Source organism: Mizuhopecten yessoensis, unplaced genomic scaffold (assembly GCF_002113885.1).
Source record: "Mizuhopecten yessoensis strain PY_sf001 unplaced genomic scaffold, ASM211388v2 scaffold10209, whole genome shotgun sequence".
Lineage (NCBI taxonomy): Eukaryota > Metazoa > Mollusca > Bivalvia > Pectinida > Pectinidae > Mizuhopecten > Mizuhopecten yessoensis.
Window position 1 is genome coordinate 757,959 of NW_018408433.1, and position 72,089 is coordinate 830,047.

The 72,089-nt window shown below is 36.0% G+C and overlaps 3 protein-coding genes across 4 annotated transcripts; all 3 read right to left on the bottom strand.

The window, feature by feature from the left end:
* Positions 1-7,264: 7,264 nt before the first annotated feature.
* LOC110459765 lies at positions 7,265-22,426 on the bottom strand. The gene is made up of 14 exons (XM_021512185.1): positions 22,098-22,426; positions 20,529-20,814; positions 20,006-20,287; positions 18,007-19,048; positions 17,515-17,610; positions 17,106-17,314; positions 15,253-15,412; positions 14,673-14,842; positions 13,813-13,965; positions 12,138-12,239; positions 10,332-10,407; positions 9,165-9,317; positions 7,932-8,119; positions 7,265-7,452 (listed from the first exon to the last, which is right to left on the bottom strand). Exons 1-14 carry the CDS (start codon positions 22,115-22,117, stop codon positions 7,315-7,317), a joined length of 3,075 nt encoding a protein of 1,024 aa, XP_021367860.1. The 5' UTR covers positions 22,118-22,426; the 3' UTR covers positions 7,265-7,314.
* Positions 22,427-26,389: 3,963 nt separating this feature from the next.
* On the bottom strand, positions 26,390-50,429 carry LOC110459759 (cytosolic 5'-nucleotidase 3-like). 2 transcript variants are annotated; one of them, XM_021512178.1, is made up of 9 exons: positions 50,297-50,429; positions 44,165-44,266; positions 42,773-42,842; positions 40,164-40,210; positions 39,320-39,405; positions 38,554-38,643; positions 34,990-35,152; positions 33,633-33,833; positions 26,390-31,539 (listed from the first exon to the last, which is right to left on the bottom strand). In XM_021512178.1, the coding sequence occupies exons 1-9, from the start codon at positions 50,300-50,302 to the stop codon at positions 31,432-31,434; spliced, it is 873 nt and encodes a 290-aa protein (XP_021367853.1). In that variant the 5' UTR covers positions 50,303-50,429; the 3' UTR covers positions 26,390-31,431. The 2 variants fall into 2 exon arrangements, with proteins under 2 accessions (XP_021367853.1, XP_021367852.1); XM_021512177.1 differs by lacking the exon at positions 50,297-50,429 and adding an exon at positions 45,762-45,937.
* An 11,659-nt stretch (positions 50,430-62,088) lies between these two features.
* On the bottom strand, positions 62,089-68,091 carry LOC110459767. The gene is made up of 3 exons (XM_021512187.1): positions 67,956-68,091; positions 62,788-62,932; positions 62,089-62,403 (listed from the first exon to the last, which is right to left on the bottom strand). Exons 1-3 carry the CDS (start codon positions 68,001-68,003, stop codon positions 62,159-62,161), a joined length of 438 nt encoding a protein of 145 aa, XP_021367862.1. The 5' UTR covers positions 68,004-68,091; the 3' UTR covers positions 62,089-62,158.
* Positions 68,092-72,089: the final 3,998 nt, after the last annotated feature.

Consider the following 72,089-nt stretch of genomic DNA (forward strand, 5'->3'; position numbering starts at 1 on the left):
CTGTTGGTTTTTGGGCATCATTATATTTTTCTGGGAGATGCATAATGATATTCCCTTTTGCGAATGAGAACCAGGGAGAACTATCACGGCAGTATATGATTCTAGAGTGCAAGTCAGATGTCAGTTTCTTTCCGAGAGATAAGAGGTCCTCGTTGCATATGGGGAGGGGAATTGAGCAACATTTGTTGTTCTCAACTATTTTACCTGTCATCTAAGATCAATTTATCTTTTCATTTCTAAGCGATTGATCATATATTCTATAATCCAAGGTTGTTAAACACTAATGTTTAAAAAGCAAACGGTTAAGTGTAACACGTTGAGTGAAATGTGAATAGACTTTCAATGAGTCAGAGTCGGTAAGGTGAACTGATCAGTCATATCAGATTTACAGTATTTATATGATAAACTAGACGTAATTAGTTTTATCATTTACTTGTCCGTGATATGGGTTGTTTTGCATGTGTGACACTACTAAGTGTACATTGGCAACATTGGCAATATGTCAGACAAACTGTATCCGCCATGCACGGGCCATGTCCGTTTAACTACTGGTTTAAGGCTTTTCAAAAAAGTCACACCTCAAACGGTAATGTGTACACTGCATATCCATCTGTAAGTGCTATTGTTTTCTTTGTGCTTTATGTTAAGTACATGTAGAATGTGAGTATAGTCAAGCTCATGAAACCAGAATTTTCTGTGTGTTTTATGTTTGATTGCTAATAACTTTTATGTTAAAGAGCAGTAAATTTATACGATAAACCTATACATATATAACCGGACAAACATATTTAAGTAGAAGTTGATTATAGTCAAGCTCAAGAAACTTAAACTTTATGTGTGTTTTATTTGTGATTGCTAACAATTTTGATGTTATAGAGCAGTTCATGTATACGATAAAACGTTACCTTTTGATAATCTATTTTATAGCATGACAGATATATTATCTGTGTAACTGGATACAAATTACAACTGATCGATCATTGTAGCAAAGCTGTTAAAAGCCTTGCCCAAGTTATACATAGGTAAGATAACTTTAAACAGTGGTTTGCGAAAAAACCCATTTATTATAATTAATAGCTCAAGTCTAACAAAGTAAAATAAATGCATAAACCCGTTCTGTCTAAACAGATGTGTAGCCGTGAAAATATAACAGATGCTCTAGATTTTCTTGCATTCCTATTCGAAAAATTCCCTTACCAGTACTTAACTCTTACTAAACTTTGCGCAACCAGCGCAAGACATCAGAGCATGCTTTCAGTATAGTTGCCATGTTATCACTTGCTTCTTTTGTCAATGAAACGCTTGACGCAACTTCAATTTCTATTGTAATATTGCCATTTACATAACTATTTAAAAGACCAAAAAATACTCCATTGTTTAAGTAAACAACAATAAGTAGCTAGAAACGAACGGAGTGGTTTATATTTACTTAGAACTTATTATACTTAGAAGTATAGTTTAAAAAAATGCTATGAATATTGACATTTAAAGAAGAACAATAACGTATTACTACAGGCATGACAGATGGGTCCGAACAAAACAATATTCATGCCAGTATTTTGCTTTTGCTAGTGGTTTCTTCACACAATATAGAACAAATAAATGCTTTTGAGTGGCCAACAAATTTAATGATTTAGAAGAGAGAAATAATAATTCATGTTTTCGATCAGAAATGTACTACCTTTCTTTATTGTTATTTTTGTCTAAAGTCGAAGATAAAAATGAGTCCAATATTAATGCAAACAACCTCCATAGCAACATTCAGCCAACTTATTAAGACACTCTACCAAGATGTCCCTCCTTACTCAACAAGAGGCCCATGGGCCTTAACGGTCACCGGAGTCCTACAGTATTTAATTTTGTTGTTGAAATATGTCCCAATTTCAGTAAAAAATTGTTAAGTATAACGTTAACTTAAGTTTGTCAGGACCATGAGCTGATCATTCCTAGACCGATTTTCAGTTAGATCGGCCTATTAGAACTTGACTTTAAGTTTGAAATAGTTTTTCAAAATGGCGGCCATACTTGATTTCTGATCGACCCAAAAAATAACATCACTTTGTCAGGACCATGAGTCGATCATTCCTATCAAGTTTCAGTTTAATCGGCCAAGTATAACTTGACTTTAAGTTTGAAATTGTTTTCAAAATGGCGGCCATATTGTATTTCTGATCGACCCGAAAAATAACAACACAACGGAGATTCAGTAACCTTACCATGAAATATTAATGAAATCCCTTTGCCAGTATTTCAGCTTAAGTTGAAAATGTAAAATGTTAACGGACGACGCACAACGGACGAAGGAGTCGTTCTGGTGTGCAGTCAAATTACTGGATTTTTTTGTAGAAAAAATATCTGACGTTAATACCATACATCTGTTCAATCAATATAACAAGGATGTCTGCATCTCCCCTATGACCACTTACAATTGGCACAACACAAAGCAAAACCTTCATTTGCACGCTTCATCTACGACATCTGTAAATCGTCCATTTTGACAAGCAGTATACTCCTCATTGCCTACGGGCAACAGCATTCCAGTATTCAAATGACACCGAGTTTAAAGCGAGGCTCATCACTACATTTCGGACCATCGTTGTAAGTTGTCACTGTGCTCCTATAATCGTTACGTGTCCTCAAACCAAAAGAAAAGAGGTATCACCCAACCACCGCGTCCCGTAGAATTGAAAAAGGCGGTTGGTAACCCTAAGTAGTCTACCGAATCCTCTCGGGCGTCCGACGTAATACCAGTTTCCCTTGCTTCAAAGAGTCAGGTCAATGTTCAGTCAACCATCAGCATTATGTCTACACCCGGATTCTTTGCAAATTTATCTTTCAAAGACTGTGTATTAAACTTCAACAGCTGTTCCTAGACGAAGCGTGGTAGGACCGTATTACTGCTATAATTCGTAGGAATCCGCAGACGATATCAAGCGTGACAATAGATTGAATTTTAAATCTTTCCAAATCACTATTAATTCTGGCTGTTGGCTGTTCCAGGCATTACGCTTTCGATACTAGTAAGCGCGGGCATTTTGAATTTGTAAAAATGCATAGGCAATATGAAAGCCAACTGGACAAACTCAAATTCAACACGCAGCGCCTATGACTGCAAACTAAAAGTAGTTCAATGCTTAAATAAACAGCTCCCCGCTGGAAGAAGGGAATTCCGAATCGCTTAAAAACCTGGGGTACAGTGTATGATACTGTTTTCTCTCTCAGTTATATGAAAATGTAATATATTAATTATCTAACTTATAAGTGACACTGCAGTGTGCTTTTTCTGTAAGTATGAACAGGTATATAACTCATTATTATTATTACATTATGTTATTGTTGTTTCATATATTTTTTGTCGCAGTAATAGCTGTCAAGAGCTTTCAAATTTTATCTTCAAATTGTTGAAGTTGGTCAGTACCATTTAGAAGTAGAAGTAGAAGTAGAAGAGTCAGTGTTCCATGTTCATACGTAAATGACTTTAAATAAAGCTTCGAGTATCTTGTATATAACAACGAATCCTTTTAAACAAAAGCTACCGAAACATACAAGATATACGCTGCTCCGTGTGCATACACACACCATACCAAGTAAACCATACAGCATAACCATCATCTAGTGTGCAACACAGATGTATTCGGTAAACACTTCCTCAATAGAATGTACAACACTATACGTCCAATAAGAAGATAGCATCTCTGCTATATACATGAGCCTTGTTTTATGCACCATATACAGTCTTCTTACATAACCATGCACCAGATACTGTAAAGCCCCAAATACTACACACATACTACATACATACATTTTACACATTCACACCTACGCTGCATCATTTACAAATGGTTTAGTTTGGTTTGGTTTAGTATTGTTAAACGCCCTATCAACAGCTATGGTAATTATTTAAAAGTCAGGGATGAACATGTAGATAGGTTTGGGGAATTTCTAGAGTCAGACATGTATGACTGAAAAACAAGCCAACTTTTGTTTTGAGAAAGTTACTTTTAATCACTGCACGTGCCTCATGTACAATAGGTGGTACCTACTTATAAATAGTTTCTGTACATGTTTTGTCAAGATGGAAAAGTACATAATAAGGATTAAGGAGTCTACAGTTGAGAGTAAAAATGAAAGTTCGATGTCGAGGTTCGGGTATGTGAGCTTCTGGAGATAGATGCAGGGAAAACAGGGAAAGCATCGGCCGAGGAGGGGTCAGGTATGCGCGGATAGCTACCTTGGTTTGTTTGAAACAACGTGTTTGATGTTACAACTCTATGTAATGTGTGTCTGAAGATTCTTTGTCGTGTTCCAAACTAGGCAAAGAAGAATATTGGCTTAAATTTAAGAGAGATCTTGCGGAGAGAGCATATTCCAGGATAGGGATAGGGATTCTGATTGTCGCGAAGTTAATAAAACATAAATGCATGATTGTGTTCCAGCGCGCAATGAATTGATCATACCAGGGCGTGTCGTAGTGCCTGAAGGTATCCAGGAGCCAACCACAGACCTTATGAGAGAAGCATCGGGAAAACAATCCTGCAACCATAGCAAGGTATCTGGTTAAGTATGGAAAAACTGTTTCAGTACGTATAATGACCACCGCCAATAAACCACCGACGATTTAACCTGGTACGTGTGTGGCTACGGTACCGAAGATTGAGGTTGTACAGCAAGACCAGGAATCAGAACAATGCCTTGCGAAAAGACGTCAAACAGTTAGTAGAAAATCCAAGATCCATGTATCTGCTGAGGAATTGAGGAAAGCGTGGAAAACTGCTGTTTAAATACAATACTATAGTCCATGCAACAAACCCTGAATTTTGGCGCACGGATAAAGTAAAACACAAAATAGACATGGTCACTGCACAGCCAATCAAGCAATAGATGCGACACATCCCCATTCATCAGCCAGAGGGAGTGGACAAGCATTTTGAAGATATGCTAAGGTAGCAGTATACAGTAGAGGGTTTTGCCATGGTTGATATTTTTGTTAAATGGCTAACCCCTGTATAATGATATGTAAAAAAAATATAAAAATAAAACTGTACTAGAATTGGTATGAGCATGATGAAGTGGGCTATGTGAGCTTAACATTTGTAAAAAAGAAAGAAGATTTTTTTGGTTCGAGAATAAAAAATTTGCCATAATCCGAAAGGGTGCGTACACATGAAAAGCTAGCTTTACAGGAGGTAAAATTTTGACAACAGCACACGACGCAAAATTGCAAAAAATCGAGTTTTACAACTTTACTGGAACCCAGATAATTCTGCAACCAGGTAGGTAATCTTTAATTCTAGACAGAGCTTAGGAAAAAAATACTAGTTGCGGGAGTCAAATTTTGAGTTAAAAATAGCAATTTTTGGCATTTTTTGGTAATTTTTGATGTGGTAACCATGGTTTTCACACAAGTGACATACATAGAAAAAAGAGGTTTATACACTTCTCAGTACTTTATATGTATTGTAAATGTAATGCAGTTTACAAATATATATACATGTATACATGTGTTGTGTAGGGTAAATCCGCTGTGTTTACATTCCTCGACATTTGCCTTGTTTATCAGAGTCGGGCCATTTATACTGTATACTGCTACCTAAAAAAGGGTATATTTGAGCCTTTGATATATATAAACCATTAAATGACCTAATCTCATTAAACAAGAGGTCTAGGGTGGTGATATTTCACAAGTTGCATGATGAGATGAAGGGCTATAAACATAATGACTTTCAAGGTCACAGGGGTCAAATGTTTTAAAATTTATTAACATGTTCTTTTGAATGATTTATAGTCATAAATAGTGATATTTTGCAAACCAAAACTTGGGAATTATGTGCGTACTGACTGACGCCAAATTATAATGACGTCACGCTTGACACCAAGGTAGGGGGGCATTTAAATTGGTTTATTCAACGTAATTCTGCCATTTGATGCTATGATGTGGTAAGATTTCAAAACAAAACATACTGTATGATGCAAAGGTGTCCAAATATTATCACTTGGTGTGCCGTCACATAATATGAACATAAAACTGAAAATCAACGCAGTGATTAAAAAGTACCATTCTGATTGGACTATGCTCAAAGTGATGCATGTAACATTTCGTGTATCTTCACTACAATGAAGATATAAGTTTTTATTAAATAGATAATTCCTGAAACTTAACAGGTGGAAATGTAATAAACTCAACAACACCATTGGTTTTTACGATTGCATAAAATAATGAAAACAAAACAAGGTATATCATGAACCACGTTGATGTTGCTTTAATGAATAATACAGACATGAAGAGTATCATGATAACATATTGAACGGAAATGTTACAAAAAATATAATGTAAAAGCTTTATACAACAAAACATTATACTTTCAGCATATATACAGACAAACGTTTCACTTTAATTGTAATTGCGCATAACATCAAAACATTACACATACACATATATTTTATTATATATGTATATATCGAAACACAAATTACACCAATATTAGCATCAACTTTATACAAACATATACACTCGCTCATCATACCAGTATAAGCATTATTCTACTTAATCCGAAATTCACATCTACAAACACACATACCAACTAAACGTAATTATACACTCATGGTGTTAATTATATACACACATACATTGTACTGATTTAGTTTTTCAGATTTGTAGGATCGTTCCTTGATTATTTACTCTTTCCCTAACAAAGGGATTCTTTAGTTTTTTCCGTGCACTGATTTCCTGGAAATCCTTTTTCCAGAGGAATATAACTTGCTTGACGTCATATGGTGTCAATATACATCGTGCTTGCGACAATAACTTTTTGATATTAATAAGTCAGTGTTCATACTTTTTGATGTTGATAAAATCACAGAACAACGACTTAACTTTGCATAGCATTCACTGCTTTGCAGCCAATTGGAAACCGAAAATCATTGGTTTGAAGAAGTAACATGTTAAAAACAAAATAAAGTCTTATGTCGACATGTCAATACCTGTTTCTGTCATTACCAAACCCATTACAATATTAGTCTTATGTCATCCTCAAAGACTGCTAATAGCAACATAAACAGAAATCCAAGAAGAAGTCCAAAATTTAGTGACAGAAACATTTTGATGTTTGTATAGCAATTGAAATAACCGACCAGCTCCGGCATCTGAAAAATAAAGGTACCGTCATGTATTTATGGAAAATATTGGCATGTTTTAAAATCATCCTACAATTTCATGAATTATTTAATGGGACGCTGATTAAATGTTACATGTTAAAAACAAAATAAAGTCTTATGTCGACATGTCAATACCTGTTTCTGTCATTACCAAACCCATTACAATATTAGTCTTATGTCATCCTCAAAGACTGCTAATAGCAACATAAAAAGAAATCCAAGAAGAAGTCCAAAATTTAGTGACAGAAACATTTTGATGTTTGTATAGCAATTGAAATAACCGACCAGCTCCGGCATCTGAAAAATAAAGGTACCGTCATGTATTTATGGAAAATATTGGCATGTTTTAAAATCATCCTACAATTTCATGAATTATTTAATGGGACGCTGATTAATATATAAGTGATTCGACAACATTAATTTATCAAATGATTTGGTATCCTATCAACGCTGAAGTATCTAAATACGATTTGAATAGCATTTTCTTCTCGGCAAGTTTGTAAGAAGGTGCTTCGTTACGATATAGATGTCTATTGAATAAGTCCCATTCCAAACATTAACCCTTGAAAACCCCCAAAAATACTTTCTTTTTGCTTATAATAAACCTAACGTATTTTTCGAATGATACTTTTGAAAATATGTATTTTTTTGCAAAAATGCAAACAACGAACAAATTAATAACAGAAATCTGCATAAGAAACATAGGAGAAAAACAACTAATGATCGGTGCTACACTGTTCATTTTATGTGGATTACTTGTTTATGCAATTACGTACCAATGTTGCGAGTGCAATATAGACAAACATGCCAGCCCCAAAAGAGAGTATCCATAGGCGAGCCTCGTCATTCGAGCCTATGGCGACGCCTATGTACAGGCCAATGAACGCTGTCAGACTTGAGGCAAAGTTAAGTAAAAGGGCTTTCTTGACTGACATCCCAGTAGATAATAGAACTGCGAAGTCTCCTGGATGAACAGTATCACAGTTATGAACATTTTTACTTTTACAATATTAGTTATACAGGTCTTTGGCAAGGTACATGGTCTCATGTTCGCTGTCAGGCCCTTATGTACCCTGAGCTGAAGGCAAAGGGTACATAAGGTCCTGACAGCGAACATGAGACCATGTACCCTGCCAAAGACCTGTATAACGAATTTGTCATACTGCAAAGCTATTGAAAACAGATACTGTGTAGGGAGGTAGTACGGGAAAACAGATTTTTTTTTTGTATTATTCCAACAATTTAATAAATTTTTAAATTGTAATAAGTCAACAATATGGTTTTGAAACAACATTAAACAACAACTCAGTTCCTTAACAACTCGTTACGATTGATTTTTGAAAAACGTTTCTCCATATTGTTGATTGTTGACATTAACAGACGAACGTTTGATTCGAATCTTCGAGTTATCTCCCTTACAACAGGCGCGCATGCTCTTATGTACCCTGGCAAGGATACTAACATAGCTTCAGGTACCTTGGCAATTCGACCAATCACCGTGCGACATCTTTCTTTGCAGTATGACAATAAATTGTATTGTTTGAGCAAATAATAATCTCAAGGAGGACATACATTATATGCGCATATTAAGCAAACAAATGAAATAATTATGATTTTAGTTGATGAAGACAATCGTCGCATCTGAAAGTTAACTCTATGAAGATGAAATATTTGTGGACTTGCATAAATTAAAAAGGTACAAAATAAAAACAAAACATGTAAGCATGTTGGCGCGCTAATACCCGGACCAACAAGAGTGATATATATACGTTATAATACCTTGTTTCATAATTGTTGTATATGAAAATCAAAAACAAACAAAAAGGAAAATTGCTTTTGAGCTGGCCAAAGAAAAGGCTCCACAGTAATTAATCAGTTCTAATTATGATGTCAAAACTGAAAGACAACCATGCTGCTTCGTTCCCGTTTAGATTGCAATATGATCGTAATAGTCTCTAATTAGCAGAATCATTATACACCGGGTAAGTATTTAATACAAACACTCTTACCTAGTTCATGAGGAAGCTCATGACAAAAAACGGCGAGAGATGTCGACAGACCTTCTGTCAAACTCTCTGCGAACGATGCGCCTATAGCCATGCCGTCTGCAAAATTGTGCACCATTTCGCCAATCAGAACCATCCATTTCAAGGAACCAGAACCTATAAGCATGCACTCATTTAAGGAATTAACGTAACGCACACACAGGACATTACACCTTTAAAATTTAGTCACAGATACAGAATGTCAAAATAACAGCTATTTCGTCTTCCTGGGACTCATCGGTGATGCTAGTTAAGCCAATTGGATGATAAAATTGGAAATCCAAAAAGGTTTAACCACCCTTGATACCGAGGAGGAAGTGCATAAAAAAACTTTATTTTATGAATTTCAAATATTTAGATTAGTTCCGGTAACTTTAAAGTTAATTAGCAAAGTGTGTATATTATGAAACGTGCAACTGCTTTAAAGACATTACTGTTGCTTTCAAAGTTACGGCAAATCTTGTTGACAAAGAAATCCAACAGCAGATTCTACCAACTTGTATCTTTTATGAAAAATGAACGTAACACACACCGTTATTGTACCTAAAAATAGGAAATTTAGTAACTAAGGCAACGTTATGTACAGCAGGTGACTGATAAGCAATGGAGGAAAAGAAATGTTACGAATCAGAGCAGTCACATCTAAGATACAGTTCTGAAGTGATGTGACCACCTGATAAACGTAAAGGTATATAATGCTGAGGAGAGTGTGGCGTCTCCTCTTCTAGTTCCCGGTGATAATTGAGATGCAAGTATTTCTCGAAATACAATAATTTTAGGATACAACATATAAATATGGTTATTATGACGTTGAATTTAAGAAACAGGAAAATATACAAAAAGCATGGTTTGCAATGAAAACTTTTTTTGAAACAAAATTAACTGTTGTAGCGAAAAACCATAAATTTGTAACGTGTTACAGGGTTTTATAGGCTTATAGGGCATTCCTACATACGTTTCGGAACACTTTTGACATGGATTCTACATTTGTTTGACGTTAGTAACACTGATTAGTTCCAAAGGAATCGTAAAGTATTGCCATCGGCACTGCGTTTTTAACAGCTTCCTTTGATACTTAACTGTGTACACCATTTATTTGTAATCGAATATAAGCAGCAAAAATGATAGTACTTTGCTGTTTTGTTTCCTCTTCCGGTTGAGCATCTGCACTGTTCGTTGACACCTTCTGCCAGACACGGGTTTTGTTCTGAAACAGATTTCATTTAATTTAATTATAAAATCATAAAATTCAATTTGCTTCGATGTCATTGATAATTCATTATAACTGGTTTTGAAGTTGTTGTCATGCAAACCCAGACATATGCCTGACTATATATTTTTTCCTATTTCCACAGAAATTGTAATTAGTGTTTTTTGGCTGTTAAATTTATACTTAGCGACTGTGCCTTATACTAAATACTGTTTTAGCTATTTCCCCCAGAAATTATAATCATGCCAGCTTTATATTGTCAATGTCAGAGGTACATTATAGATATTTCATGACCTATACATGCTAAATGAATAAATGGCTATGCACGACACTAAACATGCATCTAAACATAGAGTCAGTGAACAAAAATTCTTGGACTTTTTTACCCCATTTTAAATATTGAAAAGATATTATCCCAACCAGATCGGTATGCTGACGCGGACGTCCTGATGAGGCTATATTGTTCGCTAATTCGACCAAAACTTTATTATTGTTCCATTGTATTTGGATCAACTTGCAAATCGTTCTTGCAGATGCTCGATCTAGTTAACCATTAGGGGCTGCGACTGGTTTTATGTGCTTTTGGTACATCACCAGCCGCAAGCCTCTGTGTTGAAGCTGATGAACCATATCACTATATTAACAAAGCACAAACTTTCTCTACAGTTTGCATACGAGTTGAAATGAAATCCGGTAACCCCAGCTTTTCAGGCAGTATTCTATCCAAAATATACACAACTTTTCGAACGAAATGAGGAATTGATCCTGTCTTTTGGATACGACTTCAAAACACTACTTGGACACTCCGATTTAGACCTCTCATCTATCAATACTGCTATAATTCCAGATATTCCATCATGGACATTTCGACTGCCATAGGTAAGTTTAGAATTACACAATGATGAAAAATTTCGCACTCTCCCGGTTCAATACAAAGCCCTTTTTCTGAGTTCATCTCTGGATTTACATCACATAAACTTTTATATACGGGCGGCTCTAAATTCGAAGAAAAAGTTACAGCAGCAGGTGTTGTTGGCAACGTATCTTTTTCCTGCCGATTACCAAATAGTGCATCTATTTTTACAGCTTAAGCTACTGCCGTCGGTCTGGCTTGAGATGAAACAGAAAATAATGAAATATGTTCAGACTCTTTGTCACTATTACACAAAATGACTATTGTCACAAAACTTACACAGTTTTGCAGATAATATATAAAAATGTAAAGGCAGCGTGTTAGAATGGGTACACGTATTGAGTATTGTATAAGTCGTGCCACTGTGACGTCAAAGCTCATGTGACCTCGTACCGAGTTCAAAATATGAATATTCACTAGGCTGATATAAATGAGGCGTCATCTGGCCTGTCTATCATCTGAGTACCGAGAGAGACGGGGTTTCAGTCACTACACGTATTATTGCATCAAATGACCGTAAAATATGAAATTATGGAAAATCGTGGCGAAAATCCTTTAACTACCCGGCCACCGCGGCCCCTATTGAAGAAGAAAAAGAAAGTGAAAAGAGGACGTATATGTTACAATGGCGGCAGTGTTTAGTATTTCAAACTTGACTTAGTTAAGGACATTAAAGACACTTTTGTTACGTGAGTTCCATAGTTGTCGTCCCTTAAGAAGAGTCAGAGGGTTAGATTAGTGAAGTTAATTGTCCCGGATTCATAAATCTGCAGGGGAAGTATTATACGAGAACAAATAAGAAAAAAACAGTCACCTCTGTCTTCGGCGTCCTTAGGTTGTTCTTTCTCATGTCTATCAGCTGAATGTCACTGACTGCAGACGTTGTTGAAGTACAAGACTGTGTATCTCTAGATATCTATCATTAAATGTGACAAAGATAAAATAATTTGTATTGTATGGAGTAGCAGGCACAAAGTTGAGGGGAAACGATGTTAGGAATATAGAAAAGCCTCTTTAACATCTCCAGCTTCGTCCTATCTTAAGTAACTAATTAAACAAAAAAGGACAAATTATTGGGTCACTCATGTTTGACAAAAAAGACTGTACCATTAGGAAGCATTATTATTTGTGGCTAGATTACGTACGCGCGCCTCTAATAATATTTATTACATACTTACTAATAAATACGGGTTTTTTGTATATGCGATACGACACATTTGCTCTAACCCATATCAGCCCTCGCCGTATCACACCCCAAAACCCGTATCAGCCCCCGCCGTATCACACCCCAAAACCCGTATCAGCCCGCAAAACCCATATCACACCCCTTTTGGAATTATTTTTCGTTTTTCAATAATGCCCTGCAGGTAGGGCGTAAGAATTGTACCTGCTGCCCCCAATTGCATGATCGTAAGAGGCGACTAAATTTGGGACCTTATCTCTTCTCTCCTTTCTAAATAACTTTCTTCTTCCTAATGTCTCCCTTGACAATGCCTCACTTTTGGCCATTTGTTGAGCGTTCGCCCCTGTGAGGAAGGCTTTGGGTTCTGTCCCCTGGCCGAGACATACCAAAGTCTTTAAAAATGGTAGTTTCTACTCCTGCTTAACGCTCAGCAAATTAGGAGTGGGACGACTGGTTCGCCCGTTGTCAGTATAATGTGACCGGGTGGGGCGTCCTGCTGGGTGTCTTCGGCAGTATGTTTCAGTGAGGTAGCACTATAAAGTCGGCATCAGTTCCGCGCTATTACAAGAAGACAAACACGAACATATCGCAGCCTCCCAAAATACACACACATACACTACACGCATGCATCTTGCACACAGGGGAGGCCGTTCTTAAATGACCTTAGCTGTTAATAGGACGTTAAACAAAATCAAACAAACAAACAAACAAAAAAGTTTTTCAATATTTCAAAAAGAAAAACAGATCATAAGATAGTAGTTTTTATTAGTAAGTATGTAATAAACAGAATAAAACACGCCTTTTTCCATATCACACCAAGTATCAACCCTCGACCAATATCAGCCCTCAGGCCTTCGGCCCTTGGGCTGATGTTGCAGTCTCGGGTTGATACTGGGTTTGATATGGAAAAAGGCATGTATTATTCTCTATATAATGTTGCTAATAGTCAAATGTATTATAGATGTTTAACCTCTTTATCATATATCTATAACACCAATATTATTAGCAATAACAAACAAAACATACATAGGAAATATATTTCATTAGCTTAAGTATAATCACATTCTACCGTAAAACACAATTAACAAAATCGCAAATACAGGTGATTATTTCCTGTGTACACATGAAGTTTGAGATGTGTTTTTTCTGAAAAGTGATGAACTGGAAGTCGAACGGATATAGCGCGTGCTGGGTAGATATGGCGTGTGGCGGACGGATATGGGATGGTCCAGGATATCATACATGCAAAACAAACCATATTTATGAAAAAAGATAGAATTGATACGCAGCAACTTAAATATCATACCTCAATGTCCATGTCAGCATCGTTTTTATGGTTGTGAGAATGTCGAAAGAAGAGTTCCATAAGGAAGAAACTGTACACGCTTATCAATGCTCCGCACATCTTGTACACAGTGTTTGAGTCGTCGTGGTCTCCATGGTGACCTTGAGCAAGAACCTATCACATAGAAGCGAAAAAGTAATAAAATGTTTTTAAAATATTAATTTCTTTATTATTACATGACGTGGCAAGAATGCACAAAACGCAACATAACATCAGTAAACGGGGAGGCACTAAAAGTTAAAAGGTAAAAGTGTCATCAATAAAAATACCTACACAATGTTTCGTAACAGATAAAATACCTAAAGAAGGATACCGAAGAGTCAAACATTTTAATTCGCCAGAAAAATCTTTACCTCATCACAAAAATTGAGATATGGAAGAAATAGTTATATTGGGACAATTGTGAAATTAACATGTAATAGTTCTTTGTATAAATTAAGAGAAAACGACACGTTTAGCTTAATAATAATTTCATTGTTTCCATTTGTAGAAATGTCATACGTAAAAAAATTATTTACATCTAACAAATCATCTCAAATTCATTTTTCAATTTAACAAAAAACAAAGGATTTCTTTAGTATTTTGTCAATCACAATAACTCCACTACGTAGGGTCATATGTTTAAAGTCATCAGATACTGTATTTTCCGTGCAGTTTAATTTTCCGAAAAGAGGGCGAATTTATCATAACAGCGAATATTAGCAAACAACATAATATAAAAGGAAGTATATGTGGATGGCGAAATTAAAACTATGCGAATATGGATGTTAACGGCGAAGGGCGAAAGTTTGACTGTGCGTATACAGTTATGTGTCACTCACATGTGGTAAGAGATGGATAATTGCATCACCAAGAAGACAGCCAACAGAGAGAGCTAAGAGACCAGCCATGACGTAGACCCGGTTAACACTGTGAGCACACTTGACGAACACGGCTCCGGCGAAGGAGCACAGGCTAATGATGAACACACAGAGTGTACTCAATCCGTATTCTAAAGAGACAAGTAAACAATGTTACACTACAATGTCACAATGATATTAATTAGTGTATGTTTATCTAGTACTAACTGAAGTGTCATAGAGTGATATTGAGTATTTTTTTCATAATTATGTTTGCCGCTGAAAACGATGCATATAATAATTTCTCTGTAAAACAAGGAAAATTAACAGAATAATACAAAAAATGGTCAAGTTATCGAGATTATAATGCCTTTGGTATATTTCCGATGGCGATTGTCCAAGGTAATTATAATCTATTTAATTTTGTAAATCACGTCGATGCAATTGTTCATGTATCTGATATTCCTTGAATAGTTGTTTATATTAATGTTCAACAATTGTAAGCGTGGTGCTGTTGTGGTTTAAGGTCACTAGCGTCGGTTTGTTTATTTCATTGACCTACTTTCAAGGGGTGTTGTTTGTTGTACAATTGTAGACTTATTCGCGCATGCGTCACTGACCAGCTGTTGAAGTATGACTGGACACATATCAAGAAATGTCGTCATGGTTATGCCACCTTTCACGTGGAACATGGTTTTCAGATCGTCCTTGCTCAAGCATGGCTGTAGAATAAAGGGTTTTATTTCATTTAAACATTATGATTTATTTAAGCATCAAAACGCAAGATTCTTAATATTTCTAACAGCATGCATGGCAGTTTCTTGAAAAGACATATTCTGTAATACAGGGAAATACCTAAAACAGGTTAGACTAAATGATTGGTTTTATAAACTTAAACGTCATATCAACAGCTGAGATAATTCAAGAATATGCCTTGATGTCTGAAATGTATACGTACATGTGTGTATGCTTGAAGCAGGGTAAATTGGTGTAATTGCCTCCTTGTGATGACCATTTTATAGTACTATCTCACTGAAACACCATTCCGAAGCACCTAGTATAACATTCCACGATGTCATATCATAGCATACTGACAACGGGTGAGCCAGTTACTGCCATATCCCTAATTGCCGAACGCTAAGCAGGGACTACCAACTACCATTTTAGCATAGGAACAGAGCCCAGATGATAGGTACATGGTTGTCTTCATTACTGATCGGTATAATAAAAATTAAAAAAGCGATCCCAGACAAATTGGTATCCATTACAATCTTTCCGGTAGGTACGATCATGCCTACGTACGCACTGAGTCGCCTACAGCTGTAACAAAGTACCGTATGATGTCATTGTTGCGATGCTGCATAACACGAAATATCTGTTGAGGTTTTATGCCGTTTCGTGGTATAAACTTGCACGGCTACAAAATAAAAAACAAACGGTAGTCATCTATTTAAACTAAATGTGTTGTATTTAATTTCGAAGTTCTGCAGCATCCATGGAAACCACGTATGATTAGTTTATACACAGCGAACGTTTCATGTTATACAGTAGCTCTTTTTAGGACGGATTTGTTTTCTTTTACACCCCTGCAGGTCGGGGATTGAGAAAATATTACACCTGCTGTTACCCACCGCATGGACGTAAGAAGCGATGTGGAAAACCCCTGCATAATTGGGGTTTTGCGTTCGTACCCTGTTCTTGGGTACACAAAAAAACGACAAAAATGAATCTGCTGCACCCATTGAAATATATCTTTATATTTATCTATGTTTCTGATTGTTTTGTGCTTCCTAGCGACTTGCGTTACAATACCTCACTTTCGGCTTTAATGTTAAACGATCGCCCAGGTGAGGAAGGCAGTGGGTTCTGACCCCATGCCAGGACATAGGAAAGTCTTTAAAAATTGTAGTTATTCCATTATTAGCGTTCAGCATTTAGGGTAATGGCAACAACTGGTTCACCCGTTGTCACTATGATGTGACAGGGCGGAATGCTATGCTGGATGTCTTCAGCATGGTATTTTAGTGAGATAGCACTATAAAGTCAGCACAAGGAGGCAATTAAACCAACATACCCTGCATCCAGCACACATACAATCATACACGCATATATACATTGCACGCAGGACACGTCCTTAAATGACCTCAGCTGTTGATAAGACATTTAACACTATAAAACCAAACTATTTGTTTTGCTAAATACCAATCAGTCCATATGATGATAGTTTTAACTGTCACGATTGATGATTGTACTATGATGGATATATAAATTCAAAAGTAAATACGTGCTAACTATGCATCAGATGTTTTGTTTATTTTTGTTGGTTGACCTATATTATATATTGTGTGCTGAGCATTCAGACCGGTGAAGTTCAAAAGCAGTTGATTTTGATTATCATAAAATGTGAAATATTACCATGACTTTTGGAGCTATTGCTTCCACGTTCACAAATTGTTTGTAGCCTTCTGTAATTCGTCTCCTCTTAACCTCGCATGTTGTGTTGATTTGAGAATCGTGCTTATGCGCGTGCACTACGTTCTCATGGTGATCGTGTTTTTGACTGTTATGCGCATGCTCCAAATGACCTGACAATGGCTTTTTAACAGCCATAATTCTTTTTAATCCTGTAGATAAATGTGTAATACAGTTATGCCCTTTTCATTAAATGTGAATAATAGTTTGCCGTGTTATTTTGTGTCGCACAAGTAATGGACGAATGCGTCCTAATAATTGTTATTGTTTTTGTCTACAAAGTTTTAAAATTCCGAATGTCATAATTGCAAAACATAATTAATTACAGTATTTAATTTTGTAGTGCCCTTACCAGCTGAGTTCAGCAGACCTTTCTCTCCATATTTATCGAACATATCATGAAGAAAGGCTCCAGGACAAGGTAAATCGTTATCTTGGAGTTTATAACCTGAAACAAAAAATTACCACTGAATGTACAAAGAAATTAAACAAAAGGGCTATTTGACAAATTAAACGCGCCGAACTTGTTGACAGTTGCGAGGTTAAATTTGTCCAAGAGAGAAATAATAGAAAGCAAAACAATTACGAAACGATAAAAATAGAAATCAATGTCAAGATCGTTATACAATAAAGCGAATGAAACGAATTAAAATATTTCAAAAATCACCAATATTATCGGAACAGAAACACCCAAACAAAATGTAAGTTACCAAAACTACAATATTGAATATAACACACTATATATTAAGAACAATGGTCGTTTTGAAATATTGTTTAGAGAAAAATACCAGTAAATAAAGAAGGGTCTTCCAGAATAGGTTTGAAAATGAAAATAAAATGTTACCTTTGATCATTGCAAGTGCTATATTTGCGTAAAAACTGTCAATATGTTCTCTCTGTAGTGGATGAAGATGTCTTGGTTTTGACCACCTGTTCTCTGTACTCAAACAGTTTATGTGGTTTTCCGATGGTGGTCGTTCCTCTGGTCGCATTGGGTGATCCGGTGGTGGTTGTTGGTTTAGTGTTGCTTGTGGAGCTGGAGTTGATTTTTGAGTTGGCGTTGATCTTTCATATGATGTTGATCGTGGCGTTAGGGTTTTGTGTGTTGACAACATTTGCTGTTGATTAGGCGGTCGTCCGGCTTGATTAGATTGCTGATTGTGATTATGAGCCTGATTATGTCCAACAGTCACATGCGCAGCTGTTGCCTGAATAGTTTGTGCATCTGAGGGTTGTGTATGTGTGTGTTGTCTGCTGTGCGTTGGATGACGTTCGTGATGGACGTGTTTGTGTTTTACGGTGTCTTTATTACTATTACTGTTGTTGTGCATGCTACCTCTAGTTCCTTGATAATGACTATATTTCCTGTCGTCATGTGTATCGTTATTATGAAAATCCGTGGTATCGTATTCCTTTACAGTGTTGATGTTTGTGTTGCTGGCGTTATGAACGTGATGCGCTGCTCTTAATTGCTTATTTTTGCCTGCGTTATACTGGTGACTTCCATCGTTTTCACTATTTTTCACGTTCGTATAATGTGTGATTACTGGTTTAAACACTACGCTTTCTATATTTGAATTCATATCAGGATCCTGAATACTCTTTGTAAAACTTGTGTCTGTTTTATTCCTGGAAGCAGCATATTCTTCATTATGTATCACATTGTAGCTTCTTTTGAACTTGTTTAAATGGTTTCCTTTATCATCTGGATGTATGAGTACTGGCGCCACGTCCCGTACATGGTCGTTCTCTTTGCCATGGAGGTCAATGTGATGAGGTTGAACGTTGCCTTGGTTATGACCAGCACTATGGTGAATATGTTGATCGTGACCATGGGATTTCAGTTCTCTTTGTATATCCCCTAATGCCGTTTTGACGTTCAGGCACTGTGAATACGATAAACAGTTCACATCTTAGCTTAATTTCATGTTGATGGGACATTTTATGCATCAAGAGCTCCACCTATCATTTTATAATAAAGCATACAACTTGTACCGTTAGAGATATGCTTCAGAATGTATTCAATGAACTATTTTATTAGTAGAATTATTATGTCCTTGCAGGTAGGGCGTAAGAATTGTACCTGCTGCCCCCAATTGCATGATCGTAAGAGGCGACTAAATTTGGGACCTTATCTCTTCTCTCCTTTCTAAATAACTTTCTTCTTCCTAATGTCTCCCTTGACAATGCCTCACTTTTGGCCATTTGTTGAGCGTTCGCCCCTGTGAGGAAGGCTTTGGGTTCTGTCCCCTGGCCGAGACATACCAAAGTCTTTAAAAATGGTAGTTTCTACTCCTGCTTAACGCTCAGCAAATTAGGAGTGGGACGACTGGTTCGCCCGTTGTCAGTATAATGTGACCGGGTGGGGCGTCCTGCTGGGTGTCTTCGGCAGTATGTTTCAGTGAGGTAGCACTATAAAGTCGGCATCAGTTCCGCGCTATCACAAGGAGACAAACACGAACATATCGCAGCCTCCCAAAATACACACACATACACTACACGCATACATCTTGCACACAGGGGAGGCCGTCCTTAAATGACCTTAGCTGTTAATAGGACGTTAAACAAAATCAAACAAACAAACAAACAAATAGTAGAATTATTTATAGAAATACATAAGCAAACACTATTTCAGAAATAGAACACAAGGTAGAACCTATTGATAACTTTTGTAAGTGAAACTTAACCAAACAAAAAACAAATGTCTATTATCATATAGCCATTCCATCCATTAAGAACTCGACAATGATACAATAGGTCAAACGAATTAAAATCCTAGTCTCAAATATTCAAATGCATATACAAATACCAGCTATTTCATTTTATTAATAATTATAGCATACCTGTAATCGATTAACGTAACTCATTCTGTCCATTTTGTCACTATTCATATGACGAACGTAGTGCTGATTTATCATCTTCAGGGTGTGCTCATAATTATTTTCTAAGAGGAAATCGTTGGTGAAATCTTCAGATGGTTCGAAGAGTGTACGGCTTACAAAGCATTCAAAATTGATAGCCACCTTCAAAATCGTGGCAGCCATTGCATTAAGCGTTGTTGCGGTAACTGCATCTGATCTTGTTATTTTCGTGACGAATTTCTTGACATGTGATTTGTTTAAGTACTGTAAGAACAAAAAGCTGAAGTAAAAGTATGCCAAGAACATTGACATAACATGAATAATGATGATGACAGTTAAGTAAATTGCAGTGCATTTTCCCAAAGTTTTACACATTAGGGAGGTTTAAACAACCACAGCATATCATGAAGTTTTTCATATAAAAGAGAAAAGTGTACAATAATATTTACTTTCTTTGTTTAAATCTAGATTCAGAATAAAAAAATTATGAACATCAAATTCTTACCTCGTCATATGCTGCTGGGAGGGTGTTTATCCAGTGTTCACCATGATGTTCATGCATTTTCCTGAAAAGCATGGCCTTGTATCGCTTCTCACAGTTCATTCGTAACAGCATCACCCTGATCATTTTATCGAGCAGTGTCGACGGATCAGAATGGTTGTGTTCAGTAAGATGATAACCAATTGCAATGAAGGTTTTTAGTCCTTCAAATGTGCAAGAAACCTTTCTATTTGCTTCCGTTTGACCAATCACAATTGCTGACAGACCAGCGTAGATCAGGACCAACATACTGTGAATTCAATTGAATGTGAGTATGTGTAATACATCAAATAATAATAAGGATCCCTTTCCCAGTAAAGAAGTAGAGATCTTAAGGTTTTTTTGTTAATTCAATAATCTACCCTTCATTTCGTTTAGGATACAGTGTATGACTGAAGCGAGATAGGGTACACTTGTTGACCCCGTAGTTCATTTGTTTAGATCGAAAATATGAATATCAGAGGTCTAGGGTCCAAAGCCAGGATGGCCCCGATGCATCTTTACATAAAGAACAACAAAACGTTTTTCTATTGTATCCTCATTTAAAACAAACATTATGAAAGCTATAGAAATGCTGGAAACAAATGTGTCAATGAATACATGTATTAACAGTTTTTAGTAGTGTAACGGTGATCCTTATTCTATTTTGTACGAAAGAAATCACGAATACATATGATCAATTTCCGTTTGATATTTTATGAGTTATAAGAAAAATATCTATTTAGAAGAAACAGTGATTTAAGATGTTGAATAATCACGTCCAGTTTTCCAGCTCAGGGCATGATTATCTTAACATCTTAACAAGTCGTTAACATAAGTTTTAAACGTTATTTTATAGAAGTATATAAAATTATGCAAATAGAAAAGATGAGATGATCATATTGATTCTTTGTTTCTTTACCGTGTACCAAATTCAGCAAAGAAAGAGTAATCGAAAGAAGTCCCGTAAATTATACAAAAATGAGGGAAAATAATAGCATTTAAAAAGATTGTCAAAGATGACAGCTTTATTTCCATAACTGGAATTTGAAGGAGTATAAAATACACCTTTGGCAACTATCCCTATCTCCCGTCCCCATCGATCCATATCCAAAACACAGCACATGTATGGCAGTATGGTAACAGGTTTTATTTTTTGATCTGTATACATTGAGACAACATGTAATGAAAAAGAATGTGCCCCAATCATTTTTTATTTTTGACAAATCAATTCACATTTGAATAAGGCGCTGGTGTTAACTATAAAGACCCTTTGTCATATTTGAAAATACTTTGAAAAAGCGATTGCGACTTCATAATAAACGTGATTCGCACTGCTGACACCATTCACAGCACACAGATCATATGGTGAAACCATTATTCATAGATATAGTGTATTTTTCCAATGAACATTGTGAGCATTCATCAATTGTATTAATCTAATGTCTAATTTTATACAGCCTGCAATTAATATATCATTATTGTAAGACATATGTCATTATTTTGAATAAACCACGTGAATAATTGCCAGGCAGAATATGTTGTATCATTTACCTGTAGTATGGGAGTTCCATTTTGTTCCTTATCAGTCGGCAGTGTCACTACTCATGGTTCCCATTTTTATGTTATCTCTCTGCGCGTGATCTTGACCGAGATGTTTGACAGTTATGTGAATAACCTTTGTATACTTGAATCTTCTAATATAGCAATCGCAAAAGATTATTTTCAAGTGTGTTTCAAACAATTTCTTTGCAAGGAATGTTGCAAGTTAAATCTCGCTGTTCCTATCAAAATCGTTATATAGATATTGATAACATGATCAATTCCTATTAAAGATAATTAAATAAATTATGAATATTACATGCTAAATAACATTTCTGATTCGATTGTTATTATGTGTTTATTTCTATTCATTTATTAAGGACATTATTTTAAAATAGTACTGCATGCTTCCATGCTGTGTATATCTTGTTGTATGAATTTATTTGTAGGGGGCCATGTGAAAGATTTATATAATTGTTCAGTCCCTCGGGAGGAGGGAGAGAGATTCTGAAGTTGCAATGAACGAAGCTTTCCCGAGTGTTTGACAACCTCAGAATGTTTCCCCGAGAGTTGAGTTTCCCAATCTCACCTTAAAGTTGTTAAATATTCTTTTGATCTTACTGTTCATCAAATCACATACACAATGTGATGTTGGCGTTACAGGCTAAACACATTGTTGACGTGATATCATACATTTGTTATAAATAGGGGAATCCCCCGTGCCAACCCTTCGGTGAGACAAGGATAACACCTGTCCAGCGTACGAAAATGATACATTCCATATTGGTTACCTTTACCGATATTGCAGCAGCATTATTCTTATCAACAGCCATACAAAATATCCAAAGTACACTTCTGTGATGTTTCCATCATTGTAATTTTCATATTTATAGTAGAAAGATTAAGGCGATAACGTATGCAGTACAGTTTCTACTGAAGTGGTCTACTCAGGAACGTACATCATGTGGAAGACATTTAGGCCCCGACACCAGACTTAGACATTTTGACAGATAGATGTCTGGTGTTGGCCATCTTTCTGTCAAAATGTCTGACTATAGGAAAATATTACGAGTTCAACGTATTTTTATTACCGATACAAACATCCTTTGCTGTGAGATTTATTATCATTTGATTTTTAACGGTCCATCAACACAAACGACGTCATTAGGGCATATAAAAAGTGGATATAGTATGTTCAAGGAATTGACGTCAAACGAACGAAAAGGTAACCTTTGTTGTGATAAAACCTTTGTTGTGATAAGTTATGTGAGGTAGTGAATCTAACCCCAACTAATTGAGATTTAAAAAAACCCAACTGAAACTATCATATATAATTCCTGCTCTATTTGTTTAGATAAAGCTATGTGATTTATAATGGTTTTGTAATTCCTGAGCAGGTGTTGCTAGTAAGATAATGGAATCGGAACGTAAATCGCTGTATGATATGGGAAGGTTGTACTGTAAACATATGTCCTTGTGGTTTGTAGCATGCGTTTAATCATGAACTGCACTTGGAGCCATGTCGTGAACAGAAGACGGACAAAACCTGATAAATAGGCTACATAGGAATCTGTTCGTAGTTATTTTTTTAACATTTCTTATTCAAATCTTTATCAATTAATATACCCCTCGTACCCAGGTATTATATTTTCATTCTCACCCTTTTTGAGGGAGTTATTGCCCTTATTTGAAAAACGCTTGCCTGGACACTTCTCAAAAAGTACTGTACCAATTTAAATTAAAGTTTTCAGATATGATAACTAACCATATGATATTGTGCATCCAGGTATTATTTGTTCAATCTGACCATTTTTACGGAGTAATGGCCCTTTACAATGATGTTTCCACTGATCACTCATATGATGTTTGTGCTGACCACCGATATGATGTTTGTGCTGACCACTCATATGTTGTCTGAGGTGGTCAATCACGTAGTTTAGCTTGACCACCGACATGATGTTTGTGGTACATGCGTAGCTCACCACATGTACCGTAGGGCGAATAATGTGGAACCCCCTGCAGCATTGGAGATTTGTTTTTGTGCCCTCTTTTTGGGGACACAAACGACCAAAAATAATTCTACAGCAACCATAGCAATATTTGGAATCTTTTTATGGCAAAACCTCACTTTTGGCTTTAATTTTGAACGTTCACCCAGGTGAGGAAGGCGGCAATGGGTTCTGTCCACAGGCCGGGACATACCAAAGCTCTTAAAAATGGTAGTTCTTTATCTCTGCTTAGCGTTCATCATTTAGGGGAATGGCAACTACAATTTCACCCGTTGTCAGTATAATGTCACCGGGCGGAATGCTGTGCTGGATGCCTTCGGCATGGTATTTCAGTGAGAAAGCACTATGAAGTCGGCATATCAGATATGCTGTTTCTGGCACACATGCATACTTACACCACACACATGGAGACAGGTCCTTAAATTACCTTAGCTGTTAAACAAAACAAGAGGCCCAATGGGCCTGCATCGCTCACCTGGTATTAATTTCACACTTTTAATCTTATAAGTGGATTACAGCAACAGGCAGAAAATCAGTGTTTGAATCATAAGAACCTATTAAAAGATTTAAACATATGGCGCCTGTGACCTTGAATGTTGAACAAGTGGGTCAAGAACATTTATTTGAGCAAACTTGGTAGCCCTTCATCCCAGCATGCTACAGGTCCAATTTCAGTATCCTGTGCCGTTTAGTTATTGAGAAGAAGTGGTTTGAAGATTTTAAGACATTTGACTCCTGTGACCTTGAAAGTTGGTCAAGGTCATTCATTTGAACAAACTTGGCAATCCTTCATCCCAGCATGCTACAGGCCCAATATCGGTACCCTGGGCCTTTTGGTTATTGAGAAGTCGTTTGAAGATTCAAGGTCATTCATTTGAACAAACTTGGTAGCCCTTTATCCCAGCATGCTACAGGCCCAATATCAGTACCCTGGGCCTTTTGGTTACTGAGAAGAAATTGTTCGAAGATTTTAAGACAGTTGACCCCTGTGACCTTGGAAGTGGGTCAATGTCATTCATTTGAACAAACTTGGTAGCTCTTCATCCCAGCATGCTACATGCCAAATATCATCAGCCTGGGCCTCTTGGTTATTGAGAAGAGGTTGTTTAAAGTAAAAAGTTGACGCCGGACGGACGCCTGACGGACGACGCACCATGCCATAAGCTCACTTGGCCCTTTGGGCCAGGTGAGCTAATAAAACCAATCCAAACTTATTGATGTTTCTGGTAAACTCACTAAAATTTTGCGAATCACCTAGCACAGTATTTCTTTTGGACAAAAATGGATAATGGATTTCCCAGCCAATGACGCTATCTGTGGTTTAGTTTGTGTTTCACATCCTATTAACAGCTGAGGTCAATTAAGGACCTGCCAGGTTTTGGTGGTGGAGGAAAACCCAAGTTCCCCGAGAGAAACCATAGACCTACGGCCAGTACCTGGCGACTATCCATTTAAAGCTGAGCGTCTAAGCAGAAAGCAGGAAATGTAAGGACACTTTTGAACTTTGGTTGGTCAAGTCCATGGGACAGAACCTTTACCCATAACCTTTCTCGCTTGGGCAAACTGAGGTTCAAGGTCACTGAGGTCAAATATGTTTAAATTTTCTTAAACAACTTTTTTTGCCCAGGGGATTGATATTTTGCCAGTATCAAGCTAGGATTACTGGCTACGAAGGAAGTTGTTTCAAATGAATCAAGGTCGCATGGCTCAAATTTTATAAGAGATATTCAAACATAATCCAGCTAGGTAAGCAAATAACCTGAAGCATTTTTATGAGTAATATTATCAGGGATAGTTGAATTATTCAGCTGAAGTGCTCATCGAATAAGATGTCCTGACGCCCACCTGGTTATTTAAGCAGTTATGAAGATAAGTCTCATTGAAAGCAGTACTGCAATCAAGCATGCTATCGGCATAATATCATCACCCAAGGCCTCTTGGTGAACAGAAAAAGTAGTTTCAATACTTTTGTATTTTTCATATACTTAACGCTTGTCAACAATCTACTGACCAAACATGACTGTAGGCCTCACGGTTATTCAAAAGATGTTGAAGTGTTTTTACATATTTGATCCCTGTGATATTGAATTAAAGTCAAGGTCGTTTATTAGATGAAATATTGAAGCCCTCCATCAAAGGTACCTTCTAGTCAGATATCATGTTTTTAGTTTCAAGAATAAGTTCTTCCAAGAAAACAGTTGACTGACAAGCAAGCAGCTGACGTCTCACCATTCACCATTAGGTCACAAGCACTTCTTGCCAGGTGAGCTAAAAAATCTAAGGCAATACAATCACTTTATCTGAAGAACGTTTTTATGTAGATGTAAGTTTTTATATAAAAAAAAAGCATTAACTAGTTTTATTGACATCACATCTTTATATTATTATATTGGGAGATTTTAAATAATAACATTTGCAAATGGTACCCAAAGGAAATGGTTCTGGCTGCAAAATTATCTGGGTTAAAACACCAATTGGCTGAAAGACTAAAATCTTGGTATCTCATTTCTACAGTATACAGCATACATTTCAAACAACAATGTTAAATAATTACCAACCCTCAAATTCTGTAATTAATAGGCACAGGACAATACAAAGTATAAAAACATTCCCAATATTAATAACGATTTTCCAAAATTTACAATTAACAGTTCTTTCAAAACATCCAACCAAAGCGTATCTAACCACAGCATATTTAAAAAGGTTGCATAGTTTTAGGCAGCAGAATATGATATCACAATGTATAACAAGGTATTCAACCTAGAATAATCGAACAAATAGTGTACAACAAGGTATACAACTTGGCCTACATCTCATCGACAATGTATGAAAAGGATATTCAACCTTTCAACAATCTAACATTGTATCAACATTCCCTTTACTTAAAGATCCCTTTCCCACTAAGAACAAAATGCTAGAAAACACCAAATGGATGTATTTTTTTATGGATACAGTAATCTCTCCTTCCTTTCCTTCTGGATATAGCTGTAGCGTAAATTGGCCAGGATACTACCGCTAACCAGGTAGCTAAGTAGGGTTTTAGTGACGCGATAATTAATGAGCAAAGGACCAGCAATTGAATTCTAGTCAGACCCGTTCCATTTTTCGCACTGAAAACCCTGTTGCTGATCTTTTTTGTTAATCTTTGGGTTTTCTTTAAGTTCTGTGAGGCATGATTTTCTTTTCAGAAATGATTATTCAAAGCTATAAGCATGCAACAGAAAAGTTTCCAACACAAATTTAAAGATTTTGACAGGGGTACTGGGATCCTTAAAGAATGGTACCAAACTGGGGCCAGTATGCATTATATGCACCGTTAGGAATTTGAATAGGAATTTGATGCCATCACAAGGCTTGCAATGTTTTGTCATTATAAAGCGATTGGCAATATATTAAATTACTCACATACAGAAGTTATAAACAAAATTAGAAAAAAAGCATATATGTAAGACATGAATGTCCCCGCTTCAGCAACATTGACTCATTGTTTTGACGAAATTTCCATAAAACGTAATGGTGTATTTGGCCTTGACCTAGGATTTATGAATGAAGTCAATGAAGGTATTATAATATTTACCTTTGCGTAATGTTAAACCAATCATCAGTGATCAAGATTGCTCTGAGCCCAGCTTATTATCTATTTTTCTTGATAATTATAAGCAGTCTTGTTTGTCACTATATAATTGTATACATCATAATGACATGCTTCTTAAACCAAATCTGTTTTCATTCCTTACTTTACATGTGAGCAGTCTTCATCAAATCAAATTTGTCTCTTTTTTAATTTTTTATTAAGAATATCAAGCCAGTATCTCAAGAAAAATATCTGTTCAAAGTTGTAATTTATTTGAGACAAACCTGAATGGCCTTTAGATCTGGTTTCAATCCGTGATAATAGCTTGCCTTCTGCTGTGATGGGACAAATTACACATACAAAATGCAGTATACAACATATCATATGTGAAGTTGATCAAGAGATTCTTAAAAATTAAAAATTTGCATTTCATAAACATACACACCATCTCTTGTGTTGATCACAAGCTGTATCATTATAGAGATACAATGTATAGACAAGTTACAATATAATCACACCCCGAACACATTTCCATAAAACGTACATACAACAATCAGCATATCGACACATGTACACCGCTCTTCATAAAAACAAAATTATGGTAAAATAATTTGACTTCATTAGCAACACTTCAATATAGCAACTTAGATACTGGTAAATTTTGTTAGGAAAACATCAACAACTCTGGTTGCAAATTAAAGAGAATTATGGAATGAGTTCTTGATGTCTTGACAAAGTCATTTGTATTCAATCCAAATTGATTTTATCAATTTGTGTTTGTTTATGATGTGATGAAATGCAATAAAACCCTTGGCTAAACACCTTTTTATTTTATTAATGGTTGAACCATTAAGAATATTTACTATTCTGACCATTCCATTGAAGAAAAGGTATGACAAGAATAGTTTTCCAGTTAACTTTGAACGCTAGAAGTTCACTTCTCATTCTTTCACAGTTAACTTTGAACGCTAGAAGTTCACTTCTCATTCTTTCACAGTTAACTTTGAATGCTAGAAGTTCACTTTTCATTCTTTTGCTCCATTTCCAGAAATAAATTTCACTCAATTCAAAACTTAAAATATTAAGTCAATTTATAAATAAGGCAGGGGACACTACTCTACATTATTTATTTTTTACATTTTCTAAACAACTTTAATTTAGGTATAACCGTTCACAATGACAGCTGAGGATGTCAATAATAGGTTTACTTATTGACCACAGGGGCACGCAACTAATAATATTATTGGTTTTGTTAGACTTTCAGTCACTGAATACGTAAGGATATACATATCAGGCAACTGAAAATCTAAATTAGCAGCTGTGTGCTCATGTGTAGTGACTGATACTAAAGGAGTTTGCAAACCTTTCAATACAGAACTTGACAGAGTCATTGTAGCTTACAAAATAGTTAAAGTGGTTTAGGTAGATAGTCCGATCCCTAAATTCTATAGATAAGTGTTACAGTAGAGAATCCAAACCCTAAATTCAAAAGATAAGTGTTAAAGTAGGGAGTCCAATCCCTAAATTCAATAGATAAGTGTTAAAGTAGACAGTCCAAACCCTAAATTCAAAAGATAAGTGTTAAAGTAGAGAGTCAAAACCCTAAATTCAATAGATAAGTGTTAAAGTAGGGAGTCCAATCCCTAAATTCAAAAGATAAGTGTTAAAGTAGAGAGTCCAATCCTTTAATTCAATAGATAAGTGTTTAGGTACAGAGTCCAATCCCTAAATTCAATAGATAAGTGTTGAGGTAGATAGTCCAATCCCTAAACTCAAAATTTATTTTTCAGATAAATTAATACCGTTTCCTTTATATTCATAGAAAGACAATTGCAGGTTGCAGGCCTTGCTAGGGGATTGCAAGAGAAAATCATTCACATAAAAATAGCATTGTGCAATAAGCTTCCTGCCTTATAATCATGTGTTTCAGGACTCAAGTCTCTGTGATGGAGATAGGTTAAAGATAAAGTGATATAATAAGAAATATTTTCATTATATTTATATATTTCATTCATATAGAAGTATTTCCTTTAATAAATGATTAAGCAATTCAAGTCCTAAATGTGCCACACAAGTTGGAACTCTTCTTTGCGGGAGATGCAATAAAGGGTGCTGGGACTCTCTACCTCAAATCAATTTGGTGTATACTCAAATTTCTTGTCAAAACATAAAGAAAAAAAATCATTTCACTCAACTCAATGATTAACACAGTATATACATATATATTTATGGCAGTATTGCATGGCTAACATGGCAAGACATTATGTGTAAGATGTATGCATAAACACATCTAAATTACTGGGGTATATATAAGTTGTTGAAGCTGTATCAACCAGAGGGCTATACATAATGTGTACTATAGACAAATTGATATGAGACTGAAAAAAAACAGTACTTAACCAGCTTAACCAAAAACTAAATATCTATGAAACACAGACAGCTAAAATTGATATGACAATGTGTAATATTGATGATTTATTTTAACAAAGGTATCACATTATTAAAGAGATCACAGAGGTCAAATATCAGCCAAAACACCAAAGTATCAAATAATTACAAAGAATCCCAACAGGAACACTGAATCTTATGTCTTGATATCATATACTTTCTTCCATAGCTGTTATAGGCCTAGTGAGTAATCACTCTAGGTCTAATTATAAATTAGGTTCCAATATATAGTCGTCCCATTGTCAATTCTTCCTTATTGTACACTGGCCGTCTTCATAATTTTGTGGGTTCAATTACCATATTTTAACTGGTGATATACATATAAGTGTGCACATTTGCATAAATCTGTGAAGCATTTAATGCACAAAAGTGCAAACACATTTTTGGTAAATACTGCAATACTGTATTGCCCCCCCCCCCCCCCCCCCCTCTTCCTTTTTTTTTTTTAAATCTTGGATTTTCCTGAAAATTTTAACTTAAAATGACAGACAACACTTTAAAGTTGATAGTTGATGAATATTAACTCATTACTGATAAAAACAAAACAAAAGTTGCTCAAAACATCGCAATCTAATTTCATTTCTGTTAAAAGATCTACCACTCAACTTAAAAAAATCAAGAAAATTTGGATGACATGATATTTTCATTTAGTGACGTGTTTATGATACAGTTGGACGTCATGTTTGTTAGAGGAAATAATGTAATTCACTGAATTGCTATACATGCTGGAGATTCTTGTTTGAGAAACATTGTTAGGTTGATAATTTCAAGTAGGTGGCTACAAAGTAGTAATACAGTATAGTAAAAAAGAATGTACTCCAAAATAACGTTTCACTTTAACCAAATCTAAACATATATACTGGCAGGCTACTATTTTCATTTTCCCATCGGTTTTGTTATTTTCAATTTCTATGGGTTAAAGATTGAAAAAAAAGATGTTACTCTACTATTGAAATAATTATCAACAGCCGCTCTAGATTGCAGCTTTCGGACTTAGCCCTTCATCATCGATTGAATGGTCCTCACCCGAAATCTTGGATCAAGAGTGACAGTTAATATTAATTTGATTACGTTTCCTTTTGGAACATACATGGTTGATATGCATTTAGTTACAAGAGAAAAATAACGTCTTTCCTATTTCACATGCAGGGAAAACAAATTCTTTTATACAGTTAATCACAACTACCTCTGCATGTACATTTCACTGTTAAAAAATGATAAAAATTAATCTTTCTGAAGATCACCTTGAAGAGGTAAAAGCTACTCCCTATAAAACACATATGGTGAAGATATCGTCTCGTTTCCAGCTAATATTTCACTTGGTTGTTATACTTTTCACAATAGAGTTCACCACGTCCATGGTTTCGTCTGAACATATCACAATGTCATATTTACTCATATATAACTCCAGGCTCTCTTCAATCTGAAAATAAAATTAACAGGCAATCAAATGATGTAATTAGCATGTGTACATATATCATTAAAATTGTGTAGTTTTTGAAAATTGAATTTTACATATTACAGTCAAAGTTAAAAGAATGCTTATGTGACCACGTCAACTAACCGACCACCTGTGTAAAGAGACTACTTTTTATGTTCTCCATAGTTAATTATTTATTGTGAAATGAGACCACTTGCGTTGAGTGACCTCTCGTAACTGACCACTATTTCATCTTCCTGAGAGTTGTTTCTTAAAACAGATTTGACTGTAAAAGCATTATTCAGATTTCAAAATAAAGTTTAAAACTTCAAAATTCATGACTCAGTGGTGCATATATTTTTAAATGCTCATTTCCGATTGGTTGAATAATGATAGTATGAAAATTAATACACACTAATTTTTTAACTAGAACACAGGTCAGCAAGGGCCCTGCCAAGTGCCAGATCACTCCTCCCTCAATCTATTTTCAGCTACAGAAACCTTGACCTTGAGCTTAAAAACTATTAAACCCCTATTGCATAGCTGCATTTCACAGCGTATCACCATATCAAATTTCAGAAGGATTCCCAAGATAATCTCCAGTTACAAAAGTGTGGAAGGAGAGACAAACAGATGGACACCGTGATTACTAAATTAACGGCACCTACATCTCAGATGCAGAATCCTAATGAAAACAACCACTAACTTATAATATATAAAATAGTTATAAAGAACTTTGACCCAATTGTTAAGGGATATGTTATATGTGTACCCAAATAATTGTGAGGACTATGTATAATAATAAATCATTGGTATTCTCGAAATATCCCATCTTGTTGTTTTTTTTCCTCCATATTATATTTCATCACTTCATTATAATGACAATAAAACATTCAAACATCAGTATTTCTATTTAGAAATAAAACAGTAAGTATGACTTGTCTTAACATGCTTCTGCTTGATCCAGATCAAAGCACTGATCATTTTCCTTCTAAAATTATTGTCAACTCTGTGTAATTCAGAATCTGCTTATGATTTATTATATGCTTCCTGAATATTCTTCCATTGTCAAATTTGACATTTTTTGAAAAAAAATCTCAGTCAATTTCCCTAATCTGCTCATGTGTGAAATGAGTGTGTCGTGTACGAATGTATGACCGGTCGCGTGTATATATGCGAGTGAAAGTTGTTAAACAATTGTAAAACAGTTGTATATATTTGTTAAAAATGAGATTTATTAGGTTATGTCATGTATTTATCTTGCGTCGGGCATTGTTGTTACCGCTGGTCGAGACTGTCATACAGGTATCTGATTTGAGTAACTTCCTTTGGTTTATTAAATTTACTCTGTCGTTGCATAACACGGTTTTGGATTGGCTATCAGATTTCTATTGTAATTTTGGGGTATAAAAGTCGGGGTTAAGGATGTTTCAGCACATATAGGAGAGGGCAGTGAAGCTGCTTAAAGGACGTGTTTCACTTGTTCCCGTATGCGTGCTGTATGTAGCTGCGACAGCCTATCCGCATCTGAGGAGCTGACCAACCTTAGGGCGTGACCTGGACGGGCAAGGTCATTTTGAATCTCTGAGGGCCCGGTAAGCTGGAGACTTACCCCCTCAAGACGACTGAACACAGGCTTCGCCCGTGAAATGTAGTTTATAAACCCATCAACCAACCAACCAACCAACCATGTTTCAGCAGTCTATGATATCACTGAGCTGCTTGTAGGCTCACTTCTCTCTCTACCTCTTTCTCTTTATTATTCCTGTCTGTGGGGTTAGAGGGCTAGCGGTGGGGCCTATGTTTTGCGTTATATAGTGTTGTCATATGTATGGAATCATGTCGAATATTTAAGCAGCATCTATGGGTGCAATAAAAGTATTTACCCTGTACTGTATATCTTTTGTTGAGTAGTTTATTTCATTTATCTATACTTGACGGAGCCTCGGGCGAACTAACTCAATTCGTTCCTGGGTTGACCTTTGACACATAACATTTAGAGTACAGTCCTATTACACATGTACTTACCTTGATATTATGAAAGCATAGTATTTTGTACACCTGATATTTGTATATCAACAAATATGGATACCTACCTTTACATTAAGAAATCCTATTGTGAGCTTATTTTTGACATTAGTCGCTCCATCAGCCATGTGCAGGTCACCTATCCCGTCCCCGAGGAGCAGGATGTTAGACCGATTCTCCAGACTGGTGAAGTAGTTCGACTCGTGGACGGCATTCTCATTCTTATTGTACACATGGATCATCTCCCCTTGGAATCCAACCATACGATCCTACAACAGGAACAAAAGGTCCACGTCCAAATAGGAAAAAATAGGGTCTTAAAGTTCAGACAGAAACATACGGTCCTAAATCCAAATAGAAACGTAGAGCCTTACATCTATATAGAAAGCGAGGTTTCCCCACCAAAACAGAGACATGTGGCCGTACATCAAAACAGAAATAAATACTGTCATCATAGTCTTTGAAACACAAACAAATATAACAGGTGGTCAGTAGCGTAGTGGACAGCCTACTCGTGTTACATAAAGATGGTAAAGTTTTAACTCCCCTATCAGAACCCATATACGGTCACCTGCCTGACAAGATGGGTCTTCTCTGGGTGCTCTTGGCTGGCTTAGTTCTCACATAAAGACCCCCTGCAGGCTTGTATTTCGGCTAACAACAATGATTAATATAAGTATGAAATACTTGTTTCATAACTGTTTAAGGATGGATAAAAGTTACATAATTCAAAGATTTAAGAGTGAATGGAAAGCTTTATGCTGCTTGCATTTCTTTAATAGATATCATGGGTATCTACATATCTTGAGCACTCATCCATCCTGGCACTTTCCCTTTCCATGATGAGCACACTGATTCACCTAATGAACAAGCTTGTTTTCTAATCAACATTTTCTAAAAAAAAACATTATGTAACTGTTCTATTTTAAGGAGCCTTATTTCTTTCATTTTCTTCAGAAAAATATCTTTCAGAATTTTTTTAACAGCAAATAAATTTCAAAGAATGATATCTTTTATCACATAATGTACTGTGTTATCCAGTGAATATACCCATGACATATTTGTTTGTGTCCTAATCCATGTAATATGACCTATCAGCCCTGTGATTTGTTGTAAGTTTCAATTGTTTTAATTGTGACGTCACACCTAGGACAAATACACGACGTCATAGACTAACGCACTGGAGTCAAAAAGACGGCCATTTACATTTCGAGGTGGCGTGAAAATTGTCGTTTTACACGAATAAATGCCACAAATCTTGATTATGTGATAAAAATGATCTTACACTTGTTTCGATTCATATGAAATGGCAACTCATGTAAGATCCTACATATCCATATTAAAACTTCAAAGAAGAAAATAATGCCCACATTGGTATAAAAATATAAATAACCATCAAACTTGGACACAAAGTTTGGAACTTACACATTCATCGAAAGCCATGTAATTGGACACCACCTTCATGTTGCTATGGTGAGTGGCTTTGAAACGGATCACCTCTTCCAAGACATCTCCGATACCAGCCGAGAAAATCAGCGTGGGAATATCGTTTGCATGTAGGTGATCAAACAGCCAGACAGTTCCATCCCTGCAACAACATAACTCACATTGTAGTATCTCAGGAGAATATTGGAAATCAGGATGAAAAAAAATCACAAATTCTGAAAAATATTGTGTTTTTAAATATATCTATTAAAATGATGAGGGACATACAAAATCACTCTGTGCTTTGAGGGTATAACAAAGAAACCTAAGGATCTTGGGTTAGACAAGAAAAGCATCACCCCTCAAGTCAGAGATTTCTCTTTCTTCCACCTTTCACAGGCGTGTCTCCTGTTTTAGCCGGGAAAGATCAGTTTGTCACCCCCTAGGGGGATATAGCCTCATGCCGATCAGCATGTGTTCAATTGTGACGTCATTAAAAGTGAATGACGATATGCATTTCCCCACATGTGTTTTTGTTTACAAACATGGCAGACTACTGTCGGTGGAGCTGTGACTGAAATAATAGGATGGGAGAAAAATAATCATCCCCTACCTTGAGGGTGTAACAGAGAAATCTCCAACCCTTTGGGTGATGTTTTTTGGTCGTCTAACCCGAGGCTCCAGGGAAAATTCTAATATAAGATGACACAAATCTGTCCTACATCCTCATTGGTTGGATCAAGATCACGTGGAGGTCAGTGATTTATGATATTGACTCAGTATTACTATTTTAAGAAACAACAGTCAATATTCACTAAATGACATAAGTTTGATTGTAACATCACAATGTTCCCTGCTCAATGCAGTACTTTCCTCCGTACAGAGTAAACATTATTATTTATATCAGTGATTATGTGTGTATATGAACCTAAGAAAGAGATATTGATTTTGATGTTGATATTAATTTCTCCGGTCCCTACAACCAAACATTATATATTCACCTCAATGAAAGTTAATGACTGATAATTAGTTTGCTTCAAACTTTTATTTTACACACAAACAATGTACTTTTTAAACATGTCACTACATTTCAAGACCGACAGGTCCCTTTATCAAGCTTTGACTCACTCTATCAATCATCAGCATTCTACTGAATTGGTCCACATCAATTACAGAGGTATCAAACCGGTTAATAATTTTCTTCCACTTATATTGTAAATATCCATATTACAAATCAAAGCTATTTAAGGTTTATTTATACAGCTTACCACAAGTGTTATTTCATGGTTCAAAATTTATACTTGCAAACTTGCTGAATGCAACTTAAGTTTGACTTTTTGAGTCAAAAGATCCTCCCTCTCCTCCTGAAACTTCCAATTTCTATTCCATTTGACATTCATTTAAGTCTCTGACGCTTGCTTCATTCAACTGAGGTAAATGGACTTTTTTTGAGATCCTCAACATGTTTAAGTTAGTCACTTCATTGTGACTGATATACTTAAGTGACCCAAGTCTGGCTGATACTCACTTAAGTGTGACTGATACACATGTGAGTGTGACTGATACTCATGTAAGGGTGACTGATACCCCGGTAAGTGTGACCGATACACAGGTGAGTGTGACTGATACACAGGTGAGTGTGACTGATACACAGGTGAGGGTGACTGATACACAGGTACGTATGACTGATACTCAGGTAAGTATGACTGATACACAGGTAAGTATGACTGATACTCAGCTAAGTGTGACTGATACACAGGTAAGTATGACTGATACACATGTGAGCGTGACTGATACTCATGTAAGTGTGACTGATACCTAGGTAAGTGTGACCGATACACAGGTGAGTGTGACTGATACACAGGTGAGGGTGACTGATACACAGGTACGTATGACTGATACTCAGGTAAGTATGACTGATACTCAGGTAAGTGTGACTGATACTCAAGTAAGTGTGACTGATACACATGTGAGTGTGACTGATACACAGGTAAGTATGACTGATATACATGTGAGTGTGACTGATACTCAGGTAAGTATGACTGATACTCAGGTAAGTATGACTGATACTCAGGTAAGTATGATTGATACTCAGGTAAGTGTGACTGATACACAGGTAAGTATGACTGATACTCAGCTAAGTGTGACTGATACACAGGTAAGTATGACTGATACTCAGCTAAGTGTGACTGATACACAGGTAAGTATGACTGATACTCAGGTAAGTATGACTTATACTCAGGTAAGTGTGACTGATACACAGGTAAGTGTGGCTGATACTCAGGTAAGTGTGACTGATACTCAGGTAAGTATGACTGTCACTCAGGTAAGATATACTTAAGTGACCCAAGTCTGGCTGATACTCACTTAAGTGTGACTGATACACATGTGAGTGCGACTGATACTCATGTAAGTGTGACTGATACCCAGGTAAGTGTGACCGATACACAGGTGAGTGTGACTGATACACAGGTGAGTGTGACTGATACACAGGTGAGGGTGACTGATACACAGGTAAGTATGACTGATACACATGTGAGTGGGACTGATACTCATGTAAGTGTGACTGATACACAGGTAAGTATGACTGATACACAGGTAAGTGTGACTGATACTCAGGAGAGTGTGACTGATACACAGGTGAGGGTGACTGATACACAGGTAAGTATGACTGATACTCACGTAAGTGTGACTGATACACAGGTAAGTGTGACTGATACTCAGGAGAGTGTGACTGATACACAGGTGAGGGTGACTGATACACAGGTACGTATGACTGATACTCAGGTAAGTATGACTGATACACAGGTAAGTATGACTGATACTCAGCTAAGTGTGACTGATACACAGGTAAGTATGACTGATACTCACGTAAGTGTGACTGATACACAGGTAAGTGTGACTGATACGCAGGTGAGTGTGACTGATACACAGGTGAGGGTGACTGATACACAGGTAAGTATGACTGATACACAGGTAAGTGTGACTGATACTCAGGTAAGTGTGACTGATACACAGGTAAGTGTGACTGATACTCAGGTGAGTGTGACTGATACACAGGTGAGGGTGACTGATACACAGGTAAGTATGACTGATACTCAGGTAAGTATGACTGATACTCAGGGAAGTGTGACTGATACTCAAGTAAGTGTGACTGATACTCAGGTAAGTATGACTGTCACTCAGGCAAGTAAGACTGATACTCAGGTAAGTATGACTAATACTCAAGTAAGTTTGACTCATTCTCAGTTAAGTGTGACTGATACTCAAGTAAGTGTGACTGATACTCAGGGAAGTATGACTGATACTCAGGTAAGTATGACTGATACTCAGGTAAGTGTGACTGATACTCAGGTAAGTATGACTGTCACTCAGGTAAGTAAGACTGATACTCAGGTAAGTATGACTAATACTCAAGTAAGTTTGACTGATACTCAGGTAAGTGTGACTGATACTCAAGTAAGTGTGACTGATACACAGGTAAGTGTGACTGATACACAGGTTAGTGTAACTGGTAATGAGGTAAATGTGACTGATACTCAGATAAGTGCTGCTGATACTCACCTTAGCATGACTGAAGATGTTTCTACCATTTTCCTGATTGACTGTTTAGTTAAGCCACAATGTACTAATAATTCATGGGCTTTTGTCCACCTGAAAGTAATTAGAGAAAATGTACACAGCTTAAAAAAATATACATTATATATGTGAATTAAACTGCTTACTGGTAATATTAAAACAAAGAACATTTTACTGTTCCTTAAGCCATCAGCTCACAAGATCTATCAGGATTTAGTCAAATAGTTATGTTGGTGATCCACAATGCATATGACAAGTTTACATTCTCATCACTTGATCATTAAGCAATATAACACCAAATTATATGTTATTTTTAGGATAAATGTTTGAACAAATTTTAAATAAACCATGTTCTTGACTCATTTCATGAAATCGTTTCTTACTTCTAGATCAGATGTTACTACAGAAAGTTCATGGAACATCAATATTCCTTTGTTCCCTCTATAATGAAAATGGAGTTGAGCACCATGTCTGATCAACACAATTGAGTTAACACAACAAACACGAACATATCGCAGCCTCCCAAATACACACATACACTACACGCATGCATCTTGCACAAAGGGGAGGCCCTCCTTGAATGACCATAGCTGTTGATAGGACGTTAAACAATGTACAAAGGACGGACTGGCCAATGTAAAAGGTAAATAATATAGCGGGGACTTTCCAACTTATCAATCATGTTTTTTATTTTTATTTTTCAACCCAGGAATTGAAAATATACCATATATCAGGGTCAATATGTACTTACCATTCTATCATCAAAGGAATCTTCTCACTCACTGGTAGATCAGGGTTCATTTCTAACGGGAAGTAGGTGTCGCGCAACTCTTTAGTCTGAGAAAAAAACACATTACAAAGACGATGAAAGTCTGTCAACAACAGGCAACACAAGTCTGTCAACAGGCGACACAAGTCTGTCAACAGGTGACACAAGTCTGTCAACAGGCGACACAAGTCTGTCAACAGACAACACAAGTCTGTCAACAGGTGACACAAGTCTGTCAACAGACAACACAAGTCTGTCAACAGACAACACAAGTCTGTCAACAGGTGACACAAGTCTGTCAACAGGCGACACAAGTCTGTCAACAGGTGACACAAGTCTGTCAACAGGCGACCCAAGTCTGTCAACAGACAACACAAGTCTGTCAACAGGCGACACAAGTCTGTCAACAGGCAACACAAGTCTGTCAACAGATAACAGAAGTCTTTGAACGTCTGTCAAAAGCCAACAAAACTGTCAAAAGACAATAAAACTGTCAATAACGTAAGTCAGTCAACAACACAAGTCTGTGAATAACATAACAAATGTCTGTCAATAATGCAACACAAGTCTGTCAACAACTGATAAAATCTTGCAATCACAACAAAAATCACACATAAACAACAGACTTGTTTTATTTTCCTTCGAGTGTTTATATCAATTTGTGTAACAAACTTCAAAATAAATCTTTTAACCACAGAAATACTGGTACAATACAAACACATCTTTATTTTTATCTGATTTGATTTTTCATGATAATTTCATCTATATGGTTACCTATTAGCACTGTTTTTCCACATTTCCCCTTGTCTACTACATTTTGTATTACCTTTGTTCTAAAGAATTCTGGAAGATGGTCACCTTCTTCAAGAACCTCTGAAAAATTATAATTGAATTGTAATATTAAACAAATGTCTTGTTTTTGTGATCAAAAACATATGTTTCATTTCATCAGCCAATATGCATATATTTATGCACTAACATGTATTTGACCTTAGACCCAGGGGAGAATATCCCAATAAAATATATAGTATTACAATACACTGCAAACCTTCTGTGGGCGACACAGGTCAGAGGAACAGCAGTTGCATCATCCTTCAATCTATAATGAGTTTAATAGCTCATGAAATATTCACTAAAATTTTGCACTGATTTGATTTTTAACTGTCGTCATGGCCTAAATATTACAAAGCACTGTGCAGGTATACTTTCATCAAAACAACTGAAACTGTTTAAAAGTTATGAACTGGAAAATATTTTGTTTGAATCTTTATATTCATTTGAGGATAATATGTCCTTTTGTGTGGATATACTAGCAATAAGCACCGGAAATTTGGTTTGAACTGGAGACTGAAAGGTTGAAATTTCAAACCAAATGTCATGTTCTAAGCACCAGTATAGACAACTGCTTATTTCACCATTATAACCATGAGGTGAAGGTCATGGACACCTAGTTATTTTGTAGTGCTTTGGGTGATGTAGGGATACTGCCAATTAATAGTTATGGCCGGTACAATATCAGATAAGAAGGAGAACCAGTTCTAATGCAATGTTGTCTCCCTTATTTACAAGGGGTGACATAAAAAGTATGATGGATAATAAAAGTAACATAACATGGGATAGTAATGTTTTGTTATCTGTTGAATAAAAGAATACCTGATGGATTATGATGGTTGTTGTTGAATAGTCAGCTGAGTGATCATACAACACTCATAGATGTCATATACATGTATGTATAGTTTTTTCATTCTTCATTATTTTGTATGTTGTGAATAGGTATCTGCATGTGATCTGTATTGTTGATTCTGTTGGCTGTATATTTTGTACCATTCTATATCCTCAGTTATTTAACACATCAGTGACACATCGTAATTCAGAATTTAATCAAGCAGATGATTCTGTACATTTTATTTTCCAGTTAAAAGATCCCTGTCCCACTGCAGAGAAAACACTAGAGAATTGAGACATATTTTTTTGTATATAGTTATCTCCCCTTCATGTTGTTTTGGATAACACTGGAGTGCCCCTAGATCGGGATACTGATCTATTTAACGGACAGATTGGTTGGTAAGAGCATTGGTATTACAGTTGGTAGTCTAGGATTGGTATTAAGATTGGTAGTCTAGGATTGGTATTACAATTGGTAGTCTAGGATTGGTACATTGTAGTCTAGGATTGGTATTAAGATTGGTAGTCTAGGATTAGTATTACAATTGGTAGTCTAGGATTGGTATTATGATGGATTGGCATTACGATTATTAGTCTAGGATTGGTATTACGATTGGTAGTCTAGGATTGGTATTACGATTGGTAGTCTAGGATTGGTATTATAATTGGTAGTCTAGGATTGGTATTACGATTGGTAGTCTAGGATTGGTATTATGATTGGTAGTCTAGGATTGGTATTACCATTGGTAGTCTAGGATTGGTATTACGATTGTTAGTCTAGGATTGGTATTATGATTGTTAGTCTAGGATTCATATCCTGGTCTGGCCTCTTTATACTTTTACACTCAAAACATTGCTGTGGACTATGTTTTAATTATTGCAGTTAGCTTTGTTTATCTTTAAAGAAATGATTTATCAAAGCTTTAGTCATGCCAAGGATAACATAATCTTTTCACTCCCTTGGGGTAAAATAGGTGAATCTCAACCCGAGGGGTAGGTTCTTCAGTTGCAAAACACAAGGCTTGCTAAGTGTTTGGCTACTTAAGAATCTTTCCTGAGGGTTGAGATTCCCCATCTCACCCATAGGGAGTGAATGATTATTTTTGTCTTATCCTGTTGACTCTGCCATATACATAATGCTATGTGGACATTACAAGCTCAATGCATCGTCGACTTGATGTTTAAATGGCCTGTTGACGTATAGAATCTTCCCCTACCCTGAGGGTGTTACAGAGAAATCTCCAACCCGAGGGATGATTTTTTTGACTGTCTAACCCGAGGCTCCGCCGAGGGTTAGACAAGCAAAATAATCACCCTGAGGGTTGTAGATTTCCCTGTTACACCCTTAAGGTAGGGGATGATAATTTTTCTCCCACCCTATTATTTCAGTCACAACTCCGCAGACAGTAGTGTAAACAAAAACGCATGTCGGGTAGGAATATCGTCATGCACTTTTGATGACGTCACAATTGACAGTGACACATTTTAATGATGTCTCTTTTGAACACGTGCTTATCGGTACGAGGCTTTCTCCCCCTAGGGGGTGACAAGCTGATCTTTCCCGGCTAAAACGGGAGAAACACCTTTGAAGGGTGGGAGAAATGAATATGATCTCACATCGAAAAAAAATGTGGATACACCTGTTCAGAGTAAGAGAGTAAAATTTTCGAGTGCAGAAATATAGTTTCTGGCAGTGGTACAAGGATTCTTAACCCACACTTTGGTCAAGTGACTCTTATTAACCTACATGTCATGCTAATTAACACTTACTATGACATGTCGCACAGATGGTTCCATTGTTCATATACTTTGTCAGCGTTCTGTCAAAGTCAGCCACAACCTGTAAAGAGGACACATTTTGAGGCATTTATAACAGGTAAGAGAATAGTAGTTTGCTTCCACCTGGGATCGAATCTGCGGCCCCGAACTTTCTTTTTGGACCCAGCCACGCTCTACCACTGATCATGAGCTAAGGGAAATTCCCTCTAGCTCAAAGCTAGCAGAAGGCAACCGTAATCCTATACATTGTATGTACCATTAAAATTTGCCACAAATGTATCCATTACCAGTATGTATTTTTACACATGTCAGTCACCAGGGCAATGATACTGAACAGAATGTATGTAATACGGAATTCAATGGTATTAAGGTAATAGGTTTGTGTAACCATTTCTCAGTAGAATTTCTTCAAATTTTGTAGTTGTATATTGCTTTGAAGTAAAGCAAATTTTCTGCTACAAAAAAAATATAGGTTGTCAGAATTTTAAGGATTTTAAATGGAAATTTATGTTAAAAGGAGTGAATTTTGAAGAAAAATGAAAGACACATTCTTTTGCAAAATAATGTCAATAAAAATGATACTGCCATAGATTAGTATTGCATTAATGTATATCAATTTAATAAATGCTGAAATCGATTAAAAATTGACATTTTATAATAATACCATACATATTCACATAGTAATTGCAGGTAAGAGTTATCTTTATTCAAAAATCTTCACAGTAGTAAAATAGGTAACCTGTTTCCTGAAGTACAGAAAAATGGACACAGGTGACTCATTGATAAAAAACAGCTGAATTAATGCCTGGATTGATTTGAAATACTTTAATATTGAGAGAACACACTGTTCTGTCAATATTAAACATACAATATTGATCAGTTTAAGATTAAACAGCTCTAGACTCATTAGAATATGCGGAAAATTGTGATACTGTCTCCCTACAATGGATTTTCAATTAGGGATGTACAACCTATTTCCGTTCATCAATACACTCATTCGACCTTAAGCACTTGTAGAATATTAACTTACCTGAAATTTGTCAGGTTTACCGGTCGCTATATTTCTACGGTACAATTACCATTCATATCTACAAATCTTACCAGTAACTTTCCTATTTGTCAGGTACTCCATCCTTCATATTTTTGTCTATCATAACAGGACAAATAACACTTGTACTGTACAATATTGTAGCTACATATTTTACCTGTAGTCTGTCAGGTCGATTGATCTTTCACAATTTTTTTCTCTCATAATAGAACAATTGACATTCACATAGATCTACAAATCTTACCAGTATTTTTTTTATTTGTCAGGTCCACCCTTCATCATGTTGTTTTCTATCATGTTAGGACAATTAAGACGTGTCAAGGTACATATTTTACCTGTAGTTTGTCAGGTCCATCTTTCACCATATTTTCTATGGTGCTCTTAACAAAATCCCAGTCGCGTATATGGACATGCTTTTGATTCCTCAATTCTTCAAACTGCAAAAAATGAAAATCAATAATAATTTAAACCAATTCTGAAATAAAATATACAACTATAGTGCTTAATCAGATGTGCCACATTTCTGATTAAAAGCTGGTTTCTGTCCAAAAGCAGCCTGCTATTAATTAATGAACTTTGAACTGGCTATTTTTTCTGAGTATGTTTAGATCAACCTCTAACCAAGTGAAAACATTTCATAATGGGTGTATATTTAGGCACTGGGGTCCATTTGGTTGGTTTAGGGCTTAAATTTCTTTAGAAACAGATCTACATGTAGTTACTTAATGTTGAAGCTCCCCACTTCCCTGAAGTGGAAATTTTATACTTTAAACAACTCTCCCAGGCGAGGCGAAAATGTACACAGACCAGTGGTCATGAGGTAGGACACTTTTGCACATATATGATAATCTCCATAGATGTTTTGGTTTGGTTTATAGGGTAAATACACGCAAGTATCAAATTTACAACAGATTTTATTTAAGGCAGTGCCTTAATTTATGTGTGTATGAGGTGTGTGTGTGGGCTGGAGGTGGAATATATTCATGTTGGTTCCTCGCGATGCCCATATCTGATGTCAACTTTGAAAGTGCTATACGTCCTCACTGAAATTACCAAGCACTGTACATCATATTGATAATTCCATTTGTATGACGTTACATATACAAGATTATCTGACACAGGGCAAAGTATATTGATAAATATTTACATTTCTACTGAACTTGGACTCAATATACCTGCTTAACATTTAAAAAGTTATTTTTCAATGAACTTTTCAATTGGCGTATGAATACATCAGCATATTATCAACCTGATTACTCTGTTATTCCGCGGAGCGCGGGAGGTAGTTCCATTCATAGATTGTTTTCAATTTGGTTTTTTTGTCAAAAAATAATTTACATCTTAATTTGCTTATATTGAGTAATAACGTCATAAGTTTTGATACCTTCCACAGTGTTAGACTTGCACAAGACCAATATTTTAAAAATTATCCGAACAAATATCAATATCGCTCTGAATGTAAATATAAGGATAGAATCTTGTTTTGTTGAGGGTTATGGGGTATAAACCTCAATGGGTCTTGAGACAAATTCAAAATGAACTGCTTTGCAGTTCATAAAACTTGTCGCAAGACCAATTGAGGTTTATACCCCATAAACCTCAACAAAACAGAATTCAACCCTTAAGTATACATACAAATATGAAGGTCAATGTCAGCTTCAGTATTGTACATTTTATATCAAAAATAAGTGAAGGTCAAATGAACGACACTTTAAATAAAAGAACCTTTTTCTTGTTTTGTAATGCTTAAAGTTATATAAACCATTTGAAATAGATGTAATCTTTTTCAATCTTCAAAATGTCATATTTTCCTTTAGTTTACGAGGCAAAAATTCAAAGTACAATAAAAATGTACCTTTAAATTTAAAATCAGGTAAAAAAACCAACATTGAGATTCCCTTATGAGACGATAGGATATATAGGAAAACTTACCATGATCTTCACAATGTCCATTTTCTCAATGTTAAACATATACAAGTCTATTATCCTACACAAATATTTAACACTAATCCAATTTTACAAACATGAAATATTATCAAACACACATGTGTGACAGATAAAATATCCCTACACGTATATCTACTGTCTAGACAATGACTAAATTTCTGAACAGATATACATAGATCTAATCTGTTCAATACAGTTAAGTGGAAACTGAAAGTGAAACTAGTTAACATGTTGGTACCTGGAACCTGATTTCAGAGTTTACAAAAATCAAAATAAAACTGAAAACTTTCTAAAAAAGTCAAGAAAACTTAAACCAAAGAAAAGCTGACCCCAAAAACTTACCTGCGCACTATACCCGCAAATTTATGGTATCAAAATTGAACTGTTCTTTGAAATATTATCATCTAGAAACCATATATATCACCATACAAAATGTATACATGTATGTAGTAGACCAACTGATTCTATTTTTTTCTTACTTTATAGTAACCATCAGAATTGCCTTCAAAAACATGTTTAAGAGTTTAAATGATTGAAACCGTATCAATTTTTTCACTTATGATTCGTCATCTAAGGATATAGCTTTTTAGTCGACATGTTTAGGTTTTTAATACACAATTTCTTCCTGATGTAAAATATGTATAATACATGCAGGTACATATGGTTTAATTAAGCCTTTTGCCCTAAAACGATTCAAAACTCAAAAAACATTCATTGACCTTTCAATTGATTTCTTTACTGATTTGAAATACTTCCCCAGTAGTATAACTAATCAGAAGCCATTTGTTGGTGATTACATGTTGCCATGGTAACAATGTAAGCTGAAATTTGCATAGATTTGAAATATGCACTCACTCATAGTTAAACTATTCTTTCCTTTTGGCTTTTAAATTCTGGGGAATTTTTACCCCCAATCGCCCTTCTTAAGTATTCTTACATTCATACAGTTTTATTACAATTTATCAATTAAGTTTTACTATGTTGTATCAGAATGTGCAGTTAAAATTTTGAAGTTAGGCTAGACTTCTCCTTGTACGAGTCAAGGGCTTCTCATGAGTCTTTCAGAGTCAAGCACTTCTCTACAAGTTAGAGTCAAGCTCTAGTCTGACCTTGTTCTATATCGCCTGCTTGTTGGTCTGGAGTCAAATCACTTCTTTAAGCAAGAGCTCAATCTTCTGAGTCAAGTGATTTCTCACAGATTCCATGTCAAGCTGAATATTACCATTATCATAGCTTCTCTGATTTTTCGAGTCACGTTGCTTCTCCAGGGTCTACCGAGTCAAGCTTACTTCTCATAAAGTCAGAGTCAAGCTGATTTAGCATGTTACTGCACAGTGCTTCTCTGTTTTTTCTCAGAGTCAAGCCTATTGTTATTTTGGTTAATGAGTGAGTAGCCCCATGTACGCCAAAGAAATAAGGTTTATATTTCGTTTGTGGTTTATAGTCTTCGGACTATCGTTAATAAACATTTTAACTGTTTCCTTGATTCTTTTAGTTATGTATAAAGCATATTAAGTCAATTTTGTCATGTTCTAGCTTGCATAGTTTTTCTTGAAAAGTTTTTATTTGGAGCACCTGCTTAAACAAGAAATATTATCAATACAGAATGTATCTATACATGCAGACCCATCTTATATATCTATTTAAAAGAGTTTATACATAAATCAAAAACATCATTGTGTTCTGGATGCATGTTTTTCCCTTTGGGACTATTCAATTCACATTTTAATAACTATACATGTAGCTATATCTCTTAGTATTAATGTTTCTTAATTGACATTTTGAAAATCTTCTGAGCTAACCTGAAGAAAAATGTATGAAAATCATTTTGATTAATAAAGAATATTTATATTACCTTCGAATTCATGTACTTCATCTTTGTCCTGACTTTTGATACCTTACTCTGTACTGACTCCTAAATAACTGGTCCAGTCCTAAACCCTCTGATACAAGATATGTAGTGTTCTATATCCCCCCTAAGTCTATAACTACTTCCAGTCATAATTATGTCATATATTATGATCACTAAGGCCAAGCATATAAATCATGTTTTTCCTGTACAATCTAGTCGTTTCTTGTACAATCTAGTCTACACAATATCTCACTTCCCTTTCTGCAAATTCATAATTTACTGTTTAGAATCTCATTAGTAATTATTGTTGCAAATTTTACAGATGTTTTGAAAGACTTTTAATTTTGATCCTTGTTTTAAAAAAATAAATGTGCATTGTGGAAATTCCTTCATTCAAAATCTCAAAATTTTGGTAATAATTAAGTTACAATTTTTTTTTTATTTTTTTGTTTTTTTTTTGAGAGACAGAGGTCATAATTTTCAGTAATTACTTGGTGATGTTTGGGATGAAATTTACTTTTTTTTACTGCTTGAAAATTCCATTTCTGAAATAAGAATGTCCAATTTGCATCGAGAAACTAAAGGAGTCATTATCCAGCCCCATTTACCTTGGGAGAAAAAACAACATTTAAAAGTTGAAGCAGGATGAATTTGTTCTATTAATTGTTCTATACTTATACCATTTAGGTGATTTTAAAATGATATTGCATAGTCATATATCTTTTTCATAAATTAATTAAGAATATATGTAAGATATAGTTCGCAAGTGTAAACAGGGACCTCACCAGAAATAACTTAGTTCCTAGAGCACAGCTATGAATCATAGGTTTTATCTTTAAGTCAAATAGAGACGCAAAATGTTCACAATTTCTTTTTATTTGTTCATCACCACATTATAATGACTTTATTTTTATATTGACTATGCATTTGTACAATACTCAGTGTCACTATACATATTGCTATAGGCGATTCAAAATTCAACATTTGGGGATAAAAGGACTTTAAAACCACCAGGTAAGATATTTATAAATGAGTGGTGGGCACAGCTAGACCCAGAATATTGGGCCTGGAGGATTAATAGAATCTATCGCTACTGGTTGTGTAAGATAGAGAAATCTCAACCCGAGGACTAAGATTTTTTGTCCAGAACGAGGCTTGAGTTCTGGAAAAAAATCTTAGTCCTCGGGTTGAGATTTCACTATCTTACACAACCAGTAGCGATTGATTATTTTGCTCCCATATCTAACAGTATTTTAATGTGAAATAAAGGTAAACATGGACCCAAAACACATACAGGCAATTTGTTGATGGATTGTTGACGTGACGTCATTGTATTGTTGAAGTGACGTCATGCCATTGTTATGAAAAGGGGAATCCCCCCGTCTCAACCCTAGGGCGGAGACAGATAAATCTAGCACCGGCAAAATGGGAGATGAATCTGTCAGGTGTGGGAGAAACCTGTGTAATGCCTTGAACAATAAACAGTTTTACATATGGTCTGGCCTATAGCTACTACAATGTTACACTACAATGGTAAAGCATATTAACAAATAGATATATCCAAGGTAATAATATATGTAACATGTTGTAATTTCATATAGCCCTCATGCCTAGGCCTATACACAGTAGGTCTAGCTGACCCCCTGTGGACTGGTAAGTAGCTTATAGGAAGCCCTGGGGAGAACACTGGGGTGTACTTTGTAAGGTCACATTAATCAGTGTAAGGTTTTAATATAATAATCTGATCATCCATAATACAGAACTCTTGCTAAAAGTATTAGTATTGCATTATCATAAATTAGCAGTTGACAGGTTATGGTATATATTACTTTAGTAGCATACAATTCTGATTTTCCAGTTTCTAATATTGATCATGATGACAGTGACAGCAATGCTGCATATTTTTTATTAATACATCATTATTATAGATATGTATATTAAGATGGAGAGTGTGTGGGTGTGCATGTGATGTGTGTTGTACATGTGTGTGTACACAATCTGTAACAGGAAGGAAGAATATACTGGTATAGCCTCATGAGGAAGCAGATAGAATGTGTGCGTTTACTAGGGATCAAACCATGTTGCCCTCGCTACGTAAACTTGATAATTTAACAACATTTTAGGCAGAGATTAACTTCAAGATACAAAGGAGATCAACATCAATAGTTGATATTTCAAACCAACAGGTTGGGCATAACAAAAAGAATGTGTTTTTATTTCACTTTATTCCCCATTTCAGTAATACAATTGTTACTCAAATGACAGGTACTAGTCTCGACTGTCAATACACCTATAATTATAGGTGTATTGAGAGACGAGGCTAGTACCTGTGCTCAAATGGGTAACTGTTACCCATATCATCATATGCGCCGTTGTGCCCAACTTGACCAATGTATGGATGCAAACACATATGCTGTCAATTAATGCTAAAACCGCCACGGTGTGATTCACACCGGGCTTGCTCCATTACATGGCATGGAATCGATTTGATACCCGGTCGGAGCAGAGGAGGCCCGGTACTACTAACTTTACTAAGGCTGTAAGCTGTGACCCTGCAATGAATGGCTTTGACTTCGATATCATGTTGCGTCATTTCCGAAATTATATAAAACTTTATCAAACTTGTCGTTCTTCATATGTTACATAGCCTTCCTAAGCTATACATTACCATCATTGGTGACCACGGTGGTTCCTTGTCTGCTAAACAGGATGCTAGGTCAAATCTCCTTCAGCCCTTGGCCTTAGCTTTGGATATCGTTGTTTTTCCTCTGCTCTAATTTTACCTCCACACAAAGGAGAGCGGTACGCCTAATTACCCAATACACACTACCCAATACTACCCAATACTACATAATACTACTCCTTACGACCCAGTTAGGAACCAAATACTTCTGTATTACTGTGAAATATCACCTTTGTAGACGTTATTTACTTCCATCTGCCATATTTTATCGGGAAATATGCGATTTGGTGCCGAAAACATCGGTCACCCTAATAAGTGTCCTAAGAGTGTCCTCGGAAGTTTTTACGCGCCCGAGAGTTCGTTATAAGATTTTTTTCACATTTCTTCTGATTCTCAAACGGTGTTCACTTATCTAGGGGTGTGCAAACTTTAAGTTTGATCGTAACAGTAAAAAGTACCGAAATATGTCGATAAAGATGCATATTTGGGAAGAATGAGTGTCCTCGGAGGTTTTTGCGGGCCCGGGAGTTTCTTATTGATTTTTCCCCCTTTTTTCTTCTGATTCTGAAACAATGTTCACTTATCTAGGTGTGGGCAAAATTTAAGTTCAATCGTAACAGGAGAAAGTACTGAAATACGTCGGTAAATACTATTTTCACGAGGATGGATTGAGTGTTCACAGAGGAATGAGTGTCCAGGTAAGTGTTCGCGCGCCCGGGAATTCGTTAATCGATATTTTTTACTTCTGTTATCTGATTCATGAATATTTTCCACTTACCTAACCGTGTGCAAAATATCAGGTCGATCATAACAGTAGAATGTATCGAAATTTATCGTTAATTGTATGCCTGTAGTTATATACGAGTTACTTCCCTTCCAAAGCATTCTCTGCCTATTTTGATAGCCGTTACTGAAGGTATTTGATTTTGTAATACTTGTTATTTTCGTGATATATTTATATACATAGTACTTACAACAATGTGTCATCAAATGTCTGTTGCTGTATAATACACATACGACCATCAACGTATATTTTTTTGGTTTCAACAAATGTTATTGTGTTAACAAAACGATTAGACAACAGGCAGTGCCTATACAAGTCTTCTCCTGAACCGGTACAACATATATACATTTACACTGAATAATAAGGTATATTTAAAAAATGTTGATAATTAATTACTGATTGAGATTATTGACATATTTCACAGAAATCAAGCCTGAAATAAGAATAATTCGGACAGAAAAAGAAACAAGAACAACTGCCATCTTGAATAAGGTTGTCAGTAAATTTATAGAAGTTTAAGTCACTTGCTTTGTGCCTGATTTGACAACGAATTATATTAAGATTACTAGGATTGCACTGTTTAATGATCAAAGATTATAGATCTTATACATTAGAATTAGTTTATGTTTATGACGTCTTTAATTTAAAGTTTCCATATTTACCTCAAGATATAGTTTTCGATGAGATGTCCCACTTTTTAACCCCGATATAATTTCCATAGCTATCCAATGGTACAGTCATCACCATACCAAAGCACAGGTCTTATATATAACAATAAAATAACGTTTCCAATGATTTACTATCGATTTATATTTTCAAGCATTCTCAATATGTTGAGTCTAATACAAGTTTTACTAAAAATAACATGAATATCAAAAGTAACCCTAAATGTTTTATGGCTTATTTCAACAGGTAATAGTTTATGATCAAAGACCAGAGGGGCGTGCTTTCTATTCCTTCTATACACTGTAAAACGTATATACGTATTCAGATTGGAGGGAGTACATATTAATTATATAACAATGTAATTGTAAATCATTTATTACGATTAGTCACGTCATTGCAAGGGACTTTTGAAAGACTATCTTTAATTTGTTTGGTCATTATATATTGTTGGGTAGGGGAAGCGTGTTTTCGAGACATTCAATGACACTTTTTTTGAAAATTGTGTGGCCCTTTTTAATCTGAGTAGTTTCCTACTTCATCTGACTGCAGTACAGGGCTAGCTTCAGTTGCCTTGCGTAACGGGTCTCCGATGTCTGTGTTAGGTGGACGCCGTCTTTGAATGCAGCACCTGTGAGGTGTTGTAGTCAGCGCAGTTTCCAAAATGTAACGTTATCTTCTGTTTTGAATAATCCGCATAGATGCGTGTTTATTCTGGTTCGTTGTATTTCATATTTCTCTGGTAACATATGCCGCGGTCTGTATCGCTGGAACAGGCTACCAACTATCACCGGCATACTTTCTTTACAAACATAGCGACAACGTCACATATGTCGCTGACAATGTCATCTGGCCGATGTCGTTTCCTCCAATCATGTCATCTGGCCGATGTCGTTTCCTCCAATCTGTAGGAACACCCGGTCGACATCAAGATCACGGATCTTCTTCGATAGTAGAAGTGTCCTGGTTGTTGCCCCACGGATTCCTATCAGCTGGACATCGTCGGATTGCAGGAGAGAGTTTCCAGCCATCCTGGCAATGAAGCTGTGTCCATCGTTTTACGCTCTAAGTAAGTATTTATAAGACAGTTTATCGTTTTACGCTCTAAGTAGGTATTTGATAATAGTATAGTCAAATCACAGTTTTTCAGTTATTGTTTAAGGCAGTTTATCAATCGTGTTACGCTCTAAATAAGTATTTGAAAATATTATAGTCAAATTACAGTTTTCAATTATTGTATAAGGCAGTTTATCAATCTTGTTACGCTCTTGGTAAGTATTTGATAACAGTTTCGATTGTACAGAAAATTACCTATTGTTGTATTTCAGTGTGTTAGTGCTTGTATGAGTATAATAATCAGAATTTACTTCTTATCAATAGTCGCTACGTTGTAAACAGATTATTGAAATATATGAGTCTTTATGTGATCATAATAGTCGCTGCGTTTTTAGTGCTTAACTATAAATTGTGTGTGTGTGTATATATATATATATTAATATTTAACTCATTTATATATTTGAAACAAGGTTACTTTGTTAGAGCTCTAGTAATACATTTGATATAAGGTTTCTTTGTTTACTAGTAATATATTTAACTCCGTCGTTTATCGGTCGATACAAGTTTTTCTTTGTTAACTAGTAATATATTTGATATAAGGTTTCTTTGTTAGCTAGTAATATATTTAACTCCGTCGTTTATCGGTCGATATAAGTTTTTTTTTGTTAGCTAGAAATACATTTGATATAAAGTTTCTTTGTAACTCCGTCGTTTATCGGTCGATATAAGTAGTTTTTTGTTAGCTAGTAATATATTTGATATAAGGTTTCTTTGGCAGCTAGTGATATATTGAACTTGTTTATTTTCTCTGTCGTTTTTCCGTATCATGCCCAATATGTATCCCTGCGGTATTTGTGCAAAAAACTGCAATGGTGCTAAAAATGTAGCTTGTGAACATTATGACAATAAACACCTATAAATTCAAAAACAAAACACAAATATAAACCGTTAATTACCTAAAAGCTGGAATCTCCTACTCTGTGCATCACCACTGTATTATATAAAATAAATAAATCCAGATAATTATTGTTTTCAATCTTTCGATTTCAAAATAATCTTTCATTATTAATTACATATTATGATATGTACTTAATCAATGGATTAACAAATAGTTCAGTAATTTGTATAACGTTATTTTTTTAAACAATTAACTATTTCAATTGTTTGTAAATTGAGAATTCAATTTGATCAAATGATTATCATTTTATAAAAAATTAACTGGGATTAAATTTATGTGAATGTTAACCATTATTATTAATTATGTACAACAAACTAATTAAACAAAAATTACTATTTTAATATATATATATTAGAACATAAAATTAGAGACAGAAATAATACATACAAAAATATTGAAAACATAATGTAATTGTTTGAAATTGATGGCAATTAGTTAAAAATTAAATCATAAAATAAAATAAAATGGGCTCTTATGTCGTATGCGTCCTCGTCGTAAAGCCCGTGGCGAAGAGTTCTACAGGTAGGTTTAGGTCCGTACGAGTCACTTCCCTTAAGTAATGCCTGTTGTGAAATAGTTCGCATATTTTTAAAAATATTGATTAACGAATTCTCGGGCGCGAACCTCCCTGGACACTCATTCCTCCGTGGACACTCAATCCACCCTCTTGAAAATAGTATTTATTGACGTATTTCGGTACTTTCTACTGTTATGACCGATTTGAAATTTTGCACACACCTAGGTAAGTGAACAATATTTATAAATCCAAATAAATAAATGAAAAAGGTGTAATAACGAATTCTCCGGCGCGCAAAAACCTCCTAGGACACTCATTCTTCCATAATAGGCATATTTATCGACATAAAAAATAAAAATAAATAAGGAATCTCGGGCGCGCAAAATCCTCCGAGGATACTCTGAGGACACTCATTACTCCGAGGACACTCATTAGGGTGACCCGAAAACATCACCGAATTGACATGACTATGACCCAATACTTCAACTTCAACAGGATACTCTAAAACGTTCAATATACCGTCTGAACATTATTTAGAGGCGTCAGAGAGATCGGTTAAAAACAAGTATTTTTATTTTTTAGAACTGTATGATAAAAACAACATGTACGCTTAGAATTTGTGAGAAAGGAGATTAGCCTTCAGTGTTGAGAGGTCTACACTGTAGGCGATGAAGGTTGGGAGGCTGTTCCAGGTACGAATTTCTCTAGGGAAGAATGAATTTGCATGATAATTTGTGGAGCTGTGTGGAATCTGGAATTTGTGTTGTCGGGTTCGCTGGAGAATTTGGAGGTTGCGATCATATGCCACAAGGCTGTTTATGATTTTATATAGTAATATGGTGGAGGTCATTTTACTACCCCATACCACCCAGTTATGAAACAAATGCTTCTTTATTACTGTGAAATATCACATTTCTTGAAGCTTTTTACTTCTATATGTCACATCCTATCTGGAAATATGCGATTTGGTGCAGAAAACATCACCGAAATGCCGTGACTAGGGGTTCGACGATTTACAGGAACGGGCCGAAAACTATTAGTTAGAATATATATATTAGATAAAAGAATTGCAATTACACGATACTATATTAATTCTATTCATGTCATAAAATGGTGTTATTAAGATCATATATATAAATTTAACAGGAAATATTTAGAAAATTTGAATTCACTTTTCAAACATAACAGTATCAATTATATAACAATGCTGTAGAAAACCCCCTAGTTAAATTAGATACTCAAATACTATGAAATTCAAAAAGTATATGGATTGTATATGATTCAAAGTCCTTTCAATTACTTGATTAACTCACAGATAGTCTGTTTTGGAGAAGCTAGATATTTTTCCAGATATAGCTTTCTGACCAATCTTATGAAGGGTAGACGAGTAGGTTGTCATTAATCAATGTAAAAATTAATTAGATAAATAAAAGGAATTACGTTACGCTTCTTATACATCAATCCAGAGACGTATATATTACATATTACGTAATATCACGGACACGATAGGCACGAACACATATCAAAAAGCAATAATATTTATTCCGTATGTCTAATTATCTCATTGTAAGCAAGTAGTTTTCTCATAGATCGGAGGGTAATACAAGACGATGCTCAAGGGTAGTGAAACTACACGCTATTCATTACGATGAATTTTGGTCAATACTAAGAGCCATAAAGATACATTTTTCTAGATCGTCAGTGCGATTGAATGCTTTATATGTACATGATAATATACCAGGTTTTAATTATGTAAACAAATTATTACATATTTATAATTAATTACCGAGAATTACATGCATTCATGAACCTATCCGCGATCGGTAATCTAAGGCTTAATGGCGGCCATTATTAAAAACACACCGATCAACAACCGTTTTCAGAATACAAATACTATTCTGAATAGTATCTGAAATCTATAATAGAAATCTATCAATTTCGGGCAAATATCCCGGCTCTGTGCCCCCGGGCACTTAACAATACAAGTTCCTGAAGGTACACTAATGAGGTGTATGTACATAAGACGTAGCAGTCTATGTGATTAGTTATAATTTTAAACAGTGTATTGTAAGCCATTTTAGGCTGAAGATCATATACAATTACATTTTCTATTTGATGCATATGTTAAATATGATACCAGGTGTCAATCAGAAACATTTTTTTATGAAAATAATCTTCCGTTTAAATTATAATTAGCTACAAGTTAGTGTGAATTTAGCAGACCTCGCTGGTAGGGCGCTCCCCAACCCTTGGAAACCTAAATTTCACTACAATGTAGAACTAGGAATTTATTCATTTTATTTATCACCATTGTTATTGTTTTTTCAAAGACATCATGTTTTAAGGCAGTAAATGTAAAAGAAACCTTTTAACTATTATATATTGTATTTATTATATGTAAGGACAAAATCCAGGACTTTGTTAGGTAGGGGCTGTCCCAATCACCTGCTCTCTGGATTGGCACATGTGATAGTTTGTTTTAATTTATTAATTTATTATGTATAATAGCTGTTCTTAACAAAATTATGATATGGTCTATATATTTTTACATGAAGATGATTGATCCTTGTTATGTAACTATATGTTTTTATACTGCGTAACTATATACTTGCACGATGTAATTGTGATATATGACACTATAATAAACAAAATTGACTTGATTTGACTATATATATATATATATATAGAATAAAAACAAATTTTTCAGATCGTCCGCGAGCGGACGATCTGAAAAATTTGTTTTTATTCTTTATTTTCCTTCGCAAGGACTTATTTATTTATTAACTACTATATATATATATATATATATTGGTTATGCAACGACGACGAAAACGGAGATAAATTTTGAATAGAATTGGCAAATAGAGGATTTTCCTCAAAATTACTTATAGTCAACTAAATTAGAACAAATGTTTAAATAATTGTATCATGCAATGAACGTTATAAACGTATTGACGTACATGAACATTCTACGGATTTTTTTTAGCTATAACAACTATCGATATAATATGTATAAATATAGATTTGTTCCAATATATACTAAAGATATATGGTTGTGAAAAGTAAATCTACTCTTACTAAATACTCGTCGAATTTATTTAAACAAATCTAAGTGTTTAAAAACATCAAGGTATATGAATGCATAACCACGGACTTTATCCAATTCCGTGTACAATATCTAATTTTAAACATAAACTTAGTCCCGTGCAATTGAAGAAATTCTTGATATATGAAATCCATTTAAAATCAGCGAAATCATTTTCATGTAAATTCAGCATAAGCTTGTACATCATACTAGACAATTTATTTTCACCTGTAATTAGTTTATACCAAAACATTATCATTCTAGATTTAATTTCAATATTCAGAGGGTACCCACCGGTTTCACCATACACCATTATATTTGCTGTGGAGCTACGTATGTTTAAAATTCATTTACAAAACTGTACATGTAATTTCTAAATCGTATTTCAATTTTAATTGTAGGTCAATTGGTAAAATAATATTTCTTATTTGTTTTTTTATATAATGCATACATTGCTTTTTGAGCCTGTTCAACAAGGTTTATCTTGCTTTACAGAAACTGCCATTATAATGAAACAGCAGTCCTAGAAACGAGTAGCTGTCATGTGTTTGCAACTCTTCACCAAAAAGAGTAAAACGAATATTTTGTGCAATTACTTTTACTTTTTTTCAAAGATAACTTTAGTTTTATTGAGATTAACTTTAAGTTTCCAAATAGTACAGTAAGTTTCAAATTCACGGAAAGCATTCTGTAGACCTTTAGCTGTTTCTGACATAACAACTGTGTCATCTGCATATTGCAGAATAAATAATTTAACAAACATACCCATGCGTTATTGAAATAAATTATCAATAAACTGGAGTTGGTCAACATTACTTTGCATGGAAAATTCTTCTAAATCATTTAAATATATTGAGAACAAAAATGGGGAGAGATTTTCACCTTGTTTTAACCCGAAGTGACATGTGAAAAAATCAGTCATACCATTGCTAGTTTTTACGCAAGATTTAGTGTTTGCATACAGATTAATTATAGCATTTCAGATCTTTCCTGTGATATTATTCTTTAATAATTTCTTCCATAAACCTACCCTCGAAACAGTATCAAACGCTTTTCTGAAATCAATGAATGAACAGAATAGCTTTTTACTTTTGGAAAAGTATATAGATATTAAAGCATGAAGGATAAATATATTTTCAATTGTAGAGTAGGTGTTATGACATCGCAATAGCAATGTTATATATATAAATGAGAAAATGACCCAGATACATATTTATAATATATAATTCTCTGAACAACCCTTTTTTATAGAATAAAACAGAGACATATATTGGAACCTCGGCCTGGAAATTTATATATATTATACTGGACAATTTCACCATATATATATATACATATATTTAGTCCGAGCCTGCCCCGTTCCTGTAATTGCAATTCTTTTATCAAATATGCCTTATACCCGATAAGGATAATTAAATATATACAATAAATATATATAAATAGGCCTGATCCTGCCCCGTTTCTTTCTGTTCCTGTAAATCGTCGCCCGTTCTTGCCCGATCCATATCAATACAATAATTTTAATTAGTAGCAATCCTTTTATCTCTTTTCAATGATCTTTCAAACCACTTAAGAATATTCCCGCTTGCTATACATTTTTTTTTTTTTTTTTTTTTTTTTTTTTTTTTCAAAAGTTTTATTGATATATAAAACAACAACAACATAAACGTCCACTCACTCACCAACATTGTGATGCCATTACCTCAATCATCATCATCATCATCATCATCTCACATACATTGTGATGTTATAACCTTCTTCATCATCATCATCATCATCATCATCTCACATACATTGTGATGTTATTAGCTCCATCATCCTCCTCATCATCATTCATCATCATCATCAACATCATCATCATCATCATCATCATCATCATCTCACATACATTTTGATGTTATTACCTCCATCATCATCATTATCATCATCATCATCAACATCCATCATCATCCTCATCATCATCATTCATCATCATCATCATCAACATCATCATCATCATCATCTCACATACATTTTGATGTTATTACCTCCATCATCATCATTATCATCATCATCATCAACATCCATCATCATCATCATCATTCATTATCAACATCATCAACATCATCATCCTCCATTCATGTATGATGAAATGATTTCATATATTATAAGTTGCATCACAACATTAACACATACATAATCGCCCTTACTCACACCCACCCATACACACACTCTTACATACAAACACAAACAAGTAAGGAATCATAGAATCATAGAAATGCAAAAAAAAATGAAAAGCTACTAAAAACTGTAAACTAAAATTACATGAATCAGTTCAGAGAGAGAGAGAGAGAATAGAGAGAGCGAGAGAGAGAGAGAGAGAGAGAGAGAGGGTGGGGATGGACTATTATATTTTTGAGCTCAAGCTTATGAATGTATGGATAAGTGTAATAGAAGAAAATTATTGATTTTATAATTCATTTCCAAAGCCCAGGAGACAGCTATCAGAATATTATTTTTACAAAACAAGAAGTTTTTCCCATTTTTTCCATTCCTTTTCAAACTTCTCTCTATAAGTTTCTCCTTTGCTATTTGCTATAAATCTTTGTATATTATGGTAGTCTTTTATTGTGTTAACCAATGCATTTATATTTAAGGAGCTATGAAGACAACGCATTTTATATACATATTGTTTAATTATAATGAGTATCTCATTATCAATTCTACCATTAACATTTTGTGTAAGAAATCCAAATAAATAAGATTCTTTATTAAAATTAAAAGGAATAATGAGTGCATCCAAAAGAGTTTCAAAACTAATAAGAAGATTCTGAGTCTCTTGACATTCCCATAAAATATGGGTAATAGCTTCAATCTCAGAATTCTTATTCTTATTTTGTATTTAATACATTTGTAATATAAAGTAGAAATACGGCCTAGTCTCCTGGAGTATAACCAGATTTGTTCCAGGGTTTTATTTACCAGAAAGGGGATTGTGTCCATCCCTATATGAATATCTATACTCTATCTATATAACACTACCAACCCGATATTTTTTGGAAACCTTCAAAAAACAAGAGGCCCATGGGCCTTAACGGTCACCTGATATATTTATACAGAGAATTGATTTTAACACGAACAGAAATATTATTCGGTGACAAAAAACAATAAAACCACCTTATTCAATATCTAGCATACATATTTAAGACTAAAAAGTATTTGAAACTAGCACCTCTGATTCTAAACAAGGAAAATGAAGAAATGTTAGCACACCGACTCCTTTGGGCCCCACCCTACAGCCCTTGGGGATAGGTCTGGCTCAAAATTTTCAAAATATCAAACTGTCAACTCAGGGTTATAATTCCAATCAAGTTATTAACATGTAATATTCAAAGTATCATTTGCCATTATAAACCATAATAAATCCAATACTGATAATGCTAACCCAAATTGAATTACTTCCAATGAAAATTAAACAAATGTTGGCCCATTTGTGATTTCCCTATATAAACTAAAGTAAAGTTTACCCCCTCCCCAGGGGTACACGTGAGACCCCAGGGTCATACAATTCACAATTTTGGTAGAGCACCTCAAGACCCTTCCATCTATGAAGAGTGTTTGATTCTACCATATCTGGGTCTTGAGAAGAAGATTTTTGAAATTCCAGTCAATTTAACCCTTTTTGGCCCCACCCAATAGCCCCGGGGGTCAGTCAGGGCTCATATGTGCATACCATCAAACTGCTACCCAATACTGATAATGCTAACCTAAATTGAATAACCTCCAATGGCAATTAAACAAATGTTGGTCCAAATTGGATTTCCCTATATAAACTCTAGTAAAGTTTACCCCCTCCCCAGGGGTAAACATGAGACTCCAGGGTCAAGAAATTCACAATTTTGGTAAAGCACCTTAAGACCCTTCCATCTATGAAGAGTATTTGATTCTACCATATCTGGGTTTTGAGAAGAAGATTCGTAAAATTTTAGTCAATTTGACCCTTTTTGGCCCCGCCCCTCAGGCCCCTGGGGGCCGTGGACCAAACCGGCAACTGTTTTTGTTGACCTTTTTTGGCCATGGAAGGTTTCTGCAAAATTTCATTGAAAAGTCGAAAATGTAAATTGTTTACGGACGCACGACGGACGACGACGGACAAAAGGCGATCGCAATAGGTCACTCGAGACTTTGTCTCAGGTGACCTAAAAACACTGTTCCGTGAAAAGTGCTGAACAAAATGACCTGTGTTTAACGAAAAGATGGTTGTTTATTTTATCTTATTTTTTCATTTTTTTTTCAAATTTTTCATATTTCATTTGTTTAATCACATAGCAGTATTTCGTTTTACCTTATACATTTTGACGGTTAATTACCGTTGTTTTGTTGAAATGTTTACTGGGTTTTATTTCCTATGGAATAGGTATTGCTGAACATATTTATTTACAGAAATAGGTGCTGTCAGGACCATGCAGTGATGACCTATTTGACTGAACTCAATCTCACAACTATGTTACATTCAAATTTGCTTTGTTCCCGTCGACAGTTCAAATATATGGTCTCCAAATGACCTCTAAGCACTGTAAACACGTTCGTAAGTACATTTAATAGGATTTTGGGCATCTTCCTTGAACCTGAAACTAATTTCGGACTCGCCGTGCCATTTCGCTGGATAAACTAGGTAACTTACAGAGTTTGGTACTTAAACCGATGAGCAGTAATATATGAACTTAAAAATGAGGTAACATTGGGGATATCGTGTATTTATTGCCAATTGTATTTAGATATGGTATAAACACATTGTATCAATATTAAGTATTTTGTACTTTGGGTACACATTTATAAGACTCGGGACTTGCTGGAATTGCCATTCGCTTGCTTGGAGCTACGGTTAGTTGCAGTTCGGGGGGTGTAGGCAGATGTACGTTCATAGGGTTAAATGCGTCTAATTCCGGGAAGTATTTGCAAACAAGATCCGGTGCGCAGCCGCAGTCGCCATTCACTTTCATGACGTAAATGCATGATTCATTAAGTTGAAGGTACGGGTTGCAGGATGCTGCAATAGACAGATGAAATAATATCGGCATATGCAGTTTCATGATGTATTTAACTAATAATAACTAAGCAAGAATCAGTAACACGGTCCATGTTTATACACATACATTTGTATAATGATTAATCCATATTGGTATATTTGATATGTCACTTTAAGAGGCAGAGTCGCCAATTGTTAGAAATAATAAAACATAAGGAATATGCAGTGTTGTTTCCGCTTGCATCAAGAAACAATGCAATCTCCGTGATCTTAATAACTGTTGCACTCAATTTTTGAACTCGTCCATTGACAACTGATTTAAAAATGCCTTTTCGCATTAGAGGCCCTTGAAAAGATTCGTGGATGTGTAATACTAGTATAGCTCGTTATGTCGTACTAACATACCAGCGATGAACATGCTGAGTGGAGGAGACAACTGTCTCTTGCTCACTACCAAGAACCTCGGGGTTTTTGAGCAACACTGGCTAACGTTGCAGTCGCTGTTCTGGTCACATTTGAATGGAGTTTCCGCAGGACTGTCCACGGCAGCCTGTGGATAGGCAACACATAGACAAAAGCAATTCATATAGTATCTGATAAAGTCCCGTAGTATCAACTAGGATCACCACGCGTTGTTGATATTTTGAAGCGTTACATTTTAAACGTTGGAGTGTGAGAGAAATAAAATCTTTCATCCCCTTGGGGGCGAGATAGGGGGATCTCAACCCGAGGGGGGAAGATTCTTAATTTGCCAAACACGAGGCTTTGTCGAGTGTTTGCCAACTTTAGAATCTTCCCCCCTCCGGTTTACTCCGAACGTGCGCTAACATAGTGATTAATACACGTTTTATAAAATATTTTATAAATCTTACAAAATAAATAAAGCTAACATCAGTGGATACAAACATTATAAAGAGACACTTTATATAATCAATGTTAAAAGTATATTGTCTTGAAAACCTATATTAAAATTATGCAAGTCTGTGCAGATGTTTTAAGCATATGAACATGGTCATATGGTGCAGCAACTGTTTTAACCTTGTTTATCGTTCTGCCTTGTATTTCTTCTAGCAGTTCTTTTAGATAGGTGTTTCCTTGATTCGTATTCAAAGTAGCTAGTATTCTTAACAATGCGGCGTTGTCTGCTGATGAAATATTGGTCCCCTAGGTTGGTTCCAACTTCGATTTGTTTGTTTGTTTGTTTGATTTTGTTTAACGTCCTATTAACAGCTAAGGTCATTTAAGGACGGCCTCCCCTGTGTGCAAGATGCATGCGTGTAGTGTATGTGTGTGTATTTTGGGAGGCTGCGATATGTTCGTGTTTGTCTCCTTGTGATAGCGCGGAACTGATGCCGACTTTATAGTGCTACCTCACTGAAACATACTGCCGAAGACACCCAGCAGGACGCCCCACCCGGTCACATTATACTGACAACGGGCGAACCAGTCGTCCCACTCCTAATTTGCTGAGCGTTAAGCAGGAGTAGAAACTACCATTTTTAAAGACTTTGGTATGTCTCGGCCAGGGGACAGAACCCAAAGCCTTCCTCACAGGGGCGAACGCTCAACAAATGGCCAAAAGTGAGGCATTGTCAAGGGAGACATTAGGAAGAAGAAAGTTATTTAGAAAGGAGAGAAGAGATAAGGTCCCAAATTTAGTCGCCTCTTACGATCATGCAATTGGAGGCAGCAGGTACAATTCTTACGCCCTACCTGCAGGGACTTTCCAACTTCGAAGTTTGAATATCGATATATTCTGCCACTGATTACAAAATAAACGTTCGACATGGTATTTCTACGAGACAGGTGCAAGAGAAGTGACTCCACCTTACTCTGTTTTTATATACTCGACTAACGCTACTGTCCTTGTCAGCAAAGAGGGGTATGTTCACCGCGCGTTTACAGATGATTGGACGCCACCATGCCCCTGAAGTTTATCAAGTCCTTTCCCTGAGATAATTCCCTGCAGGTTGGGCTTACGAATTGTACCTGCTGCCCCCATTGCATGATCGTAAGAGGCGATTAAATTTGGGATCTTATCTTTTCTCTTTTTCTTCTTCCTAATGTCTCCCTTGACAATGCCTCACATTTGGCCTTAAGTTTAGCATTCGCCTCTGTAATGAGGGCTTTGGGTTCTGTCCCCTGGCCGAGACATACCAGAGTCTGCAAAAGTGGTAGTGTATTCTTAACGCTAAGCAATTTAGGAGTGGGACGACTGGTTCGCCCGTTGTCAGTATAATGTGACCGGGTGAGGTGTCATGCAGGGAGTTTTCGGCAATATGTTTCAGTGAGGTAGCACTATAAAGTCGGCATCAGTTCCGCGCTTTCACAAGGAGACATACACGAACATATCGCAGCCTCCGAAACTTGCACACAGGGGAGGCCGTCCTTAAATGACCTTAGCTGTTGATAGGACGTCAAACAATACTAAACCAAACCAAACCCCTTGGCCCAGGCATGCTCCTGAAAAAACAGGGATGAAATCCCTTAATCACTGTGCCCCCAGGGGCCACACCTACCGTTTACACACAATCAAGTCCCCTTGGCCCAAGGATTCTCCAGATTAAATTAGGATAAATCCCTTTATCCCTTTAGTAGAAGAAGGGTTTTAAAGGTTTACCTCTATTTCCCCTATTCGGCTCCACAACTCTGCCCCCAGGGGGCACACCCCTGCAGGTAAGGGATCGGGAAAATAATACACCCGATGTACAGTAGGAGGCGACTAATGAGTAACCCCCAGCATAATTGGGGATTTGCTTTAGTATCCTCTATTTGGGGACACAAAAGCGACCAACACAAATCTGCTGCACCCATTGCAATATTTGTGATCTTTATCCTTCTTTCTACTTCTATCTACCTTTTATTTCCTACCGCCTTGCTTGGCAACACTTGAGCTCACGTTTGGCCTCAATGTTGAGGAAGGCAACGGGTTCTGTCCCGGCCTGGGGATACGTCCTAAAAAATCGTAGTTATTATCTGCTTAACGTTCAGCATTTAGGGGAATGACAACAACTGGTTCACCCCTTGTCAGTATGTGGCCGGGCGACATGGTATTTCAGTGAGATAGTTATAAAATTGGCATCAGATCCGCGCTGCCACAAGGAGGTAAGCATACCCACAAAACCCTGTCTCCTGCATACACACACGCAAGCACTAAACACATGGAGGCACGTCCTTAAATGACCTAATACGTTAAACAAAATTAAACCAAACCAAACCCCAGGAGGTCCCAACCCACCGTTTACACAAAATTCAGTTCCCTTGGCCTAAGGATACTCCAGACAAAATTGGGATGAAAAAAACCCTTTAGTCGAAATCTACTGGGATGTTCAGGACAAGTAGCGTTTTAAAGGAAAAGTTGACGGATGGACAGCGAATGCGGCAACCAAAAGGATTTTTTTTCTGACGTAGAGTAACGCCCCCTGTCAAATCGCTCGCAAGTATTTCGGCTTATCAATTCGAGATCCATTAAGGAGCTGTGCATTTAGTTCCCGAATTTTTTCTTATTTATTTGCATGTTCAAACATTCAAATTGGGAATAGCTATAATTCTGTAAAATGCATAGCAACTTGTAATTTTTATGAAATGATACTTTTGAAAAGACTTTTAACAAATATTTTGCAAGTGCTAATCGTTATAATGCAGTTTGACTTGGTGGTACCCTTCACCTTAAATACTACTGTAAACGTGGTTATTTACGCTGGGTGAAAATTACGTGATTTGAAGGTCAAAACTATACGCGCGGGGGTTATTTACGCGGTCGCGATAGACCGACGTTTACTCTGCAGAGTTATCTCCCTTACTTTACAAAATTTGTACAGGTAAAAATACTAGTAGCTTCTGATTACATGTTACGTATGCCTACCGACTGGTCATTGGATAGATGAAAATAAAGGTGAACTGCATTCATGTGTATGGGAAAGTGGACTTAATCATAATTAATTCTATTGATTTTGTAAAATTTTAATTCCAGGCTGTGATGTTGCAGTCCTTAAATCTGGAGGAGGAACTGGAAGATGATAATGACTCCGATGAGGAGGAAAATGAAATCCTGGAAACAATTTGGGAAGCTAAATTGCGTGCCATAAGGGCTACATATGAGGAATAAAAAAATTGAAACCATCAATAAAAATGTACCAACACTTTACACAGATTTATTTTGTTTTAATTTCTAATAATTTTCCAATTTAGATCACAATTTACACTTCATGCTGTAAAAAAAGACCAGTCTGTAATTTGGACTAGCAAATTCAGAGTCGGACTATTAAAATTCTGGGATCACTAGTCCAAATGACAAGTAAGGAAAAAAGTAAACGTCACAGACTGTTTCCAAATAACAATGATAAAACCATACACTATTCGTAAGTTATCGTAACTCATCTAGCGCAGTTCATGTCGCTTCCATGATGACAGGGGCATTTACCCGTGTAGGGATCGTTGCACACGACTGCTTGCTGTTTGTGTCCCGTAGACACGATGTGTACCGGACATCGATGCATTAATTAACGACTTTCTCTGTGCCTTCATATATATTTTCAAATTTGTTGTTCATCAAAAACTTCAATTAATCAAGTAGTTTATTTCAGTTGTTATTGTTTTTATTTTATACCATTACAAGACAATGTATGTTAATTAGTAATACGTTAACAAAGCAATATTACAGGAAGACATCACACACACAAATGTACCAATAGCTATCAGAGTTGTCGTTCCTTACACTATCGATGAAACCATACGCGCGGGGGAAATTTACGCGAACGATCCAACTCCGCGTAATCAGCGTAAATTTCCCCCGCGCGTAATATTCCGCGTTTACAGTACTACTTTTTTGTTTCTTGTTTAGGAGATTTTCATATATATTACTTTATGTTGAACATAAATACAATTATATCATCATGTTTAGAATGTCAGGAAAACAAGGTGGTAGTAGCACACATGGAAACTCTGCTATGCTTTTTTGCAAATACCAGAAGAACAACTAAAATTCCAATTTGTTGTCGAATATGAGCATTTATTCAATGCCAAAAAATTATAACAATTCTGTTAGTTACATAATAATTGTGATCATTTTTCACTCAGCAAAAAAGGTTGGGCTAATGACATGATCAGAACGCCACAAACTTGAGCGGATATTATGAAAATTATGCGAACAAGTGCCCCAACCCAGTGCGACTGATTCCGTTTGCAACTCGTGGGAGGATTTTGTCAGAGAACTCTTGGTAATAATACATTATTGGAGTAATGCTCATGTATTACTGTCTTATCAATAGACGCCGTAGAATGGAAAGGAGAGATAACATTTAGTAGTGTTATATTTTGAAAAATAGAAATAATAGTGATGAAGTCAAAATCGCCAGTTTAAAGAATCTTGATTGATCTCAAAATACGAGAAAAACCAAAAAAAAAATCATCAATTTTACTTGCAATTATAAAACAATATCCCTTTAACATTCTTTATATATCAGGTGAATTTGTCTCATACGTAAATGCATAAATCATTATGCAATTTTTATATATAAAACATTAATATTTCATTTCTACATATCCAACTTAATAATAAAATATATACTTACATAAGCAACTACTGCAATAGCACAAATTAAGATAAAGACTTTCGTCATGGCTGTAGAACAGTCAGTGAAGAAATAATCTTATCATACTATATGTCCACAAGATTTGCGCCAAGGTGTGGATTGGTTACAGTGCGTAGGCGTTTAATCAGAAACGTCAGTGTCCTTGACAGAGCCAAGCCTCTGTGAATATGTAGATAAGTTAACTCGTCGAACGCAAACAGATATGCTTATGATAGGTTGCCCTGCAGGTAGGGCGTAAGAATTGTACCTGCTGCCCCCAATTGCATGATCGTAAGAGGCGACTAAATTTGGGACCTTATCTCTTCTCTCCTTTCTAAATACCTTTCTTTTTCCTAATGTCTCCCTTGACAATGCCTCACTTTTGGCCATTTGTTGAGCGTTCGCCCCTGTGAGGAAGGCTTTGGGTTCTGTCCCCTGGCCGAGACATACCAAAGTCTTTAAAAATGGCAGTTTCTACTCCTGCTTAACACTCGGCAAATTAGGAGTGGGACGACTGGTTCGCCCGTTGTCAGTATAATGTGACCGGGTGGGGCGTCCTGCTGGGTGTCTTCGGCAGTATGTTTCAGTGAGGTAGCACTATAAAGTCGGCATCAGTTCCGCGCTATTACAAGAAGACAAACATGAACATATCGCAGCCTCCCAAAATACACACACATACATTACATGCATGCATCTTGCACACATGGGAGGCCGTCCTTAAATGACCTTAGCTGTTAATAGGACGTTAAACAAAATCAAACAAACAAACAAACAAAGCTTATGATAGGTTTTCGTCTTTTGTTCCTTTTCCCAAATAATTTTATTGATTATTTTATTGCTATTGTACCTGTAATTGTTTACTATAGCTGTCCCATGTAAGTAAGTAGTCATGCAGCTGTAGAGTATTCTTAGTTTGAAATGGGGATTATCATAATCAAGAGATAACACATATAAATTATTAACTGTATAAATCAATTGTTGCTTGGTTTGGTTTTATTTTGCTTAACGTCCTATTAATAGCTAAGGTCATTTAAGGACGGCCTCCCCTGTGTGCAAGATGCATGCGTGTAGTGTATGCGTGTGTATTTTGGGAGGCTGCGATATGTTCGTGTTTGTCTCCTTGGGATAGCGCGGAACTGATGCCGACTTTATAGTGCTACCCACTGAAACATACTGCCGAAGACACCCAGCAGGACGCCCCACTCTTAATTTGCTGAGCGTTAAGCAGGAGAAAAAACTACCATTTTTAAAGACTTTGGTATGTCTCGCCCAGGGGACAGAACCCAAAGCCTTCCTCACAGGGGCGAACGCTCAACAAATGACCAAACGTGACGCTTGTCAAGGGAGACATTAGGAAGAAGAAAGTTATTTAGAAAGAAGAGAAAAGATAAGCTCCAAAATTTAGTCGCCTCTTACGATCATGCAATTGGGGGCAGCAGGTACAATGAATACGCCCTACCTGCAGGTCAATTGTTGCTATAATGCTGTCATAAATCATAAAAAGCATATGGCTTCCTCAATTTGCGCCTTGCTTGGCAATGCCTCACTTTTGGCTTTAATGTTGAGCGTTCGCCCAGGTGAGGAAGGCAATGGGTTCTGTTCAAATGCCCGGACAAATCAAAGTCCTTAAAAATGATAGTTCTTATTCCTAAGCTAAGCGTTCATCATTTAGGGTAATGACTGCAACTGGTTTACCCGTTGTCAGTATAATGTGATCGGGCGGAATGCTGTGGTTTGGTTTGGATTGGTCACTTAAGGACGTGCGTCCATGTGTGTAGTGTATGACAGGGTATGTTGGTGTGCTTGCCTCCTTGTGATGGCGCGGATCTGATGCCGACTTTGTAGTGCTATCTCACTGAAATACAATGCCGAAGGCACCCAGCACAGCATTCCATCCGGTCACATTATACTGACAACGGGTAAACCAGTTGTTGCCATTCCCCCCTTATAGTCTAGTCATTCTAGCTGAAATATGGCAAAACCTCAAACAAATTGCAACAGAAAAGTTTTGGTGTTTTTCTGAATTAATAACATATGGACATCACCAGAAAAAAAATCTAGAAAATTATAATGTGGGAAAAATTGTTTACTTCCGGTTTAATTATCTCCCCTTGCCAACTTTTTTTTCGTTTTGTCGGAGACTAGCTTTAAGCTTACACGATCAAAATAGACATAAAATTAAACTATTTTATGACTTGAGAGTTTATTTTTTGTTCACAAAAGCGTATTATTGCATAAATAAGTATATGCCCATAACAATATGGAATAAAAATGGCTGATTTTGTCCGACATGTTCAAGTTTTACACAATGTTGATGGGAATATTGACATCCAGGTTTCACTTTGAGAGGTAAAAATTATTTCAAAAGTCATCCAAACCGAGCAATGGCACTAGTTGCTGAAAATATGTCTTGAAAACACTATAAGCACTCATTTCCAATATGACAATCAGCGTCAAGGACTGCTTCTGCATTGGAACAACTCAATCCTTTGCACTCTCCACATGCCTGTGAACATTCCAAACCATGCTTTCTGCATGTACATCGTTTCGAGTCACAGTTAGTTTTGCAGTTGCAGCGAATAATTTTAATCAGGTGTTCCGGAGCAGGAGGGGAATGTGTCTTGATGGGAAGAAGCTTTCCATTGTCGAGATACCATCCCCATTCCTGTTGAGGAATTGTGTCGCCATTTCCCATCCATATTTGGGTTTGGAGATAAACTCTTCTGCTGTGGTATTCTGCTGCAGCCGAAGTTGGGGGTAGCGATTGCACTTGCACGCACGATTTTCCAACGAAAACTTTATCAACAAATTTCTTATATCTTAGAATGTTAAGTCCTTCTTCTGGATTGCCATTGTAAAGAGAAACAATGGCCTTTTCCCCGGCTGCAATAACGTCTTTTCCAGAGGCAGAATCATCGGCAAAGACTCCAGCTAGATCCTTGAAATCTGAATCATTTTGTTCTTTCTTCAGTGCTGCAGCTTTCCCAATCCCAAAGATGCGTGAGGTTGTATCACAGCCCGTAACTGCATGAAGAAATGGAAGATGGTAGCATGTTTCTGATCCTAGCATGTGTTTCGTTTTTTGTATATCCCATACCTTCATTTTTCTTGAACATGATTCTACAGAGTGGAAGAAGATGTTGTGAAATTCCAAACTGGTATGGAATAGAAGAAGAATGAGAAGGTCTGTATCTTCTCCAATCACAACAGTGATTCTGTTCAGTGCATTTTCTGTAGCTTCATTCACAATGAGGACATCGGCATCACTTGGAGCGTGAATGGTTCTACAGCCGTTTTCTTCCATTGCCTCTGCTAGCATGTAGATGAAGGCTTGTTTGTTGACTTGGTTTGATAGGAAGTGTTCCTTTTTAGACCGGAAAGTGGTATTTTCTGTAAAGTCAAATCGAGCTCCTGTCGAACCCCCGTTGCGCCTGAGGTGGGCTGCATCCTTTGTTGACGGACCGGAAGAATACCCATCAAATACGATGGATGGTTTGTCATATTTCTTTGTAACGTAATCTACATACTTGGCACATATGGAACCGAATGAGAATCCCCTATTCCAAGGTAAACGATGCAGTAAGGATCCCCCGTCAAGCACGTAATGTACATCTTCTGGTACGGGAGAGGTGCAATCTCCGAAACTCCAAATTGCATCTGCAAGAACTGATTTTTGTGCAGCCCTCATTAGACCTGACGGTTCAAATAACGAAGATGGACGGGTGGCAAGTTCATATGAGAAGACAGTAGATACGTCCTCTGGTAATCCATTTGCTGCTGCCATTAGCCTTTGAAATAACAGCTGTGGGTCAACTTGGACATCATCATTTTCTATTCTCAAAGTTGCAGGTTTCGCACTCAACGTAACAGCTTTGTTTGCTTTCTTAAACACATAGTTAGCCATGTTCTGTCCCTCCATTGACTTTACAATTGCTTCTCCAATTGACCTAGCATTTTCTGTGTTTGCCTTTCCATCATCAGTTTCTCCAGTTTCTATATTTCTGAGAGAAGCATCTCCCTCAAATGGATTTCTTTCAAGCAGAAAGGCAAGGATGGTTTCTGTATCTTTCCCGTCTTTTTCCTTTCTTGATTTCCCACTTTCTTTGTGTTGGTCATTTGTAGCATAGCTCACGT

Coding starts and splice junctions, on each gene's coding strand:
- LOC110459759 (XM_021512177.1), bottom strand. CDS start 45,800: ATGTTTAACATTGAGAAAATGGACATTGTGAAGATCATG. Junction 40,211..42,772: donor CATCTGTGCGACATGTCATA/GTAAGTGTTAAT, acceptor ATAATTTTTCAG/AGGTTCTTGAAGAAGGTGAC. Junction 39,406..40,163: donor CAGAATTCTTTAGAACAAAG/GTAATACAAAAT, acceptor TTTTTTTCTCAG/ACTAAAGAGTTGCGCGACAC.
- LOC110459767 (XM_021512187.1), bottom strand. CDS start 68,003: ATGACGAAAGTCTTTATCTTAATTTGTGCTATTGCAGTAGTTGCTTAT. Junction 62,933..67,955: donor CTATTGCAGTAGTTGCTTAT/GTAAGTATATAT, acceptor GCCTATCCACAG/GCTGCCGTGGACAGTCCTGC. Junction 62,404..62,787: donor ACTCAGCATGTTCATCGCTG/GTATGTTAGTAC, acceptor TGTCTATTGCAG/CATCCTGCAACCCGTACCTT.
- LOC110459765 (XM_021512185.1), bottom strand. CDS start 22,117: ATGGAACTCCCATACTACAG. Junction 19,049..20,005: donor GTTACGTTAATCGATTACAG/GTATGCTATAAT, acceptor TCGTATTCACAG/TGCCTGAACGTCAAAACGGC. Junction 8,120..9,164: donor TGAGCTTCCTCATGAACTAG/GTAAGAGTGTTT, acceptor CTGTTCATCCAG/GAGACTTCGCAGTTCTATTA.